Genomic DNA, 72089 nt, shown 5'->3' with positions numbered 1-72089 from the left:
TGCCGAATTTTCGATGACGACGAAAAGCAACCTTCGTATTGCAGGAGCAGGGCCTTGAGCTGTTCTTGCTTATCGTTCGGAAGTCTGGGATTGACGTCGAAAGCTATGGGAGGGGCTTGGTTCCTCTGAGCAGGTTCCGCAGAATCGGCCAGGGCGAAAGCACTGGTGGCTTCGACAATTTCTTCGATGTATGCGACCGTTGTTCCTTTGTTCACATGTTTGTACTGATTGCTGAAATTCGTGAACAAAACCGTTGCTTTGCCTCCCCGCAGCTCTGCAATTCCTCTTGCGACGCAAATATTTCGGGTGACTAACAGATGCTGACTGCCTTCAACGACGCCTTCCAAGTCAGGTGATTTAGGAGCGCCGACTGAAATAATGACGCTTGAGCGAGGCGGAATGGTGACTTGTTCTTCCAGCATATTCAAGGCATGGTGTCCTGACGGCGTGCGCGGCGGTAGTGCTTCTTCTGTGGATAACGTTATCGACTTTGTTTTTAGGTTGATGACAGCACCATGGAGGCATAAGAAGTCCATGCCAAGGATGACATCTCTCGAGCAACGCTGTAGGACTACGAAGTCTGTAGGATAAATACGGCCGTTAATGGTGACTCTCGCTGTGCAGATTCCTGCAGGCGTTACGAGATGACCTCCAGCTGTGCGGATTTCAGGGCCTTTCCAAGCTGTCCTAACTTTCTTTAACTTCGCGGCGAACGACCCACTGATGATAGAATAGTCGGCTCCAGTATCGACGAGAGCAGTCAAACTGTGGCCGTCGATAAGAACGTCGAGGTCGCTAGTTCGCCGTCTCGCCTTACAGTTAGGGCGTGGCGTCGGGTCACGGCTGCGTCGGCTTGTTCCGCTGCTTCCATGCTGCGTCGTCAGGCCACCTTCGGTAAATGAGCTTTCGCCGTCAGGGCTTTGCCTGGCTGGCGTTGTGTTCGGAAAGCTCCGTCGCGGCGTCGTCGTCGTCGGAGGATCTTCGGTAGTTCGTCGCACAGCAACCGCACCTCCACCGGTTGCTGCCCTTAGTTTCCCGGATACGGGCTAGGAGACCGGCCCCGCGTTGGGCCAGAGTACTGCCGGTGGTGCGGTGACGTGCGGCGGCTGGGCGACGGCGAACGCGAAGGGCTTCGTGGTGACCACCGAGTTCCTGTCAGGTAGTCGGCGATGTCACGTGGTCGTTCTCCTGGCTGTGGACGCGGTGCATTGACAGCGAAGCCACGCAGTCCCATCTGTCGGTACTGGCAACGGCGGTATGTGTGTCCGGCCTCGCCGCAGTGGTAGCAGAGCGGGCGATGGTCAGGGGTGCGCCAGACGTCAGTCTTCCTCGGTGCACTGCGCTGGGCCGCTGGCGAACGGTATGACGTCGGTGGGGGTGGTGGCGGCGGTGGCGTCTGTCGACGGAAGTGCGATGGGGCGGCGTTTTGGCGTGGACGGGGAGGAGCGTTGTGGCGCAGTGCAGCGGCGTAGCTCATAGCTTCCGGCTCGGGCAGCGGTGCGTGGGGAATTTGAAGCGATTGCCGAACTTCTTCTCGCACAATGTCGGCAATTGAATCCACTTGAGGCTGGGCCGAAGGCAACAGCTTGCGCAGCTCTTCCCGCACGATCGCTCGGATCGTTTCACGCAGGTCTCCGGAGTTACTGGCTTGAGCAGCAGCGCAGTCTGCAGTCAGGCGACGATTATACTGTCTGGTGCGCATGTCTAGGGTCTTTTCGATAGTGGTCGCTTCTGCTACAAATTCTTGGACGGTTATCGGTGGGTTTCTCATCAGTTCCGCAAAGAGCTCCTGTTTGACCCCTCGCATGAGGAAACGAACTTTTTTCTCCTCAGGCATGTCTGGATCAGCGTGACGGAATAGTCGGGTCATTTCTTCTGTGAAAATGGCGATATTTTCATTTGGTAGCTGAGCCCGAGTCTCTAATAAAGCAGCGGCCCTCTCTTTGCGAGCGACGCTCGCGAACGTTTGAAGGAATGCGCTGCAGAAAACATCCCACGTTCGGAGCGTGGACTCCCGATTTTCAAGCCAAGTTCTTGCGGTGTCTTCCAAATAGAAGAACACACGACGCAGCTTTTCGTCATGGTCCCAGTGGTTGAGGGCGGCCACACGGTCGTATGTCTCCAGCCAGGACTCCGCGTCTTCGAACGATGACCCATGGAAAATTGGTGGTTCCCTGGGTTGATGCATGACCATCGTGGGCTGGGACGCTGCGGTTGTCATTGTCGCTGCAGTCGCGGTCATGGCCTTCGTCTTCCGCGCCTTGTCTGGTAGAAGCCCGTACTCCGGTGGTAGCCCTTGCTGTCGGCGGCTTGTTCGCTGCTCCTGGTTGGTGTCGGTGTCTTCTCCGCGACGTGGGCTGGGTTCACGGCTTGACGGGGGCGTCCGGTACATGAACAAAGCAGCACCTCCACCAGATGTCACGGGGTCGTGACGTGGCCGAAGACAGGAGACTTCGTGTTAGGATTTAACTGTTTATTTGGGCGAACCTGTGCCCGGTAAACTGAAAGTCTAATTACAGCAGCAGTCTCGCACAGATAGCAGTCTCGGACTGATAGCGGCGAACGGAGCGTCGGCCTTCGATCAACAACTGACAAGCGGCGAAGCGCGTCGGCATTTATACTCTTGCCGTCGAATGTTCTAGCGTTATCGCTGGCGGTGGCGTAGCTTCCAGAACAATCTGTACCGTTCGCACAGTGGGCGTGATCTTATCGAAATGATCTACTACAGTCCGGAACCTTCTAGAAAACTGCAGGCGTGGTTTGCGCTGAGAATCGTGCGGTGTTTTCGGACGATAACAAAAACTTGGGAAATGGAACGTGGCAATATTGACTTACAGGCACCATCGACAAGATTGCCATTTAGGTTGCTGCAACACTTTTTCAAAAAATAAACCGGCATATTCTACATACCTTGTTAATCGACGTTATGCTAAGCATGTGTAGGGAAAGTGACCATGTCGCAATCTTTATATCGCGACAAATCATGAAATGACGCTAAATATATGTACAAATCTTGCACGCACAGAAACACGTTGCAGATGTTTGTATAATCAGTTTTTCGCACTTGCGCGATGATGTCAACGGGGAACATGAGTATTAGTAACACCAAAAGCGATAAGCTGATATGAAGCGCTGGTGCTCGCGAGGATGGTACCCCTGAACGCTCTTACATAAACTAACTTCAGTGCATGACATCTAACTGCAATTAACGTTAACCCGTCGTGGCGACTGTATCGTAGGAGCACCTATGTAATCATGATATAATTGGATAGCCAGCACGATAACCACAATTAACGTTACACGAACATTACGGTCTATATGAAAAGTAGTTCTGAAACCTGGCGTGGCTTTGTGGTAGAATGCTCGATTGCCATGTACAGTTCTTGGGTTTAATTCCTGCTGCGACATTGACATTTATTCTTTGTATTCATCGGATCAGCTTTGCCTATGTCAAGTTTTTCCTAATGCTCACGTGTTAAAACTGTTCCTATGTGTTCTCGTCGTTGCTGCATGATTCCAAGGTCGATCACCTGTGGCACATACCCGCCCGCAGGTTTGTGCCACACCGAAGTGGGAGGTGTTTGACACCATTCGAGATGGGATTATGAAAGTATTCATGTCTTGACTATCGCGTCATATTCATAAAATTTTCTTATTCTCCTACACTAACTTTGGTTCATGCGATCGCGCAAGCACCTAGACGTAAGCGGCTAGATAGATAAAGAGATAGATAGATAGATAGATATATAGATAGATACGCTGATACACGCCAAAAGTGCTTGCAGTACGCAAAGAAATGCTTCGCATCAAAAATGTCTGTTGGTGCTACAGTACATGTAACAGCACTATTTTTTTTTATGTGGCCATTGTCATGGGCGTCGAAGTCAGGTTATTCTTCGATGACCATACGTGCTTACACTGAAACTCTCGGCAGTTACAAAATTTGAGAAGGTCCACAGAAAATGCGGATGTAGAAGGGCGATCTGTGCGACAATATTACTGCGGATAAGTGCACCAGTTTCTTGAAGTGGTGAAGGTACAAGAGGATGTACCAGAGTGGACTGTGAACATCGAACCATGCATTGGTACGAATGCCAAAGTATTGACCAATAGTCTGTACAGACCGAATGGTTATTAATCGTATTTTGTGGTACTTTTGTATTTTGTCGAGTATGTGAAATATGCACAGTTTTCATATTTATTTTTTATTTACTTAAAAATACTGCCAATCCCTTGTCGGGATTTTCGCAGAAAGGACATCGGGAAAACACACAATAAAAGCACACAATAAAAACACCCGTAAGTTATACATCGTTTAGGATACACGTTACATTGATGCTACCAGTTCTCACAATTTCTAACAGTCAAATTCAAACAAATTCTAACCAAATTCTAACAACAAAGTTCTAACAGTAATTGTACTATATCCAAATGATTACAGTATATGCAAGGCAAGAATGCAAGGCAAGAAAGAAAAAGATATGCAAGGCAAGAAAGAAAAAAAAAACATCTTGTCCCATTTGAAGCGGCACTACATACATATCATTCGCACGGCATGTCATCGTCCATCTTTTCAAAAATTCGAAGCTCACACGCATGAAAAGCTCAAAAGAACGCGCGAAACACGAGCAGCTGTACCACGAAGAGACGCACATTACTAAAGATGCGGCGGGGAACGCTGGTTCTGCGAACGCGTGACCAACGCGCAATTATACGGCGTACCGAAACCATTTGCCACTTGACGACGTCGCCACCCTGCGGACGTGGTGGCACTGGAAGGGTAGAGTGTACTAGAAGCTTTTGAGTGGTGCGAGCGGCTGCCTGGGAGCGGCCGTTTCGGCGTGGAATGATGCGGTGGCGCTGGCGTCGACCAATCTACCCGGGCGGATGGCTGGCAGGCGTTCCGCGTACGTGTTGGTACCTCTCTGTCGCGCCAAGTGTGAAGATGATCTCCCTCTTTTTTTTCTTATTCACATACTTCCCCTTTTCCGCGCAAATAAACGTTATTTGTCATTATTGTTATTGAAGTTGCTGCTGACCGCACTGCAGCCCGAAGCAGCATAGTACATTGTACAATATAACGAGCGCGTTTTCTTTAATTTTTAAAGTGTACATATTTTATACGAAAAACCAGCTGGCCGGTACACACCAAAAGCGCCCCCCCCCTCCCAAAAAAAGAAAAGGAATATGCTGCACACAAAACGAAGAACTCTTGGTCGATTCCACGTAAAACACCAAAGCTGGACTCAAATAAAAGGCTCGTTGCTTGTGGCTGCGTGCACACACGACAAAAAAGTAGGCTTTATTGATATTATTTGAAGGACAGCACAGTTTTTCCAAACCTCTTTTTTGGTTTTGAAATATGGGAATAGATTCATTGTTGTAGGACCCACAGAAATGCAAATACGTAATACTGATTGATTGATATGTGGGGTTTAACGTCCCAAAACCACTATATGATTATGAGAGACGCCGTAGTGGAGGGCTCCGGAAATTTAGACCACCTGGGGTTCTTTAACGTGCACCCAAATCTGAGCACACGGGCCTACAACATTTCCGCCTCCATCGGAAATGCAGCCGCCGCAGCCGGGATTTGAACCCGCGCCCTGCGGGTCAGCAGCCGAGTACCTTAGCCACTAGACCACCGCGGCGGGGCATACGTAATACTGCAGATGAATGTCTTAGGTGAAACATAGTAGTCGAAGATTTTGAGAGTTTAAAAAACGCAACAATACTGCAAAGGAAAGTCGTAACTAATGATAATCTTAATTGATAATATAAAAATTCAAGGTTTACATATTTAAAAAACAATACATTTGGACTTAGGTAAATTGTAAAAAACGTAAAATATAGAGCCAGGATACAAAAGATAACATAAAACAAAGCCAACAAAACGACAGAGTTTAGGTTGTCTTTCCAAAATGCATTTAAATAAAAAAAAAGATGTTATGGTCGAAACATCGTTTGAAGGGACACTGAAGTGTAACAATGAATCGGCTTAGATTGATTAATTATGCACCGAGATCCCTAATGCTGCTAAATTTACCATCACAGGTTTAATACAAAAAGATTCAAGATCAAAGATTTATTTTGAGATTTCGCGTCATTATTTGCACGTTCTCTCGCTTACAAGCCTCTTCTAGGAAAAATTGTTTTTCTTCTTGGTGTACCGTCCAAAAATTAAGTGTGTAGGAAAATATGCACGAAAAATGACATCCTTTTTACGCCACTGTAGCATTTTATAGCCTACTCAATTTTAGGCGCTGCTGTGCGCTTCTTCGTTTCTCATCCCGCGACTTGTTCAAACAGGTGAAGTATACGGCTCGTTGAATGCAAAGTTCACGAGTGCTAGGATTCAGTGAGCATGCTACGTACGACACGCCGTCAAATCCAGGAAACTCGTGCAGCGCCCATGACTTTGATGGTAGGACAAGACCACGAAGGTCACCGAGAGTGACAACCGCGTCAGACGAGGGACTTGAGCTTGTCTCGTCAGCTTCGTCGCCATCTGAAGAAGTTGCACCGTTGGTATACACAAGGAGCTGTGCAGGAGTGCTAATGCGTCGCCGTTTTCTGTTGTCATTCTCAGCCGGCACACAATGATGCCGCCGCTTTGTTTGGGTCCGCGGAGCCGGAGTTTTGAGCGTCAAATATGCAGGCAGGTTGGGCAAGATCGTCGGGACTGCATCAAGGGCAAGTGTCGGCGTTCCTCTAGGAATTCGGACTTGAACATTATTGATAACATGTACGTAGTCTCTCCCAATGAAATGCGGTTCGAAATGTAACTCGCACACAGCACAATCGGCGTCAAGTGGCTTGTCAAGCCGATGGAGATTCCGCTCCTAAAGAAGTCGTCGTTCTTCGTCTTTCGGGGCCTTAAAAAGCGATAACTTCCGACTTTGTTGCACACGCGGATATCCAGTTGTGCAACCTGGCGCGTAACAATGGTTTAGACGCTGCTTCTTTGTCATTTCGCCACTAAAACCGAGATGCCGGCCATGCCGCCGAGCCAGCCGAGTAAACCAAGTGGGTAGATTGGGCGATGGCAGCGCCGCCGCTACTTTCGCCACAAGTTGGGGATGGAGAAAGCAAGGGGAAAGCGTTTCGGTCGCGCCACTCAAAAGTTCTAGTACACTCTAGGAAAGGATTCATTACTCAGCCCTCCTCCTTTTACAGTTGGTATTTCTTACGAGTATTGATTATACTCACCTTGTGAGGCAAACGATGAAGCTTGGACATATAATCTATACCTGTTTCACCTGTTTCTTTTTGTTTAATTGCGCCACCTTTGGCGAACATTTGAAGTGATCTAAAGCAACTTATTTTTTCAGTTGATAGATAGAGCTACCATCAAAAAACGCCTGTGAGATTTATGATTCATTGAAAATATATTGTTTGAAGCACTGAGTGGTCAGGTTAGTGCAAACAAATAGATACTAGACGCAACATGCATCTACGAATGTGCAATACTCGTTGATAGTTAGCGTGTAAAATGAAAAAAGCGAGTCTCTACGGAACTGGCCAGCAGAAAAATTAGCTGTAATCAATGCTGTTTCTTAGGTTCTGGCCTAAAAATAAAGAATTTTTCTCTTCATAAAATCACAGTAACGATCTTGCTGCTTCACTATATAGAATTTTAGAGGATCCGCTAGTATAGTTTTGTCGCTTAGTTGGTAATGCGTAACCAAGTACAGCCATAAACTGCCCCATTGGCACAATAATAATTAATCAAGTTGTCATCGGAACACTAAGCGATTTTACATAAAAAATAATTCTAGTGTAGTCTACATAGCCACTAAATATTATGGTTGTGCTAGGTAAAGAAAAAAAGATATTCTTACACAAACCTTCATTGTTTTGCCCATATTCATTGGAACGTAAATAAATTACTAATTACTTTACGTCCAATATCTTTTCATAGAAACCTTGAATAGCACTCAGTCTAAACGCATAGTAAATTTCGCTTTGTTAGGTTGAATAGTTTCGCCGTACTCACTACATTGGAGGCTTGTACAGCGAAAATGCTTTTGTGGCTCACACTATTTTTATTGCTACTGGGTAACGCTTCCAACCAGGCTTTAAAATCAGATGTATTTGAAAAAAGAGGATAATAGGCTTTCTGCAGAAGCCCAATTCAGTTTTCTTTGTGAAGCGCAGCACGCCCAGTGCATCCGCAAACATTGCGTAACATGTGGAGTGGTTGCGTCCGGAGTGGGATCACCAACTTAAGGCAGCAGTTATTTGTGTGGCCTGCACTGCACCGCCTATCACTTATGTGCCAAATAACATGGGTAAATCCCTTTGCAGGATAACTGCTCGTCCCGAAAAACTGAATACGCCGAAACTTAGCGCAACAAACAGGTATTTGTCATAGAAAATCTTGCGGTGTATGACAAATCTCATTCTCGTAAGCTGTCAGTATGATGTATTTGTTGCGTGAGTTTTGTTGCTTCCCACTGGTCTGTTAAAAAAAAAGAAACAGGCAAAAGCAAGAACAAAGACAGTAAACGGCATGAGACCGGTGGCTGCGAAAAGACGCCCGAAGTGACGCTAGGCCCGTAGATCCGTGAGAACTACGAACTCTTGGTTTCAGCATGAGTTCCTGTGTCTGGAGTTTGGACATCCGTGTTGTGACTGTTTGTGCTTTACCACAAAACTATTTTTTTTCAGTTACATATTCCTTCAGTTACATATTTTCCTTCAGTTACATATTTTCAGTTACATATTCCGCCATCTTTTTAACGAGCGGCCTTTTTCTTGTCTGGCAACCCATCTGCAGTATTATCGGCTGCATTTTTATCGTTTCATGCTAGTTTTTAGCAGGTGAATTTAAACTGAAGTGACGCACGTTCTGTAGAAAAAAAGTCTAAGAGACTTTCTGACAAGGTTCAAGTCGTTAAGGGCCAATTGTTTTATTATACAGTTCCGCGAACGAGTCCAGTCCACCAACTTTCTGCTCGAAGAATGCGCAGTATTTTGAGCAACAGCACTTCGCGAGCACAACGGTTATCTTTCTTGAGCTGTAGTAGTCTGCTTTTTCAACAATATTTTTTACGCCACGCCGTCGCATCGGCTACCGCTCTTGCATGAAGCCATGTGTTGAAGTGCAGTGGTTTGGCTTTATTTCGCTGCTCTGACAGTTCTTGTCAACTGCACACTAGCTGTTGTTCAGATTGTTTCCCAACTGTGGAGAAGTCAACATATCTTACTCGCTGGTTTGGTTTTGCAGGAGCCCTGCCAAGGTGGTCTAGTGGCTAAGGTACTCGGCTGCTGACCCGCAGGTCGCGATATCAAATCCCGGCGGCGGCGGCGGCTGCATTTCCGATGGAGGCGGAAATGTTGTAGGCCCGTGTGCTCAGATTTGGGTGCACGTTAAAGAATCCCAGGTGGTCGAAATTTCCGGAGCCTTCCACTACGGCGTCTCTCATAATCATATGGGGGTTTTGGGACGTTAAACCCCACAAATCAATCAATCAATTGGTATTATAGGTGTCCATTCAATGCCACTCTTACATCGAACGAAGCTGACGTAGCTGCGCGTCCCATTTTCAAATGCGAGGCATTTTTTAGCAAAATTCGGCGATTTTGAGCATATCTATCTATCTATCTATCTATCTATCTATCTATCTATCTATCTATCTATCTATCTATCTATCTATCTATCTATCTATCTATCTATCTATCTATCTATCTATCTATCTATCTATCTATCTATCTATCCGCTTACGACGTTCAGCTCTCCTGGCCGTTTCGATAATGGTATCGTTACCAAACTTATCATGACATAACAAGACTGTATGAAAATAATATTTGACTAGTCATAACATAAAAATCATGACATGAATGTCATCAATGTCATGATTTACATTTCATGATCTTGCTGTTCTTGCGTTGAGTTCATTCACTTGGCATGTCGCAAAACTGGTATGGTATGACATGATTGCATGGCGAACACAAGCGGCAAACCCTAACATGAAAATCATGACATGTGTGTCAGGTAACAACATGACTACATGCCACCCTCATGACGTGCTCGCGGCCGTTTAGCTAGCGTCACATATACCAAATTTGATATTACCTGAATGGAGGGTGAAGATATGTGACTGGTGCGAACATGATAATCATTAGATGCGTTTTTTAACAACATGACCACATGCCACGCTCATGATGTGCTGGCGGCCATTTCGCTAGCTTCATTTAAACTAAGTTTGGTATTACGGGACGTGAATAGATGACGAAGGTATGATACTGATGCAAATATGATAAACTTGAGAGGCGTGTCATGTAACAACATGACTACATGCTACGCTCATAATTGGGCTGATGGTCATTTCAGCTTCACATTTACCAAATCGGTATTATGTGACGCGTACGGACGAAATGGGTAAATGACACATCCAAACACGATAATCGCGTCATGCGTGTCGTGTAACGACATTACTACATGCCACACTTCTGACGTGGTCACGGCCGTTTCGCTAGCTTCAGATATTCCAAATTCGGTATTATGCGACGGCAATGGATGATGAATATGTGTGACAAGAGATGCATGTAATGTGAGAATATGATTACATGCCACTGTCAAGGCTCCAACAGATTTCGACGTGACGCGGTGGGCGAGGTGGCCGGCGTTCATTTCGGCTCGTCACGCCGGCGTTGCCACGCCAGGCGCCGGTCCTGCCATATACTCGCAGGCGCATGACGCGCTGCGTGGCTTTAAAGCATGCGCGTTTCATTGCGCCCGGCATCCCTTCGTCACGAAAAGAGGGAGACGCAGTGTTGTCTGGGTAACGCATCGGCGCAAAATTCAGCATATCGCGTTTCGTGCTGGCTGCCGTCGGGCCGCGCCGAGGGATGATGGTCGCGCCTGGCGTCAGACTATAGAGTACTCGTGTTTTGCCAACGTAGCGTTGCTGTGCCCAGTGTGCGCGCGCGTCTACACTATTGGAGTATATTGGGCCATTCATAATGCGCTCGCGGCCGTTTTCCAGTTTCACATACACCAAGTTTGGTTTTACGTGACATCAATGAATGGTGAAATATATGCCTGGGGCAAACATGACAATCCTGACACGCGTGTCATGTAAGAACATGACAACATACACGCTCATAGCATGCTTGCGGCCGTTTCGCTGGCTCCACATATACTAAATTAGGTATCGCGCGACGTGAATAGATGACGAAGATAAACGACACATTCAAACGTGATAATCATGACACGGAAATCTTGTATGGAAACATTCACCTCCACGTCGTAACGTTGTGCTGATTTTAAAGTGACATCAGGAAAGACGAAGAAGTGTGTTTTGAATAGGAGCTGCTTCTGCTAACTCCGGCGTATTTCAGTTGTAATTTAAGTCTGTTGATCAGTTTCCGCTGCTCCCTTGGAGGGGATGGAAGTAGACCACCCCGGGCGCCTGCCGGCACCAGCGACGTCAGCGGCGACCGCCTCCAGGAAGCGGATGGGACAAGCCAGCGACAGCGACAGTGAAGATACTCATGCTTACTATCTCAGCAGTGAGGACTTCTCAGATGACGGTTTCCAACCTGTGCTGAGCCGCAAGGCGAAGAGAAGGAACATGAGGACATCCTCATCCTCAACTATTCAAACTGTAAGTGAAGCGCCAGAATCGAACGCTTTTACCATCCTGTTTCTGCCTGCACTTCCTACCGTAAGCATGAAACGCCTTAACAGACAGTCTGTGTCGAGGTCTCTGGAAACGCTCGTGCCAAATGAGATCACGGACATAAGAGTGAACGCCAGAAAGAATATACTGGCTGTGGACGTTTTGCACGCAAGTGCGTTGGGCGTTCTGCGCAGTGTAACTGACTTGGACGGCAACCAGGTGCGCTCTCATGTTCCCTTGGGATGTGATGTAGTAACCGGCGTGATCTACGACATTGATGTCGCTATTTCCAATAAGGACTTACAGCTTCTTGTCAAGTCAACAACTGATACTCCAATTGTTGATGTCACTCGGCTAGGCAAGTCTCGCTGTGTGAAGATTGCGTTTAAGAGCACATCACTCCCCTCTCATGTGAAGGTAGGGTACTTCAGACATGCTGTGCGGCCTTTCATTCCAAAGCCTCTCCAGTGCCGTAAATGCATGAAACTTGGACATGTGAGCAGCGTCTGCGAGAATTCGGTGGTATGCCACCGCTGCGCCGAGCACCATGAAGCGGATAAGTGCGTCGCAACTGTCAAGAAATGCTCTAATTGCAATGGATCCCATGAAGCCACATCGAAGGACTGCCCGCGGATTCAGAAGGAAATTGCCATCTTGAAGGAGATGGTGCGCGATCACTCATCTCACCGAGAAGCCGCAGCTAAAGTCAGAAGGCGTCGTTCGCGTCGACGTCGGTCTTCGAGGACGCCCGCTACCTCCTCGACACGATTGCGTGATCCCTCATCAGTACCACCTCCTTTGCCTCCCAGACCACATGCCGCGGGAAAGGCTGTAAAGGACAAAGCCAGTGAGCATACCCTGACTGCGACAGAGTGGCCTGCACTTCCAAGGGAAGCAGCATCAAGCGAACCGAAGGAGCTTCATGACGGCCAGTCCACGCTCCCGGTTCGAGATCTTTCCAACCAAGACAGGCAAGTGACTGCAATCGTCCCGGTTCAAGATCTTTCCAACCAAGACAGGCAAGTGGCTGCAATCGTGCAATCATTAATTGCCACGATTCGCACGCTACTGAGCAGCATACAATCTCCGTCTGCTAAGAGTGCACTGCAAATACTGGATGCACTGAATCCAGTTCTTGCTAACTTCGTATAAGCACAATGGCTCAACAAAATCTCCACTTCCGCACTGAAGTTAAAAGTGCGTCGATTTTTCAGTGGAATGCCAGAGGCATGAAGTCTCGTATCTCGGACTTGCGCCAATTTGTTCGGGCCAATCGATTCCCTATACTTGTCATATGTGAACCAAACGTGTCAACGCCTTATAGATTGTCCGGTTATGAAGCTTTTTGTTCAGCCGCTTGCGAAGAACGTAGGAAAGTAATTGTTTACATTCGCACAGACTTGACTTATCTTTCGCACCTAATAAGTTCTGGAGAACAGTTCGTGGTATCCAGAACTTATTGGGTGCGAAATATCTGGAGAACAGTTCGTGGTCTTCGCTCCTCTCCACAACAACGGCACCCTTTTAAAGCTTTGGCACTCCATCAGGGAAAAACAGAACTCGAGGTGGCTGAAGAATTTTGCACGAGAGTTGCCGGGAATATTGTGAACGAGAGCATCGACGCCGTGATCGTTCCTGAGACGCGATTCCCAGAAATGGACATTCCGTTCACCATGGAAGAACTGGAAGTTGCGTTAGTCGCTTCTAAGCGCATGTCATCGCCAGGTCCTGATGGTATTACTTATAGTGCGTTGGGATACCTTGGACAAAAAGCTAGAAAAGAACTTTTAACATGCTTCAACAACTCCTGGCTCAGCGGCAGTGTTCCCCGAGAATGGAAAATTAGTCGATTAATACCACTTTTGAAATCGGGAAAATCACCATTGGACTTGACAGCGTATCGCCCTATTTCCCTCGCAAGCTGCCTCGGAAAAGTGATGGAAAGGATGGTTCTATTTCGTCTCGAGTGGTACTTGGAACGATACACCAAATACCCTTCTTGCATGGCAGGCTTTCGTCGGGGCCGCTCCTCCATTGACTGTGTCCTTGATTTGTCGACATTTGTTCAACAAGAAAAAAGTCGCAAGCGCATATCAGTGGCACTCTTTCTTGACGTGAAGGGTGCATATGATAATGTAGCTCACGATGCCATCCTCACTTCTCTCGCAGCGATGGGCGTTGGTGGACGAATGTTTCAATGGATAAAAGATTATATAACTGGCAGAGGTTTCTTTGTACAAACATATGAGGGTACAACTGCCCAACATTACACCTACTGCGGAGTACCTCAGGGAGGTGTTTTAAGCACCACATTGTTCAATGTGGCCCTCATTGGTCTGGTGAAGGTTCTGCCAAAGTCGGTGTGCCTATCCATATACGCCGATGATATTTGCCTCTGGAGTGCTGCAGTTACTCGCCCTCAAGTGCGTGCACGAATACAGCGGGCAGCAACACTCACAACAGCCTACCTTCGGAAACAAGGCCTAAATATATCAACTGTGAAGTGCGCGTTGATGGCGTTTACACGCAAACCAATGACGCCATACCCTGTTTACATCAATGGGCAGAGTGTCAAATATGCACGGACGCATCGTTTCCTGGGCATAATAATCGACAGAAGTCTTTCGTGGAGCCCACATTGTGCGTACTTGAAGAGGAGACTGCTATCTATTGTGCATATCATGAAATTCTTGTGCGGTAAAGCATGGGGAACTTCTGTGGCCTCCATGCTACAGCTGTACAGGGCCCTATTTCTGGGTCTATTGCGCTACAGCTTGCCGGTACTGACTAACACTTGCAAATCGAATACTCATTCATTGGAGAGTTTGCAGGGTCAGGCACTGCGTATCTGCCTAGGACTGCCCCGATGCGCTTCTACTTATGCCACAATCATGCTTGCCAAAGACCATCCGGTCAGGACATATATAGCTGTGGATTGCCTCAGAGCGCACATTCGACATGCTAGCCGTGTCCCCGACCACCACTTGGCCCTTCTACCTTCCGGAAGACCACGTGCTACGTTTTCAGACGTCATAGCCAAGCACCTAAACAGCATTCCATCAGGATATACGCCAGCTGCGAGAACGGCATGCCCTTTGTGGTGCCTCGACCAGCCGCAAATACGTCTAGAAATTCCGGGAATCAAAAAGAAAAGCAGCCACTCCAGAGTAGCATTGAAGCAAGCAACACTGCTATTATTACATGAGTTGTACTTAGACCGAACGCAGATATACACTGATGGGTCCGTCTCATCCAGCAGCTCATCAAGTGCCGCTGTAATTCCGGCTGCAGAAATGACAATCAAATTTAAGTTGTCACATATGACTACATCTACGGCATCAGAGCTTGCTGCTATAAGGGCTGCTTTACAATATCTCGTTCAAGAACGTCCAGGAAAATGGGTCATATTCTGTGATTCGAAGGCAGTGCTTCAGAGTTTGCAGTCTGCCATGCGTAGGAGGAGCCATGACCAACTGGTACAAGAAATAAGACATTGCCATCATGAAGCTCTAGCACGAGGGCATGATATTATATATCAATGGCTGCCTGGACATATCGGTATTACCGGAAATGAACTAGCCGATGATGCAGCCCGCTCAGCCCATGAAGAAACCCGTGTAGTCCCGATTCCTCTATCAAGGAATGATGCAGCAAGACAACTTCACCTGCTGGCTCGAGATCTCACACGCACGTTCTGGTCGTCTACCAGCTTCCAAAGGTGTCAATTTCATGAACTGGATCCTTCGCTAAAGCTAAAGCTACCATCACAACTTTCCCGCTCCGATGCGACACTGTTATGCCGCCTTTGGTTGGGTGTTGCATTCACAAAGGTGTACTCCTTTCGCATTGGTATGGCAGACACTCCTACATGCGACTACTGCGGAGATGAAGAAACCATCGAACACATCCTCTGCAGCTGCGCTTGCTACGACACACAGCGATGGTTTTGAATCGACTTGACCCCGGACCATTTTGTGTGCGGAAGATACTAGGACCTTGGGCATCTGCCTCAGTTGCGCAGAAAGCAACTAAAGCACTGCTTCTTTACCTTAAGTCAACAAACCTGAGCGACCGCCTGTGAACTGTGTGTGCTCACCGAGTGTGCTCGTGATTGTGTGTACCTTCTCATCTTTGTGCAACCTCTTTTCTCCCCTTTATCCCTTCCCCAGTGCAGGGTAGCACACCGGATGTGCGTCTGGTTAACCTCCCTGCCTTTCCTTGTATCTTTATCTCACTCTCTCTAAAGTGACATCAACATTTCTCATTCATTGTTCGCTTATCATCGATTCCTATTTTACGTGGGATCTGCCAATTTTTATATTCTTTTTTTTTAAATCGTGATATTTAAGACTGTCGGTGCCATGGTACTTTGACCGACGATAGAAAGAAATCCTAAATTGGGTTGTTTACCGGAGAAATATCATCATTCAAATAGCTGTATAGGCTGCGTACTTTCCGTTCATAGCGGATGTAGAGCATCGGTGTCGAAGTCGTCGTGGTTCGTTCGCCTGACAGCAAGTGCTTTGAGCATACCCGAGTACCCGCGGAACATAACAAGTTTTTCCTGTTTAAGTTTGCAAGCCATAGAACCCCCTGCTCCTCGTCAAAAAAAAAATAGCAGCATATCCACGGAGTGAATGATGGAGGGTGGTGCGAAGCATCCGTCCGCCCTTTCATTCTTGCTTCTGTTCGTCCATGCGTGTGTCTGTGTGGCCACCTATGCGTCCATCCGCCCATCCGTGCGTGCGTCTGTTCGTGCATCCGCACGTCCATCTGTACGTTCGTCCATGCGTCCATCCGTCCGTTCAGCCACCCGTGCGTCCGTCAATGCATCTGTCTGGGTGTCCGTTCGTCCATATATTCAACACTCCAAGTACCACCGTCTCGCATCTTTTCATCATATATTCCACATATAGAAGCAGCGCCATCCAGCGGACATTCCAAGGAATAAAGAAGAGGTGGCACACGCACACTTTCTTACTGTTTGCGCTCCGTGCCTACTTCCCACCTTTAACCACTTTGAGTTTATGGTATATACTTGTTCACTGGATTCATGACACTGTGGCCTAATGCCCGCTAAACCTTTCTAAAACCGAGGAGATTACGCCCAGCGAGTATAACGTAGCAGCCGTTTCTTGTCAGATAGTGCTTTATGTACACGCCAATGGCTGCTAATGGGCAACCAGAGAAAGGAGAATTCCGCTTTTAGTTAACACGCACGTTGCGTGTTTTGTATTGTTCAACAACGCACAGGAGAAATCTCCCACCGGCACCACCTTGCAGTTCAAAGTGTAAGACATGATACGTACTACGACGAGGGACGAACGGGTGCCCCTTTAAGAAGCTTCGCCCCTAAAATGTCACATGTGCTCCTTCGGTGCGCAACTGTTGCTGTCTTTGCTTTGAGCAGCAACTTAACTAAAGGGAGAAAGAGGGAGTCCGTTTTTATGGCTATCTTCACAACAGAGGGAGAGAATGGGCTTCGGCCATTCGCTTGTCTTTCATGTCACGTACGTCTATGACGCATACGGTTGCATGAACAAGCCAGTTAGCGCTGAAAGCGTGAACTGTTACTCTCAAAACTGAGGAGCAGTGCACTGCAGGTGATAATAAAGTAGTTACGTGCAGCGTGCTGGAGGCTTCGTTGCCAGTGTTTTGCATTTGAAGCTTGCTTTATTGTTCTATTTCTGGTTTATGTACACCTGCCCCATATGTCAAACAGAGCACGCAGGGCGTGGCCAAACTGGGCTAAACTCTTTCAGATGATGCGCAGCAGTACGCTATTGAAGCAGATAATGAGAGTTCATGCTTCCGCATTTCTGGCTGAGCAATTTTGATATTTGATGCTCAACCTAATTGTGGCTTGAGCGAATCCGCGCTCCTACCATCATTGGTCGTCACGGGGAACGTGATGGTATTTTTGGCGAATCAGAAAGCAGAAGCCCCCGATTATTTCTTTATTACGCGGGCATACAAACGCATAATGTATTCAGAGAGAGTGACTCGCAAGAGAATAACCGGGGTAAATTAAGGTTGCGTTGGACGTTCCGGGACGCGATCGTGCGTAGCGGCGTTCCTCAGTTCAGCGTCACCAACGCCTTTACGTATTCGGTCAAGCATGCTTTACTAGCGCAACCTAACGAGGTCAAAGAGGGAGCAGCGTCTCCGGAGATACCGTTCATTAACGTTCAGTGTTCCGATGTGCATGCCTCACATTTTTTCATCGCCGTATATATTTTTGCTGGTAACCATCACCTAGCAGTTTGCAGAACTTTTTTTTTCGTAATGTGGAATCAAGTGGTGTGTGTCTGTTTTAAAAATTTATTTGCAATGAAGTGGTGCTTATTGCCAGGCCTTTGACAGTGGACAATTGAGCTTCTTGCACTGAATTGACACGTCTGTTCCCTCGGATCGATTGAAGCAGGCACAGTGTTGGCTTAACTCGCGACGTATACTGTGTAATTAAAGAAATTAGGAAAGAACCAGGAAAATGTGATATTTGCTTTCTGTCATCACAACTCAATTTTCTTTAGCACAAGGCATATTAAGACGATTAAACGCATCGTTTTGGGCAGCCATCGAGATGTTAAATTTATTAGCTTTTCGAATATGGGAGTGGGACCTTTATTTGAAATATAGAGGTTGAAGTTTTGGTTGCGCAGAACAAATTGCAGCCTAGAGATATACACCATAACAGAACGAGTTCAGAGCGTGCTGACATGTTCAAAAGCACGTCGCGCCATCTGTTTCAAGCGTGGCGAAGCAACACCCATGCACTGCCACGCAAGCAGACACTGCGCAAAACAAACGTGAAACTGCACAACCCGAGTTCGGCTGCAAGAATGTTTCGCGCTTCGCCAGCAAGAATGTTTCGCTCTCCTGGAATTTTCTGCTGAACTTGTGTGAAACGTCGAGGAGACCTTCCTTGGCAGCCCGGAATGTCTACAGAACGTGCATGGCAGACTTCGTAAGCAAATTCATCAAGTGCTTACTATTGCGATTGAAAAAAAACACGATTAGCGGAAAGCGTTGCTTTTAACTCAGTTGCACTGCGGCGTGCCTTGACTGTGGCAAGGAAGAATTTGTGTTGTAAGTCGCGTCAACCGTTTAGCTTTTTTTGTCACGCCGCGCACGCCTTGTTGCTTGTGGTTATTTTATCGGCTGTGTGTATACTGGTTCAGCGGGTCGTCTTGGCTCATGGTCATCATTTATTCTGCGATATACAATTTCTATGCGTATTTATTTAGCGAATTAGCACGTTTTTAAGAGGAATACCTCAAGGAATAAACTTTGCAAGTGAGCGCTCGTCCTGTAGAAGTTTTTTATTTATGTGCTCGTCATTTAGGCACGGGACTTACAATTTCTGTATATATTCACTTTTTTATCACTCTGCATTTTCCTTCTTCAATTTTTGCGGCCATTTATTTCTGCATTGTCGACATTGACATCACGTACAATCGCAATGCCATTAATTTTTCTGGACGCGGTGTAGTACCACCACGGATCGAATGGTATTCGTATCTCAAACTGCAATTTGAATCTAGTGACATGAACATCTCCGTTCTTATTAGTCTGCTCGCACTCCTTATTCTTCTATATTTCCGTAAGAAAATTTCCGTATGTTCCGTAGAATTTCCTTAAGGAAGTTTCCGTATACTCCATAAAGCCTTCCGTATTTCCACATCTTTCCATATTTTCTGTAAGTAATTTTCAGTATATACCACATGCCTACTGTATCTTTCCATATCTTCCATAAGAAATTTTCCGTATGTTCCATATAATTTCCGTATCCTTCCATATTTTCCTTGAAAAGTGTTCCGTATACGCCATACAACTTCCGTACGTTTCAATAAAAATCCGTATACTTTCCGTATAGCTCATAAGGAAATCGTACAGAGCCCATCCGTAAGATTTTCCGTAAGATTTCATACGGAATTTCTTAGTAGGGTAGTGCTAGAATCTCGCTCCAACTTGCACTCATCCACTGTGTTGATCATTTGCCACTCATTCCGGGCACTCGGAACACACACGCGTTGCAAAAGTGCCAACCATAACAAGATTTTAAAATGCTACGGTGACGTCGACAGAAAGCACAGATTCGCCTACGGAGTGAAGGCATGCCGCAGCTCGACTGAGTTGAAAGCTATGCTTTTCACGATATTCACGTCGCTTTGCATTGCTATAGTACGCCGTTACAGAAGTATAACTGCGCGGTGCTTGCATCCACGCGTGAGTCGTAATATATCCAATTACTGGCATGCAGCCTGCGAAAGAGTACGATAATGATTCGGTGCCACATACTATACAGTCAAACTGCACGCAAAATGCTGTAAAACGGAACAGCTGGCGTTGCGCTTGAGTAAACGTATTATTCATATTTACTCGTACACCTTTACTGGACTCGTAGTTTTTCCTGCCGATTGACATTATATCCACCGGTGGCGGAGCTCGGCGTTTTTCGTTGCGGATGGAAGTTTGTGCAATCGCAAAACACCGCACCGGCACGATTCCCGCGATGCGCTGTGAACTTCACAGACAGTGCTTATCAATCTATTCCTTTTGCGCTGGTTGTTGTCGCATCAGATGACAGCGCAGTGGTACCAAGTTGTTATAAGCGGGCGCAGCGTGAACATGCGCTTTTTTGCATTTTAAACTACCAGGGACATTGCATTCCATGCTAGCGAGGCGCGCCTTGGCAGTTGCAAACAAATTATGGCGTCTATGGGAGCGAGGGTAGGCGCCTGGTTGCGAGATTGGCGTGCTCTCGTCTATGTCGACAAATCTTTCTCTTGTATTCATGGTGCCCATTAAAATTCAACAAAATTCAATGGCACAAACGAAATTAATATCCATGCTAATTGGCATACGCGAAAACATGGATACGACTAGAATGACTTCACTGTTGACGAAAACAATTACAAATCTGCATTTATTCCTCGTTTGTTAGCATATGTGCGTCAGGCATCCTATAATTGCTAGCGCAGTGCGCACACTCACGCAAAAAAGTCGATGGATGTTTGATATAACGAAGATAACTCTTTTTGAGCTTTTCAGTAGAATATGTCTCTTGTGTTCTAACATGTTTTGGTTAAAGTTTTGCCACTGAAGTCGGCCGAATTTAATTGCTTCGTAAATATTCCTCCAGGCAGCTTTTTTTCGAAATCTGAAAGAAGCAAAGGGTTTTTCGAGTGAAATAATTTAATTCTCCAACTTGATATATTCGCTTGACTCCACTATTTTATAAAATAACTTCACCTCGTACCTACAGTTTGAAATGATACTTTCAGCGATATCAGGATGCCTGGAGGCGCCGAAGAAGTAATTGTGTAGGAAAAGAACAAATATCGCATTTGCCTGATTATTGAGGACTGTTGTATCTCTCTTGACACATCTTATATATACCTAATATTATGAATTTTCAAGTCCTATTTTGCCGCATGTACCTTCTGAGAAAGATTTTTTTTTCATTGCAGCCATGCTCTTTATTCTTTGCACAGCAGTTATTACTGACGCTAAACAACGTCTTTAATTGGGCTCTTCGTACACCATAACTGCATTTACCGTAACAGACAAACGAGAAATCGGCTATGCAGCAAGCGCCGTGCGCTTTGTAGACTCGTCAGTAGAAAGCCATAAGCTGAATTATTATCGACCGTTTCCTCCGCCTCATACCGGCTTTTTTTGTGGGTGCCTCTGCGGTCCCCGTCTTCTACGAGAGCTTCTTTTTTTCTTCGTTTATCCATCACATAGGAAGTAATAAACAAAATCGCAGCGAACAGGTCGTTAGCGTGTCGTTATGAGATAAGGAAGAAAAAAAATGTAAACGAAGGAAGCGATGAGGGGAATCTGGTTTCGTACCGCAGCTGTAGGGGGAAGTCGACAGGGAGAAGAGAGGACACCCTAGGAAACGCTCGGAGGTTAAGCCTTCGATATGAACCCCGTCGCCTTTTATAACAAGTGCCGGGGATTAATCGATGCCCGCGGTGCTCACATCTACACCATCCCAGGAGGGTGCACTTCTCTCCCGCTGCTCGGTGAAGGGCGATATGGGCTTTTAAGCGCCAGGGGTCCTGGCTCTCACGAAAGGTTATGTATGTCAGCACGACACGAAAAGGCTGCTTCAGGTTTGATATTTCAGATAATTGCAGATGTATAAAGCAATGAGAATGATAAATTATACAGGAAGTCGAGCTAGCTGGTACTGCATTGTAAAATAGCGCGAAAAGCAAGTGGACACAGGAAGAAGACACTTGCGTTGCCTTCTTCCTGTGTGCTCGTGTTTTTTTTTTTTTGCGCTGTTTTGCTATGATGAATTGCGTTGAAGCAAAAAAAGAGCGGTATGGGAAGCATCGAACGTCATAAGCATGCCGTAGCCTTCTGACCAAGTCATGAGGTTATCAGATAGGCAGGAACTGCTCAATTTTTGCACGTAGCTTTGGTGTAAAAAACAAGGTGTCTATATTCACTGAGTGACGTTAACAATTTGCACAAGGAAGAAACGAAAGCTTACTTCAGGGTTTAAAATGAAACAGCCGTTTCATCTAACAGGTAGGAGTGTTCTTACACAGCTCTTTCTTTCTTAATATTAGACAATGTTTATTCAATAGGTTAAGAAGACATCGAGATAAACTAAAATTTGTTTGTCGTAGCCCCCCGTGATATGAATATTCCGAGATGTGTGGCGGAAAACAACTCGTGTGCGTATAACGGATAATCTTTCCGCATTGTTGTGACAGGCAGATAGGTAATGTGGCCTAAATAAAAAATGCACAAAAATTGACACACAACTGCTCATGCCGGCACACTAGCATTTGCAACCAGTTTTGTAGGGATTTGCAAAGTTCGTGTAGATGGAAAAAAAGAAGTGATTTCGTGCCGGGGAACTGTTTAGGAATAGCGAAATAATATTTATACGTGCAGCTCCGAACGATTCGCGGCTGTTTTCAGAGAGTGGAAAGCTGTGTCTGTCCACCGCCGACCGTATTGTATTCTCTGCGCTGGCAATCTAAATGTGCATGCAGGGCTTAAAACCCTGTTTAATAAGGAGAGAAGTGTGTATTTGAAACGAAGTGTGCACACCTCTTTTTCTTTTAATGCTAAGCAGCTAGAATACGCTCACTCATTCAGCATCACTGAGAAAAGTAGGTGTTACAAAACAAAATAGATCTTCCTCTTCAAAGACGTCGCGAGTGTAATTTTCAACATATCGAGTAATAAATTATGTCTCTATAAACGCATATACACATGTGTTTTTTACCGGGTCGTGCTGCTCATGTCAACACACAAGAAAAGAAAACCGAAAAAGAAAAATCAGTGAAACCGACCGACGTTATCACCAAAAACCATCTTGGTTTTTTGCTTAATGACGCTCTTGGTGAGTCACCGCTTCTACTTGCGACGTCCGTCCTTTTGAGCAGAGAAGGTTTAGCACATGCAGATTCTCTGCTGCTTCAATCTTTTCGAGGGTGTACTTGCACCCGTCAAAAAGAACAGCGAAGTGCAGCTGTAATGTGGGGAGTCTGTCCTCTGCTGATAGCGAATGAATCATGCTATTCAAAAAGAACTAGTGCGCTCAAGGAATACGACATGCATCGTCTGCAGGGATCATAATATTAAAAAAAACATAGAAGGTGCTGCTCTTGATGAAGCTTGCTCTTTAAGTACATGCGTTAGAAAACGAAAGTGTTCCTAAAGAACATATATATATATGTGACGTAAGAAGGCAGGGATGGTTAGGAGAAGTAGAGGAGGAAGAAGTGCAGAACGGAATAAATATGGCGTATGAGCCAGGCCACGTCGCCCGTTCATCGTAGCGTCACACGAGTCGACAGGATGAAGACCTCCCAGCCACTTCATCAGTGTCTCATCATCGACGCAGTTCTACACAAGACGCCCTGACCATACATCGACTACGGAATCATCTCCTAGCCGCACACAGCGACCAGCACCATGACAGAATCATCGACCGACCTTCCCATCCCCAAGTACACCGGAGCAGCGGACGATGGATCTGTACAGGACTGGTTCGACCTGTTCGAGTTCCACGCTACCGCTGCATCTTGGTCGGAACGGGAAATGGTTACGAACTTCAGCGACTACGTCACCGGTGAGGCATTTAAATTTTACCTCACCCACATATTCGACAACGATGAGTCTTGGCAAAAGATAAAACAAGAAATGATCGTTTGGTTTAAAAAGTACGATGACGACTACGACGAAGACTTGCTTGTAACCCACCATCCACAAACAACTGCACTCAGTCGTCAATTTTACAGGCAGTCTTCAACCATTCGAACGCACAACAAGATTCGACCTCTGACAAAAGACGAAGTGGCACACGAGTTCAGTGGCAGACGACAACGCGTATTTTGGGAAAAACACAGCCATCGAGCGTGCCTCCCTTCTGCACGAAAGTCGGCATTTGCGAAGTCATCGCTTCAGCATATGACCCGAGACGTTGCTCAACCACCTGATGCCGTTCACTCTTCGTCTGGCATGCGTGGTCCACCACCTGGGTTTTCATCACGCGGTTCTTCAAGCACTCCTAATACTCACCACTTGCCTTATAAGGACGCCGTATTCATGGTAGATGACCTGACGCATCGGGAAAATACCTTGTCAAGCCACTGCCGTTCCGAAAGCCACTGTACTTCAGGAACGCGTAGCTCAACTCTCCCGCAAAGAAACAAGCATACGGAATCGCAACCACGTCAAGCCATGTTTGCGGCAATGTCATCTTCGGGATCTGGACCAACCCAAACTCGAAAATGTATGGAGTCACCATTGAATGCAAGTCTCGTTAATAAAAATGAAAATGCATCTACTGCTTTCCTCGACACAAATGATGCTTGCAATGCACTCGTAAATAACGCTGGGACTACCGACAGCGTCTCCTCCTTCAACGACGATGACCGACTACAATTTTCTCAGCGCCATCACCACACCAAGAAAAAACGACGACGAACGAAAACTTCAAACCATCCACAGACCACCGCACCCAGTCGTCACAGTCAAAAGCAGCCTTCACGCATTGACCAACCTCCTGCTTTTCCTTCGCGTGGATATTGGGTCGCTCACAATGCCCACCTCGTGTCTCACGCGTTCACTATGGTCGGAATAGAGCGGAGAAGGTCTGAGCATACTCAGTCAAGCCCGTCACCTACAGTTCAGTTTCATGCGCCAGAAGAGCTCGCATCGTTCGTTCCACAGAAAGACAGTAATTCACAATTAAAATGTGACCAAACCGACCCTTCTCCAGTGTCGCCGTCGAATTCCCAGCCACCTGAGAGCCCAACCCACACAGGAGGCTCTGAAGGATCAACTCTCAAGCACTGCCCTGTGCCAGAAACATCCATCAAAAAAGGCGTTGCAAGAGCCTCAGCAGATTTTTCTGCCAATTCTGGCGCACTATCTTCATTACCCGACACAAATCGCGACACCCTAACAAGTATCAACTATTTGCTGGTCACGTCAACCTACAAAGAAAAGCGGGCTCGTGGTTCCAAAGGAAGTCCACCTCGTCAGACAGTGCAACATCAGCAATGCCAACAAAAGCAACAAGAGGAAGACCAACAGCTAAAACGCCCACACCAACATCGGCAAAGAACAACTAAAACTACATCGCAAGGATACTTGCAGCCTGAAGAGTGTCGTGATCAACATACACTAAAGAAAAGACTGCTTCCGCATCTGAGCTATCTTCGCAGAAAGAAAAGCCAAGGAACTTTTCTGCACCAGCGTACAAGATTGCGCCTTCGGCCTGAACATCTGCGTCATCACCACAGAAAACTCCCAAAAAGCCACAAAACAACCGCTTGTGCTTTGCAGGAACATAAGCAGCGCCTAATCAGCCACTATCAACAGACGCGCAAATTGCATGCACGACGTTTGTATGACCCACGACAAAAAATGCGACGCCTACGAAACATTCAATCCTGCAAAGCGTTCCAACCTCGCTCGTTCTTTGCAGGAATACCGGCTGTATTTCCATCTGTTTCCATGTCCAAAGCTTTTTTGTGTTTTCCAGTACGCAACAGTCAACCTCGTCCACCAGAATTCCAGCACTTAACCGGACTGCTGCACTCTTCTATGAAGCTAAAGTGTGTTAACGGAAACTTTCTGGGACATGGAACGATCTTCCCTTTTTTGACTGTGTTCACTTCTAAGCCATGCATGTTCAATTTTCGTTTCTGTTCGTCTGACGCGACTTCTTTCGGGGGGAGGGGGAATCCTGTGACGTAAGAAGGCAGGGATGGTTAGGAGAAGTAGAGGAGGAAGAAGTGCAGAACGGAATAAACATGGCGTATGAGCCAGGCCACGTCGCCCGTTCATCGTAGCGTCACATATATATATATATATATATATATATATATATATATATATATATATATATATATATATATATATATATATATATATATATATATATATATATGAGTATGAATGAAGAAAGGGCGACTAAACACTGATGGATTATTGGGGTGGTGTTTTTTTAGCAGCTGCCTTACTAATTGGCGGTGCACTGAACTCTCCTTTCCAGTTTTGTATTGCTGTATCTATCCAGCGCGTAAGGATACAAGACTACATGGCCTAATAATATTTAATATTTAAGGCTCCATCTGCTGAAAACATGGTGTAATCTATTAGGCAAGCGGGGTGGAAGGTTCCACAGATTTTTACAATGTGTTGATATTTAACGTGCATTCGTACCGCCGAGTAAACAGCCACCTGAGACCTAGCATCCATCCAAGAGTGACGGCAGTTTTCGGGACATGGCTCGGGACCTCGGATCGGCAGCCGAACATTGTCACCACTGTACCGCTGGAGGAGACAGGAATGACTTACAGTTAGCCTCAAAAATTACTACGTAAACTAATCAGACGACCTTTTTTACGTGACAGGCTATGAAGTGGGTATACTGCATAAAAATTCGTAGTTTTTGCTAGTGTTTAAAACGTTAGGACAGAGAAGCATCGCGGGTTCTGGCCTTACCCGCTTTCGAGACGTAGAAAGTAGACCTTGGATAAAATACCTTGTCCACCAGTTACCGCAGTGATCGCTGCTCTAAAGGAAACAGCTTGCCTTTCAAGACATTATTTGACTTAATAAGTATTATTTACCTTTAAACTCAAAGCGTTTTTAACTTAAGTATACCTATGGTATGATATTATATGTATTCGAAATAACCTTTATTATTGACCAGAACTGGTAATTCCATACTAGATATTTATAAAGGGTTGCTTTTAATATTCTGAAAACCGAAAATAAGTATTGTGACGGAAGTGCTTACGAGAGCAAAGAGAACGTCACTTTGTGCTCGTGCCGCTAATAACACTAATGAACAGCTAATGTTATTTTTCAGGGAGTAGCGTTATATTCTCTACGACATGCATTTGCATCGACGCCATACAACCACCTAAAGGATATTCACTCGTCGCTTGATTAGACTATACGCAGTAATTCCGCTTTTACAGAATAAAGAGGTTATTGCAGAGGCAGTTGCAGCATCACATTGATTTATTTGGTCTATGCCAGGCAGTTGGTCGAACACTTTCACAGTTGTGGGTTACGTTGGAAACTCTTCATGTGCACGTCTTCTTGTATTCTCTCGCAGAGCCAACTACTACGTCAATGGGCGGCAGGTGCGTAGCTACCACGTGGTCAATGTCGCCCTGCACTGCACATGCTCAGTGTTGGTGGCTGTCGTCGCACGTCATGTGATAAGAATAGCTGCGCTCCATGCGTGCCTGGCCGCTATGCTGTTCGCTGCTCATCCAGTGCACACCGAGGCCGTGAGTACTCGTTTGTTTCTCAGGACTAGAACGCCTTCTCTGATTGGTTTTATATATCCATTACTCCAACGGCCTATTTCTATACTTAAACGAATTGTGTTGTGTTCTGGACAAGTTTTTTTTTTTGCTTTGTCTCATTTTTTATGTGTCTTATCGTGGTGTGTAGCAGAAGCAAGTATGCTGTTTTGCCGGTGATCTCTCCTTAAGTTATTGTTGCAGCCCCACGGATTTTCGTTTATTTCCTTGTTTTGTTTTGCATTTCTGCAATATATAACTTCGATCTATATGCCGCACTGAGTACTTTAAGGTTATTTTGATCGTGATTGTGTGCTCTATAGAACGTGCTTGTTTATTCATATCTATCACCTTGGCGCAGGTGTCGAGTATAGTGGGCCGTGCCGAGGTGCTATGCTGCCTCTTCTTTTTGCTGTCTCTCCTCTGCTACCACCGGTAAGTATTCGTACGAGTGGTCATTGGTCGTGCACTTACACGAATAATAATAATGCGCGTGATTATTCTGCTACTCTGACATCAGACAGTGCCATGATAATATTGTGTTGCACTCAAGCACAGAGACGTCTCCAAAACCTGTCTTTTTTTCTGTTATCGAAAGTGGTATGATTTTAGAAAGTAAAAGATTCATTTATATATCGAAGATTGTGTTCAGGCACAATTTTTTTACTTAGTTACACATTAATATTTTTCGCAACGAATGCATTTCCACTGACCGCACGCTTAAGTTTCTCACGCGGTAAGTTTTTGTAAAGTCTATTCATAATCTTGTACACAGGAGCTTTAACACATCCTTGCTCATTTTGCATTGTCACATTACGTTATCTATATAAAAAATCTCCACAGTTGAACCCAGAGGTGTTTCGGAACACTTCAAAACTTCTTGTACAGCTAGCATGAGCCAAAATAAAATACATCAAAGTCGAGAAAAAATGCAGTCGATCTTGAAAGTAGGTTAGTTGATTGTGTCTTGGGGAACATCCATATTTCTCCCGAATTACACAACAGAGTAACTTGGAAAATGTTTCTTGGAATGAAATACGGTGATCAACCTAGTAATCTTTGTGAAGTTTTGTGGTCTCAGTTATCCTTCTTTATATTCTCGATTGCAGAGATATGAGACATATTTTCTAACCGTGGTCGTCACTTAAAAGACTTGCCTTGCAATGGCCATAAATAAACCGCTCTGTTGTAACTTTATCATAATTAAAACACATAGTTGAGATGAGTTTCCCCAGAGTTCTTCAAATCGTGCTTTTAAATATGAGTTTCTAGCCTTTATTCTGCTCCAGCGAAGATTCTGAACTCTTTCACTTCCAAGTTCTCGGCATAGGAATTCGAAATCACTTTCAAATCGCCTTTTTATAGCCTCATGCAAGACATGAGTTGCTCAATACCTATCGGGTGTATTGCCGCAATAAAAATGTCATTTCTATGAATGAGGCCCTTTTACTGACCGCGAAAGGTTGACTTACCTTTGGCAAACTTTGCGGGCGTCTATCTTGCAGCTGTACTAAGAAGAAAGGAGAGATGACGGATATATTTACTTACTCGGCCATGGAGAAACATCACCGCGCATTTATTTTTCGAGATATTTTGTCCGGCAAAGTGCGCGATCTTTTACTTTCCGGTCGTGCCTCAGTGACAGACTGATGTGCGGCTTTTTAGTAATAAATTGACAAAAGTAAAATTCTGTGTTGTCAATTTTACAATCGGCTTTCGTCACAAACTTCTTCATGTAGACAACCGGTTTTTCAATAAAACGTTTTTTTTCTATGCGATTGTGGGACATTTTTTGACATTAGGTATTATTCTTTAAGCCCAAAAATGAGAGACCGAGGAGTGGCATAGATTGATTAACAGCATAAATGTTTCGGCATTACGGATCCCCGCAGTTGTCGCACTGTCTGATCTTGCTACGTCATAAAATACACATATGAATCATTTTTTAGAATATACGAAGATAAGGATAAATTCGGAATAAACTATTCTCGCTTTGGAAAAAAACAATCAATTACTTCTGTAAAAGATGCGCGTATGATTCCTAAAGAATTTTTTTTCATATCCTGCCGAACAAGCTTTCATACTCATTGCTTTACATAATTTTTGGTTGATAGTCATTCCGCTTCACTTGCCCCGATGAGTTTTGTTGAAGCATAGCGTTGCGGTGCAGCAGACTTCCTTCGCAGTATAAAGAGAAAACAAAGCACGCGGTCAAGTTGTCCAACCACTAGGTTCAATTTTATGTGTGTACCCCAGACGCCTGATGAGAACGTGGCACTTTATTGCAGCCAAATGTCGTCAATTCACGTGTCATTGTGAGTAGGAAGCTTAAGTTTTCTAACTGAACCAAACTGTGTTGAAATAGACGCAATGTGGTTTATGTGAAAACTCACGTCACACACACGATTACTGTCAGCGGCGGCTTGACTATTTTAGTGTTTGGCAATAATAAAAATTATCATAGCCTAACGTTCCAGAACCACGATATAATAATGAGGGACTGATGGCCAGACTTAGCACGAGAAAATTAGGACAAAGAGTAAAACACGCGAGACAGCGCCTGTGCCGTGTGTTCTTCCCTGCGTCTTGTTTTCCTCGCGCTACGTGTCACCATGAATTTACACACTCGACCAGTACACCACGTTACTACAAAATATGAGGAAGGCCGTACAGGGCTCTAGAATTACCGAACACCTGGAGTGATCTAACATCCACCTATATCTTAGCGCAGCGCATCAAACGTTTTTCACCACCATCGAAAATGGACCGCCATGGCAGGAATTGGAAACCACTAGAGCACCGTGGTGAGATAAGATGCAGATATGCGGTTTGCCACTAATGTCCCCGTGGGACGTACATGTGCGTGTGGGAGACTTTAACTTGTTTCGTTTTTTTAATATCTTTCTATATTCTTTCTTTTTTCCACCGTCTGTTATTTGCGTACTTTATATTATTCTACTAATTCTACCATGTAGATCCTAATGCCAAAGATCCGTGCGGAAAGTTGACGACAGAGTTTCTTACCTTGCGTAATCAGATGAATAACACCTATATCTCATAAAAGAGAAGAAATATTAAGCTGTGACTTTGTATCAAAAAACAATCTCGTGATTTACCTGAAGCAATGACCATGGTTACAGGCCTTGTATTTGCGAACTAAGTAAGATTGGAGAGTAAGTATGTTTAATAGCGTTTAGTTGGAGAACTATGAACTATGAACTGCGATAATCAAATAAAGTCTCTTGGCGTTACTGCATTTATTTGTGTTTCTTTCCTGCTTTCAGTCAACAAAGAAGTACAAAAAAGAAGAATACTGATAGTGCTCCAATTAGGTCTTACGTAAAAACGCTTTGAAATGTTCACCTTCAGCTGTTGCCTGATTTATGCGTTTTCGATAGCAGTGTGCTTCTCACCAAGCATTGCATCAGATGTGCGCCGAATGTTCGGGGCACAATTGCCCTGCTGCAGTGTTGCCCATTCGCACGTAATTTTCTTCCGAAAAAGGTCACCCTCGCTCATATACAAGCTGCCTACGCATGCCTTGTCTCAGCAGTCTTGTTAGGCATACCTGACTCTAGGAACGGACGCTGCAGTTTCGCGCTTAAACACGGACCTTTAATGTCAAGTACAAATGACCAATATGAAGGTTCGGTGGGTAAAGCACGGGGATTGTTAGCAACTTTACATAGCGTAATAATTGGATCCTGATCGCCGCCTTAATTTAGGAGATGTGCTTTCAATTTTGAATGAAAAGACTGCCCAATCAGTCAATTGTGAGTTATGAGTGTTTCGAAAGAACGTTGTTAGTTGGTTATTCGCTTTTTTTTTCGTGAAGACGTAGTGATAAAGACACGGGAATGCGTAGGATAAGTATTAACGCGCTCTTCTGTGCCACTGAAGAGATTTTTGCTACATACTTCTGCACGGAAAATGTGTTAGCGCTCAGAATATCCCAAAATAGAAATAATGTGAAGGGTCTCGGGTTCTCATGAAACAAAGATGGCCATGAGCATGATCGGCACATTAGTGCAGATTTAGAGGCTGTGTGATATTAAGAGTAACTCAGTGCACTCAACATTGGCTGTCAACATATTTCAAATAAACATCTATTATTGCGTAATTTATCATTACTGAGTTTAGAGAACTTACGTCTAAATGGGCTCTAGAAGTTCAACAAAATGTTCTTCACTGGCACACTACCAGGCCACGTAAAAATTGTAAATACAGCTACCATAATTCTGCCTTACCTTACCAAGATATTTAAACAGACTACATAAACGAGTGATCTTTTACAATTATTTTTAGATATAGTGGCTCTGTTGGTTTTGCAATCTGATGTAAATATGAGAGGTTTAGTTTTCGGTTATTTTTATGAACCTTGCTATGTGACTTAAGGTTTTATATTACTGAAACCGTTTCGGTGCGGCATGTTGGGTCAGTCAAACTACAGATACTGCATCTTACCCAGCCATCCTTTCCACAAATAGTGCGCTCCTGCTTTGTCACAAATGTACGGATATGGCGAGAGAATTACAGATTGCATATCTCATAAGCGAAGTAATTTTGTTGTCGCATGAGCATCTCGTTACAATTTGCACGCAGACTGCGTACTCTAAAAAAGAACGTTCTGAAATACTCGCGTTCTTATTTTCAACAGGTACGAGAGTCCAGAGTTCAAGACAACCCTGAGATACGCGTTCTAATTCGCTTTTTTCTCGGAACAGCTGCCAACGTTCTCGAGATATACAAGGAGGTCATGAAAGGTCAAAGTGGCTCGCAGCTTGTGGCCTGCTCTCCGTGTGTGCGCTCCTCTCGAAAGAGCAAGGCATCACAGTACTGCCGCTGTGCATGGCTCTCAGAGTGTGCACATTAGTGTGTGATTCTATGCACGCGGAACAAGAGACTCGGTGCCATAAAGCTCAGTGCCGGAAGTGGTAAGCTCTATATCTTTTTACCGTCACTTGAAATAAAGGGTCCCCTAAAACAGTTTTTTAACATTCCTTTTTTTATCAGGCCACTACTGAAGCATCATTGGCACCAGAGTTCAAAAAAAAAACACTCAATATTAACGGAACTACGAGTATTGAAAAAGTACCTTCCTCCTCCGCTCCACCTTTCACTCTCAACTGCCCTCAACTCTTTCTTCGAGCGCTCGTGCCTAAGCTCCGCCTTGACGGCGCCTACGTCACGATGTGGCATGAGACCGCATACGCGCAAATTCTGCAGCCGATTGGATACCGGCAGTCTGTGCTGCACGTTCCACAGCCAATCAGACCAGCTGGAAATGATGACGTCACTGAGGCAGAGCGTGTCGCTTGGTGTATGGGTGGTTGAAAACCCGTTTGGCGGAGTCGCAGCGATCTGGAGCGATTCGCAGCCTTAAAGCGTTGTAATAAATTACACAGTTTACGCAAAGAGCTGAAATTGATCTCTAAATTAGCCTTGGAACTTGGTGTACCGGCCCATTTTGTTTGCGAAAAATTGTAAAAACTGTTTCAGGGTCCCTTTAAATATCTTTTATTGTGTCCTTTCAGCATGTGGAGATGTACCAGATGGGGATAACCTGTTTGCACATTTTGAACGCACAAACATGTGTACCTGATTATTGTTTCCAAACCTTCTCGACAATCACCACGCATGGTTCACCGCTACTTCACAAACTCGTGCATTCAATAAAGCTTTGTGAGCTCGCTTCTACATTTCGAGAAAACAAACAAACAAATGTTTAGGAATAAAAGAGTTTAGCATCAACCTTCATATAAATTCATTGGCATGCCACAGTGAACTTGCTGTTCGGCATTAAATCAAACAGTGCATCAGACAGCGTTCTGAACGTCAAAACAAGATGGAACAAGGTGAGGAGGTCGATCCCAGCTGGTCCTGACAGATGCGCCGTTTGATTCTGATTTATCAGAAAGTTTAAAAAAGGCTTTTAGCACCGCTTTCGAGCCGCGGTAGCCATATCCTCGGGCAGCAAGTGTTAACCCTTGTGTTGTTGCAGCCCTTTTACTGGGCCACAACAACATGTGGGGGTTACGTCTGGACTTCTGGTTGACAAACATTAGCCTAATGTTTCATGCTGACCGGATGGGCTTCCGTCATACCCTCGACTTCAAGGCCAGCCATGGTTCTCTCTGGAAAGTAGATCTTGCGATCTCAAACATTGTTGCTCAATTTCAATATACGAGCGTCATTGAGCATGTCTTTGAAAAAGTGCAAGAGATCTGCGCACGAAATTTTCAATGACAGCTTTAAACACATTAAAAAGTTAGCGTCTCTAACTTTCAGGCCAGTCTGCAGGTACTGTATACGAGACATTGCCCACCGATGCATCACGGATTGTGAGCTTGTGAAGCTGACGGCACTGGTAAGTGATCACTTGCTTCACACTTGCCTGCGTTAAAGGGAGCGCTGTATAAGACTTCTAAACATAGTTATCTGGACATCTGTATTCATGTAGTAATGCTCAAACTTGCTAAAAAATTGAAGTGTTTACTCAAGGCGCATTGTGCTTTCTTCTCTTACACTTGAAAACTCGAAATGTTTTATGTATATTTGCCACTGACATATCCAACGAAGTGCTGTGGTTTATATGGCAAGAGAAGCATATATACCCGTATACCTCTGCGTATGTCTAGTTCGTGCAAGGACTGGTGTGCTTGGAGCCGTAATATGGGTCATAAGCAAATGACTATCACTGTACCACGCACTCTACAATGCAGATTTGAAGAAGAGAAAAAGGATGACGACCATGAAGAGGCAATGTTGCTTTACAAGTTCATATTGCGGGCCCCGAGGTTGTAATTTATTAAAAGGCCTTGCCGAATTTTCAAGCAGGAAAGCACTTAGGTGCAGTTCAATTGCTGAATCGACAGGAAGCTCACCAAGAGGTACGTCTATTGGCGGCAACTCAGTCCTATAGAAATTTGGCCCTATCTAACTTTCATATTGTTTCGAAATGAAAAAATTTTAGCAGATCCCACGCACAGTTGCAATCGATGATATGTGAAGCACGAATGAAAAACAGTTATATGTCACTTTAAAATCAGCACAACGTTAAAAAGCGGAGGGAAATATGACGTACATGACTTCCGTGTCTTGATTATTAAGTTTCGATGTGTTGTTTACTTTCGTCATCTATTCACATCACGTGATACTAAAGTTAGTGTATGTGGAGCTAGCGAAACGGACGCGAGCACGCTATAATCGTGGTTTGTTGTCTTGTTCTTAGACTACACTCGTTTCAGGGTTATCATGCTTGCACCAGTCGTATATTTTCGTCATACGTGGACGTCACGTAAAACCAACTTTGCTACATGTGGAGCTAGCAAAATGGCCACGAACGCATCGTGAAGGGCCCAATATACTCCAATGTAGCGTTGACGCACGCGCATGCGCACGCTGGGCACAGTGACGCTTCGTTAGCAAAACGCGAGCAGTCTATAGTCTGACTCCAGGCGCGGCAGGCGTGACCAGCGTCTGTCGGCGCGGCCCAACGGCAACCAGTGCGAAATGCGACATGCTGTATTTCGCGTCAAAGCTTACCTAGACTGCACTGCGTCTACCTCTTTCTGTGACAGAGGGACGCCGGACGCACTGAAATGAGCATGCGTCAAAGCAACGCAGTGCGGCGGCGCCTGCTAGTGTATGGCAGGACCAGCGCCTGGCGTCGCAACGCTGGCGTGACGCGACGAAATGAACGCCGGCGAGCACGCGCACGGCGTCACGTCAAAATGTAGTGGCGTAGTCATGTTCTCACATGACGTGTAGTAATGTTCTCACATGACACGCATCTCAAGGTTATCATATTTGCACCAGTCACATATTTTCGTCATCGATTGGCGTCGCGTAATACCGAGTTTGGTACATGTGAAGCTAGCGAAACGGCCGCGAGTGCATCATGAGCATGCTATGTAGTCATGTTGTTACATGACACGCATCTCATGTTTATCGTGTTTGCACCAGTCACATGCATTTGTCATTTATACACATACCGTAATACAAAATTTGGTATATGTGACGCTAGCGAATTAGCCGTGAGCGCAACGTGAGCGTGGAACGTAGCCATGATGTTACATGACACACATGCCATGAGTTTCATGCTAGGGTCTGTCGCTTGTGTTTGCCATGCAAACATGTCATGCCATAACAGTTTTGCAACAAGTCATGGGAACGAAATCACTGCAAGAGTAAGGACCACGTAATGTGAGTCATGATTTTCATGACCTACATGTCATGATTTTCATGTTGTGACAAGTCAAGTATGCTCGTCATACAGCCATGTTATGCCATACCCAGTTTGGTATCGATACCATTATCAGAACAGCCAGGAGAACCAAAATTCGTGGCGGATAGTTAGTTAGTTAGTTAGATAGATAGATAGATAGATAGATAGATAGATAGATAGATACGCTGAAAGTCGCCGAAGTTCACTAAGAAATGCTTCGCATTTAAAATCACTGATAGTGTCGTGCTGTATAGGCAGGAAACTTACTACATTACACGTCTTATTCCATTGGTAATGTTGGTATTATGAAAGTAAAAAATTATTTGAAGCAACCATTGGGGCTATGGTTAGTATTTAACAGGAGATCTTTTCGGCGTGTTGAGAACTTGTAAACTCTCCCACATCCACATACATATTGACAAAACCGACAATTTATTCTAGCACATCTAGACTTCTCATTCTCACAGCTCTCTGCCCACTAAGGGTATAGTATGTGGACGTTTACGAGCTGGAACCGCGCCATGGATATGAGACACGTTGAGCTCTTAAAGTTTTGATGATGTGGTGTTCGTTTCCTTGTAACTGACATCACACAGTTACCTACACAGGCGCCTGGCATTTCACCTGCATTGAAATGTGACCACTTCGGGCGACACGGACCTTTCGTTTCAGGAGCGAAAAACTGTTGCCACTGTACTACACAGGTCGACGCTTAACTGGTCGCCTATTTTCTCAACAAATGCCACTCAGCGGTGAAGTACATAATGAATAGGGCCCGTCACAGTGTGCGTGTGGATTTTTTATCGCGTAGGCGGGCTACAGGCTTTTATAAAGGAAAGAACGGCGATTGATAAACAGCGCAGTTTGGTGCCAATAAGTCTGCCTTGGACCAGAACAATAGCGTTGCCACGCTGCGCAGGAGTGATAGAACAAACTTTAACAGTCTTTATACTGTTTTCGTCAGGCTTCTCTCAATGAGTACGCCTCCGCGCTTACTTATATCGGGTAATTCCATGCCAACTATCCCAACCGTGCCTTCACCAACAATAACTTTATGTCAAATAGTTTGAGAAAATTACACAAATATATGCATTAACCCTAAGAAATTTTTCCAAGGTATTTGCAGCGTCAAAACATTTTTGCGTCCGTGGCCGCCATTTGAAGTTCAAGAAATGGCGGAAAACTAGGAATAAAAAAAAATTCCTATAAATTCACTGTTTCGCACATTATTTCAATACTTGCTTTTGGGCGTTTTTTGAGGAACGTGCTCGTATTACATAAGACAGTTACTCATCATAGCTTCAAAATCTTCAAAGCGCACACAAAACTAAGCAAATTGTTGTGTTTTCGCAGAACTTCGCTACAATAAAAACCTTCAATAGAAAGAATAAATCATTATCATAAAACTCTGCGTAATATTTACTGTGTAGAAATATTTTTGTTTTGCCAGTGTGTGGCACATAGCACCGAAAATAAAACTTTGAACTTGGCAAAAACGCCCGTTTGGTCTAAGTTGAGACGTCTGTAGTACTCTTAAGTGCTCCACAAAAAAGTCTGGTGAAAAATGAATAAGATTGATGATCATAGCAACTTTGTTCACAAAAAGTGTATTCGAAGTCATTTTTCGTATTAGTAGAGAAATACATTTTTGAAGTTTATACGCGTTATTCCATTGTATTGTTTTGGGGGCAATACAAACCAACTGAATTCGCCGCATAATTAAGTGGTAGTGCACTTGCAAAACATGCTTTAATGTTCAGCTTATTAGTACTCTATTTTGTATACCACATATTGTGGTAAAGATATAACAATGCAAATGATTTTACGTCACTACACTCCAAATAATGAAACGCGTTGCATTTATTGCATGTGGCTATGAGACTCCATTGACGTAAAAAAAAAAAAAGATGTCGCAACGTTCATATAGATCGTGCGAAGGGGCATGATCGTAGTAAATAACCGCGCTCACGACCCCTTCGCACGATCGCACAAGCTGATCCACACAAAATTCACCTGTGTATTCCGCAAACGGCGCACGATGTGACGACGTCCTGCGCATTCGCGCCTATACCGCATGGCGTCCATATGTCGCGACAGAGTATGCTAAGCTGCTTTTTCTCAGCTTGTTTGGGTGGCTGCTGGCAACAGATATTGATTAAAGTAGGAATCGTCAGTCTGGTAACATGCACTGACTTACAGCTATCATGAGATAATATCAGATTCTTATATGGCGTAGTCGTCAGCCGCCGCCTGTGCTTTGTGCTAATGGAGTAAGTAACGCAATTCATCATTGGGAGCGTAGTGACGTGCAGTTCCTTCGCATTTTTATATCCTTACCTCTGTTTAATATAACCTCACTGGTAATGATGGTTGAATAAACTTCAAAAATGTTTCTTTCACTAAATAAAAATGGCTTAGATTATACTTTTGTGAACAAAATGGCTACGATTACCACCTTAGGGTGCTACAGACGTCACAAATTAGACTGAAGTGGCGTTTTCGCCAAGTTTAGAGATTTATTATAGAGTCTACGTGTCACAATCCGACAAAACAAACGTATATGTACATAATAAATTTTACCTGGAGCTAAAAAAAGTAATTTACGCATTCTAATAAGGGTCGTGTTTTGCAGCAAAATTCTCGAAACACTACAATTTGCTTATTTTTTGGTACACTCTGAAGAGTGCAAATTTTTAAGCAATGATAAGGAACTGTTTAATAGTACCAGCATGTTGCTGTAGAAACGTAAAAAAGCAAGTATTGAAATAATGCGCGAAACAATCAAATAACGGAAATTTCTTTCGTACCTGTTTTCCATCATTTCGTGAATTGTAAAGGGTGGTCACGGGCGGGAAAAGTTTTTGCCTCTCAAAATATCTCGAAAAATTACTTTGAAACTATTGTCCATATGTGTGTAATTTTGTCAAACTATTTCGTAGAAATAAATTTTTATCGAGTGCTCTGGTGGGGACAGTTGGCGTGGAATGACACTACTTGTTCTGTATCTTGCTTTATTTATTGTATGTCCAGTACGTGCGAGTGAGGCATAGTCACTTCCGGAAAAGTGTAAGAATTGCACGGCGATATCACAATCCTAGCATGGAGCAACGGTCTCGCCTCCGATCCTCTCTCGCCATATTTTTCTGTGCTTTCTCGCGTTCTAATAAGGCCACAGTGTGAACGAAATCGTTTCGCATTTACTCCAGTGTCGGTGTCGGTGTAATACATTGTTTCCAAAAAACAAAAATGAGAATTTGCTAATGCTGAAAAATTGACAAAGATGTAGATAAACGAAGCGACAAAAATAATGACAATAACAGTGATTGCTATACATGTGCTGCGCCGTAAAGTGCAATGCTGTCACAACAAAAATACGAGTGAAGTGCCAGCAAACAAAATAAAGGAATGTTGTTTTGTATTTCAAAAGATATCATGAAGGCTTCTCAAAATAAACGTAGCTTTAGTTTCTGCAATATAATTCAGGTTTTCAGAGCGAATAGTGTTCGACTCACCAACGTGCCGCCCCTCCAATTAATCCTTCAAATGCCACAATCTTCAACAGCCTAAGCTTTCAATGTGAGAAGCATCTATTTGTTTAATCCTTTGCTTCGTGCTACTGTTTAGTCGGTGGATGGCAATCGTTTTCTTGCATGAAACGGCAAAATTATTGAGGTCCTCGATGTAATCACTGGCAGAAACTAAAGTAAAAAAACTTTAATATAACTTATATTGGGCTAATATCTTGTGTTTTGCTTCCCTGTACAGACGATATTGCTTCTGTGCTTCAGGCTATGTATTTTGCAAGGAAGTTTACCCGAATTCTCAGAGATGGACAACCCTGCGTCCTTCTCGTCGGCGAGTGCAACCAGGTGACCATTTCTTTCAAATAGCACTAGTGGTATTTATACACTATTTTATATCATTAGGCTAATTGAAAATGCAGTAATGGCTTCTAGCTATTATACCCCCTTTATTAATCAGTAAGTGCACTTCTCCGCATTTACATTCCCTGAACTAATGGCAGCACCTGCTAAGTTTCAAGTCGAGACAAGCTCCTAGTTGCACGCACGGCGGCTTGTCTGTTATGCCTGTTTATGTCAAGGGAGGAGAGCCTACATTTTTTATGTCCTAGTGCAAATAAACTGTGCACGAACAACCTCTTTGTAGTAACTGCCTAATCAGCATTAACTGGCTACATAGCAGGAAGGCTTGCTTTACAATTATGAAAAAAAAAATGGCAGCATATCCACGGAGTGAATGATGGAGAGTGGGGCGAAGAATTCGTCCGTCCATTCGTTCTTGCTTCCGTCCGTCCATGCGTCCGTCTGTGTGACCGTCCATGCGTCCATCAGCCCGTCCGTGCGTGCGTCTGTTCATGCGTCCGTCCCTGCGTTCGTCCATGCGTCCATCCATGCATCTGTCTATGTGTCCGTTCGTCCATCTATTCAACACTCCAAGTACCACCGTCTCGCATCTTTTCATCATATATTCCCCATATAGAAGCACCGCCACCCAGCGGACATTCCAAGGACTAAACGAGAGGTGGCACACGCACATTTTCTTATGGCTTGCGCTTCGGGTCCACTTCCCACTTTTAACCACTTCGAGGTCATGGTATATACTAGTTCACTGTATTCATGGCACTGCGGCCGAACGCTCGCTAAACCTTTCGAAAACCAAGGAGGTTACGCCCAGCGAGTATGGCGTAGCAAACTTTTTCAGTCAGATATTGCTCAATGTACATGCCAATGGCTGCTAATGGGAAATGAGAGGCGGAGAATTCGGCTTTTACATTCTTACGGCTTGCGCTTCGTATCTACTTCCCATTTTAACCACATCGAGTTCATTCATGGTATACACAAGTCCATTGTATTCATGGCACTGTGGCTCAACGCTCGCTAAACCTTTCTAAAGCTAAGGAGGTCACACCCAGCGAGTATAACGTAGCAACCTTTCTTGTCAGATAGTGCTCAATGTACATGCCAATGGCTGCTAATGGGGATCGCAGCCTGCGTGTTAACTAAAAGCCGAATGCTCCTGTCTCTCATTCCCCATTAGCAGCCATTGACATGTACATTGAGCACTATTTTTCATTGTGCAACAACGCACAGAAGAAGTCTCTCACCGGCACCACCTTGGAGGTCAATATGTTATACTTGTTGTATACTACGGGGGACGAACGGTTGCCGCTATAAGGAGTTTTGCCCCTAAAAAGGTCCATTGAATCAGCTTCGCTTAGCAGAATAATTGAGATAGGTGGTCTTTATAGGGGCAAGCGGTTGCTTGTACAACCTAGAATAGAACAAGATTACATTATTGTAGATAGTTGAAAACTAAATTATTAAGATGTTTCCTTCGTATTCATTTTGAAGTCCCGTATAGTTATCTCAAACACTGAGAACACCTTGACAACTGGCGTGTCACACAGATAAAGCTGAGATCTTGAAATGCAGGTGTTGAACTACTTGGTATAAGTGGCTATTTCGAAATTACAGAGAAGAGCAACATAAGAATAAGATCAGCCTTTTAAATTACTGCACAGGTTGAATAATGTTTTGTCGGTTCATTGTTCGTTCCGCTATATCGAACATGAAGTTTCACAATAAAAAAACAGTGAGAAAAAGTTGCTCAAGAAGGGCGAACAAACGAAACCAGGCATTGAAAAACGTGAAGAAAATGCTGTACATAATATTTATGCATGTTTATGTGATAACTACACAGTTCCGAATGAATCCTAACTCCTCAGAAAACAATGTTAATTATGCTGCAGCTTTTATTATTTATCTAACGTATATGTCTGTGTATAGTGTTTTGAGTTGTAAAAATACTAGTGTTTCGTCACTACTAACTGCGGGAACCAATATTCAATCACAAATTGTTGCCCAATCATTGGCACATAAACAAAAAAAAATTGAGCACATGCTAACAACTTCTCTTCACTTCAGAACGAGGACAGAGCAGGTGTGCAGCACTGCGTAAACAATTGTGGACGACGACGTTGATTTTAAAATAAGCTTTGCAAATGCGCATTGTACGTCGCCCATTCTGATTCCTATCTTTCCTTTATGACAGGCTGCTGACTTACAGCTACCTGTGTGCCTTCAACGCCTGGCTAGTGCTGTGTCCACACACCCTGTCATACGATTGGCAGATGGGCAGTATACCTCTGGTGACGTCACCGAGTGACTGCAGGAATCTGGCTACACTGGCGTTACTCGCTTCGCTATTGACTCTCGGCTGGCGGGCTTTGACGACAATAAAAATAAAAAGCAGCGTGAGTTCACATAATGTTTCGGCATTCTCATCCTGCGCGCATTGCCTAAAACTGGGACAATGATCATTTACTTTAATTTCATTTATGCCATTTTTTTGAGGAAGGGAGATACTAAAATGCAATTGTTTGTGTTGATCATGCATGGACATAAAATGGTATATTTCCGCCACAAAAAATATTGTGTTGGTTTCGAAGACGATCAAATTTCGATTCTAGAAAGCACTATATGGCGTCAATTTCTGAGAAATTTAGAATTAATTAGCATCACGAGGTCAACTTGTGTTTGGTCTTGTAGCCAACTTGTAAGAAGTCGAGGGGACCAGTATTTTTATTCTCCTCACATCTGAGGGCGATGACGCCTAAACTTACTTGCGCAACTTTTTTCGTATGTTGCTTTCTAAGGAAGCTTGACATTGCTATATTTATTTGCAGATGGCTATACGATACTTGTCCTTTCACAAGGACGCGAGTTATATTGTCTATCAGCTGGATTATCTATCAAAACCGGAGAACGAGTTCCTCTGTGACGGGACGAGTAGTCTCAATAGCCCGTTCAGACGCGGTTCACTGTTCTGTCTTTACAGACATAAATTAATAAACATGAATGACTATAGACACGCATTTATATTGTTGCGAAATTCGTGTCCTTGTGTTCTCCACTATTTTATGCCCTCTGCCATAGACAACATTCAACTAGCCAACTTCATACGTTTGTTCAAAAAATTATATATTGGGCTTTCTTGTAGTAACAGTCCAAACTCTCGATATGACCTAATAAAGCTTCATCATTGAAGACTTATAACGTGCTTACACATCATCAAATAGACGCAAGCACCACACAATTACTACCTGAGACAGAAGGAAAGTTTAAAAGCGAAAGTAATCATGAAGGCAGGGGGTGCAAACACAAACACAAATAAAGGGATGAATACAACACAAACCCCGTCTGGGTTCCTTCTGTTGCGTTCCATTCTGCATGCGTTACCTCCTTCATTATGAGTCCTTACAAAGAAGTTCAACTTGCAGCCACTTCAAGTATTACCTTTAACATTTGTGCACATGCGCATGAGTGTATTTGTGTGCTTGCATGTGTGTCTTCGGGAGAAACGTTCTGTAATCATATGCGCTGCACGAAATTGTTATTGATAGCTGTATACTAAGATAGGTGGAGAGTTTGAAGTGATTGTTATTCCATGTGACGCATGTAGCCTGCCGGTGGATCAAGAGAACAACTGTGTTGCTACAACAATAATGAGCGGCTGCGCGGCCATTCATTAAGACTACTGGTGCCCCTGTTCCTGACAGTGCTGCCATTCCTTCCGGCATCCAACTTATTCGTGACCGTTGGCTTCGTTGTAGCTGAGAGAGTCCTCTACATTCCTAGGTAATACCATTAACAGTGCAAATTACAGTGGTTGCATGTGTACCTTTGTTAGCCGAAATCGAGTGGTGTTCCTAAGACGGAGTGATTCGATCAAATATGATATCTGAAAAGCAAGTTTTTAGTATGAATTGAACTGTGCAAATTACGCCCTTCTAAAAAAACGTTCCAACCTTGAACTAGTGGTGAAAGGCTAGAACTATCAGTGGAGCTACTTTTCGAACTAGCTAAGTTATGCTCGTAATGCCAAATTTTGCCAGAGATCCTATATTTTCACTGGTAGTACTAAGTATGCCTAAACATGCCAGACAGACATGTCACGCTACTATCGGTTACTTTATGTTCTGATTGTAGTCAGGTTTTTAAGCACCGTTACGTGAGGTCGCAGGATGTAATTCCGGATGTGGCGGCTGCATTTTTGATGGAGCCGAAAGTGCAGAGGGGCTGTGTGCGTAGATTTGGGTGGCAAACAATCTGGCAAACGAAAAGCTACACTGAGATACACCAAAACTTGTATTACGAGACGTGACGTTGAAACGAACGTAACTGACAGGTGGTCACAAGAAAATAATGATATTCATGTCTTGTACGGCATCATTAAAATGCCACGCTCAGGGTGCTCTCACGACCGGTTCACTAGGTTCATATGCACAAACATCGATAGCAATAGACGTGGCTGATGAACATAAATGACGAGGGCAAACATATATAGGTTATGAAACGCGCGTCATATATGAAATTATATACACGACTCTTTTTTGGTGAGCTTTCTACTTTTATACTTGCTGTATATATACCAATATTGGTACAGCGTGACAGGAGTGGATGATGCACGTAAATGACAGGTCATGTATTGAATATACCATGCGAGTTTCATGAGTATAGTATGTACTATATTGTACATACATCCGTGTATGTCAAGCACGCGATACATATAGCGAACTAAATGTTCAGACTTCAAAACCTTCATTTGCCTCAGATACAAACTAGGTAATGTACGCGCATCTGTACTGACTGCTTTGCATCGCAGTGATTCCTTTAGTTCGTGGCTTCAACCACACTTCTTTCTTCGCGAAAAACGCTGTGTATCCTTTAACGTTTTACGTCGCACTTGGCTCGCCAATCAATCAACAGCCTTTCAGAGACACGCGTTTCTCATCTTGTGAAATGCACATCACTGACAAAAATTTCAGCCTTTATTTCTTCACCGTAGCAAATTCAAGGTTTTTTGTTTGATCTTCCAACTAAATATAAGATGCTGCAAACCTTGCTGCAGTGGATTTCTTCCTATTGCAGCATAGGCGTCACGCTGCTGGTGGCTGAAGGGATGTCCCGCCTCCACACGTGGTGCTCTAGAGTGCTCCGGTGGTGCCCCACGAGCCTCTGCTTCATTCTAGTGGTGCTCTTCGCGGCACGCACCTGGAACCGGAACGGCGTTTGGACATCCAGGAAAGCCCTGTTTGAGTGGGTGAAATTCATACTGTTTTCGCGTGAAGTTCAAGTTACTTCTACATTCCCTGTTAGTCATATGCTGAATGTGAGTCTATTTACTGTCTTTTTTGTGTTTGTGTTCAATATGTGTAAATTATGTGAACAAGACATTTTGTTTATTCCAGATCTGGTATAAGAGACCTTCCGGGAAACGCAAAGATGCATTACAATTACGCTAATTTGCAGAAGGACACAGGAAACTCGGACTTGGCCATCAAACACTACAGGCTAGCAATCGAGTGAGTTCTTTGTTGTTGTAGTTTTAAAGACGAAAGTCTTTCTTGGGGACCTTCGATGCAAAAATTTTGGTCTGTCTATTTGTCGTTCGTCCATTCCTAACGGTACCAGACACGGCACCAGCGGATACCCTAAATGGCCGACCTCATCCGCAGCGCCCATCCATGTTGCTCAAGGCTCACCGTTCATACTTGTAGCGCTAGCGTTTATCATTCGGCGCTGACCATGCAACGCTTGCATGAAAAGGGATGTGTTTTCAACGCTTTGCTAAGACGACACGGTAGTGCCACCTATCCGTCACCTTGCGTTCTACACCTTACCACCTCTAAGACGGGCGTGCACACCCATCTAAGAGCCATGCATTTTGTTTTCCAATATAACTGCCAGATAGCGCTTATGTCTCAGGTGTGACGTGTCTTCGTGCGCTCGTTCGCCTGTGCTGCGTGCTCGAGGCACTCTAGCGCAGCGCTTCCAGAATACCATTCTCCAATTTTCTTGCGCAAAACATCAAATAAACGTTTTGTTCAATCTTTCCAGACGCAAGACTATCGTCTTTCGACAACATTTGCAGATTAACATGCAGATACGGGGCCAATATTTATTCGACGCTCCTAATTAAGGGTATTCTTGTCTTGACGCTTTGTTTATTATTTATTCGTTTTTCAACTTAGAAGTATTTTTAAGCTACGCTGGTCAGCAGAACAAAGTGACATTCAGCGAAAAGCTACCACCGTTACATGGGCACTCAAATAAGACCATTCGAGTCCTTAAACGAGGCATCGAGATTTTCAAACAGTACAGCACGGGATTTCTAAGGTGATACGCCGGCCAAACAGCCCTTAATCCTTGTCTTTTAAACTTTACTTTTAACAAAATGGTGTCTGGCCACTATTCTTTGACAGGACCGCATTACGTAAGCAGGTTGAGATGAAAAGAATTTAAGAAAAGGTTTATTCTTATAATGATTGATGAGGCCATCGCTTGCGCTGGTGATGGCGTTAAGTGTTTATTGCAGCGGAAAATTGGGCGTAGTAAAACAGGGTGATATTTGATTTATTCCTTCTGCTTTTCGCACCCCAGGTTGTGGCCAGATCATGCCAGCGCTCACAATAACTTGGGCACGGTGCTGACATCGGCGAAAGAATCTGAACATCACTTTCGATACGCCTTGCACGTCAACCCAAACCACCCAGGAGCTCATTTCAACCTGGCCAATATCTACAGGTACATAGGGTTTCCCTACTTTTGAGGCAGTTAAGCAGTACAGTTAGCACAGCCAAGCTGCAGTGAACCACAATCACGAGAAAGAAAACCGAGAAAAAACAAAACAGACTCTTTCAACGCATATTGGTAATGCATTGGTAGGGTCGTAATAAAAGCCTTACCAACCCAACTGTGCCTATCGTTTGTTATTTTGTCTGTTGTCATGACCACGCCTCGCACTTCAGCATATGCTCGACCTCTCATCTTCTGTACATGCTTCCAGGGTAATCTTTCGCTCATTGATTCCCAGAAATCAATCTATCCTGCAGTAAACAGTTTGCCCATGAATAACAAAAATAAATATCCTTTGTTTTTCCCGTACAGTAAGCAAGGCCAAAAAGATGTCGCAAGAGCCCTGCTGGAGCGTGCGGTGGAGCTTGACCCCGATTTCTGCGAGGCCTACTCGTCGCTTGCTGTCCTCGCGGCTGACAGAGGTGACCTAGCTGAAGCCGAGAGGCTGCACGAGATGGCGTTAAAGAGCGATGACAGAAATGCCGACGCCCGGAATAACTACGGCACATTCCTTCAGTCACAGGGTGAGGCCGTCTTTAGAGTAACTTCTACTCCTCTATATTAGGCTCAAGTCGTGCCACGTAGTGACAAGATATGTACTTTCCGGCAGCTAAGTAACTTGTCACCTGTTTAATAAACTATATGTTATTCAAATCAGCTATAGCCCTAAAAACCGCTACTGCAACTTATAAGTTTCCCGACCTCTGGTCTCAAAGTATAGCCATTATGTCGAGCGTAATGAAATGACTGGATATGTTTCGCTGTACAATTTTAAGAGATTACATCGTTATCTTGCATGACTTCTGAAGTTATCAACAATATAAACAAGATATGTTGCAAGGATGGGTAAATAATTAAGCGTTATGAGGTGTGGCTGCCTAGCATGATTGTCTACACAAAAAAAAAACAGGTACTTTAAAATTTGAATACTGCGAAAATTCTGCAAAAGACGAAGCGTGAAACGGTTGAACTAAGAATGTCACTAGTACGGCAACGGGTGTAGTTCAACTCCAATGACAACCCTTTTCCATCATTTTTCATCTCTAATTCAACCTAGATTACTTGTTGGCATTTTCTGCTTTTCAATGATCTTATTCAGGTAAGCATGTGCTCTTTTCTTTACAGGCCGCGCTGAAGAGGCCATGGCACAGTATCATCATGCTCTCGACATTCAAGAAAACCACACCGTGGCACTTCTGAACGCAGCTAAGAGCCTTCGGAGCATGAATCTAAACATGCAGGCCGAAAGCCTCTACAAGAGGTTAGCTACGAGGTTATACCTACAGCCGACCATCCTCCTTAGAACAAAGTTAACCAACGAACCTCCGTGGTGTTGTGACAATGCTGCGCCGCGATGACATAAGAGGCGACCTAAAGAAAGAATATGTCAATTTGATTCCATTTACCCACCCTTTCTTTTACAGCATGTCCACATTAGGTAATCCTAAATCCGCCAAGACCATGTACGATGCCACAAATAATTAGTTTCTCACCTGTTCAATCCGACAGGAGAAGTCACAATAGGGAGGACTTTAAAAGAAGTGAGCATAAACCTAAAATGCGTTTCAGCCTCCCTAATTCGTGTAAGCCTTTCAGATAGCAGTGGACGCATTAGTGAGGCAGAGCTGTGGCGCTATCGTTCGAAAGATCGCCTCAGTTGTACTTAGTGGAGTAACACCGTTGTGTGTTCAAGGTGTGCATTTGAATGTAAGATCTTGCGGAGAGACATCCTACATCATATGACGTCTCAGATATCAGAAAGTGAATTTTCCAACCTTTTTAACACACTTTTCTTGTTAGCCTAGACTTCCTACAAAATCATTTTGTGGCACACCTTCTTAGCGTTGTTTGTAATCTGTGTAATGAATGACTATGCATGACAATTTTGCGACTGATGCTCTTAAAACAAACAACAAGCAGCTGAATCCATCAGAAGCAGCCTGAAGAAACACACGTTGCTGTTAAACTAACACCGTTTATGCAACACGTGAATTAGAAATACTAGTTGATTTCTCTCAAATTCACTGTCCATGATGAAGTTTGGTTTATGACGGACAGAGCCCTTGCTGCTGAGCCAGATCCACTGGTGATGGACAACCTCGCTGTCTTCTACGTCAGCGCTGGGCGACTGGATGAAGCAAGAGAGCTGTTCAAGGATATAAATAAGCGTTTCCCGGACCACCGCGACAGCAAGGTTCACTATGTGAGTAGGAAATGACGAACAGAAATGTTCGTTAGGGAGTAATAATTTGTAATAGCTGGTCTGTTGGCACTCTTGGACAGTGCGGACTGCTTCTTTTCACGTGAGAGAAAGTTCGAACAAATCACGAGAGACAATTCGCGCTATATTTTTTATTACTTCTTGGCTTCGATAAAATTGTTTGTCCATATTTTATGCTATTTACCATTACGCAGAATGCACGGTATAAAAAAATTTGGCAGCGGTTTTTATATGCACTGTAGTTTGGTTGTCCCTCATTAAAAAGAAGCTATGAAGCACTTGCTGAAAACAGGCACGTAGGCAGAAATTTTTTTTTCGGAGGGGGGGTGGGGCACTTCTTCGATTTTGGGGTGGGCGCATCCTTGAAATGGTCATTTTTGCTCTCTGTGCCATGGCGAAAAACAATTCTGGTAGGAGACGGGGCACGGGCCTGCTGTGCCACCGCGTGAGTACGCCCCTCATTGACAAACTAAACACAAATAGTATAATAAAGCCTAATATAACCAGACAAGGACAGTATTTTACAATAATAAATGTCTTTTGTGTGAAGTGGTTTAACGTTCAATTTTTATGACTCCAGCATTATACATACAAATAAAATTATTAGGTTATTACCGCAAAATTTATGCAAAAGTACGTCTCGGAAAGCTGCTTACGTATTACCAGCTAAGTAGTTATAAGAGTACAAGACTCGTATGCGTGCTTTTCAATCAGCTGACATACTCGCAAGAATAATGTTACGAGAAAATAATCGCACATTCATTCTAATATAGAAGAAAAGTCAAGAGAGTGTCAAAGAAGAGGCATAATTTTCAGAGTGTTGGGGTTGACGCTAACGTATTTTTAAAGATATATTGAGAGACGTCAAATGGGAGCAGAAGTTGCGTGACTGTATATTGTGTAGGCACTGCTGAATCTATAGAGCCAAATTTCTTTTTTTCTCTAAGTAAACGGGGTTGTATTCCTGCTTTGTTAGGTGAAAGCATTCAATCAATACTGTTCTGGATTTAAGGTATTGTAGAAAGCAGCATACAGTGTTTCGTTTCAACTCCATTTTCAGGCTCAGCTCCTAATTGAACTTCGAAGTTTTCGAGCTGCTGAGGACCTTCTGCTCGACGTGATCGACCACAACAGCACTGACAGAGGTGCCTTGCACACGGCTGCCCTGTTATACCACCACATCAACCAAACAGTCGAGGTACTTGTTGCATTTCGTCAAGTCGATCAATCACTTATTCTGTGTGCAAACGATGTATTTGACTCTGCATAGAAAATGAGTCGCTGGTTGCTCTATTTGCTGCCTGCGTCAACTTAAAATTGCTGTTATTTATTTCTCCTTTAGCTTGCCTGATTGATTACTGCCCCTTAGCTGTTTAACGAATTGCATAACATAATAGTGTGGGCAATCTTGCGGTCCTTGTGTAAATCGTACCTTTACTGCTTATGACTCAAGTAACTTAATTTCTCGCAAGAGTTTAACAGTTCCCAAATGTACTTTAGACGTCTGAAAAGAGTATTTTGCGCACACATAGAACAATTTGTTTTTAATTTCACATCTGCTTCAGAAAGCAAGGAGTATAAGGGCTTATAAATCGTAGCCTTTAGTATGGAGCAGCCATGTTTCAACGAGATAAAAGAGCTGATTTCGTGGAAATTGTGGCGTCCGCATTGGTGTCAGTGTCGTTGGTTGTGAGTGAAAAATCGTGATCTTTATGTGACCGAAGAATCGAGAAAGACGCAAAAGAAATGATTAACTAAAAATTCTCGGTCTGAGTGGGGATCGAACCCGGGTTGTTTACGTGGCAAGCGGGTGTTCTACCACACAGCCACGCTTCTTCTTAAAAAAAAAAAAAAAAACACAGCCACGCTTCTGCTTGCGAATACAGTGGAAATAACTTCCTCCTCTTGGAAATACAGTTAGAGTAACTTTCACGCTTCACCAAACACACATACATGCTTCATAATAGAGCATGAATTATTGCAAGAATATTGCGTGGTACAAGCACCACTGGCCGTCAGGACATGATATTATCGTAATGACTTCATAGCTTGAAGTCAGTCACCCACTGCAAAAAGCACTCATGTTACTGCTTTCTGAAGGCCATGTTGTGGGTTCATAGCAACTGTGGAGATAGGTTTGCACAAGGCTTACCTACTATGCGCAACCGTGTAGGGATGCGACGTCCTCCACTGCCGCTGCGTGCGAAGATGTTCGTCGTTTTCTCCGGCACGGCGCAGAAACCACGTACGAGGCAGGATAACAACAACAACGGGTTTATTAACCCAAGATGCAGCACAGTGCAACACTCACTGGCTTGCAGGCCGTATAGCAAACTCCGCAAGTCCGAGCAAGTGCGTTTGCCTAGGGCGCTACGACTCCCGCACAAGGACCTAAGTCGAACGCTCGAACGAGAAGCCGCCTGCTAAGCAGCGCGTAAACCTCTCGTGGAGGCCTGAGAGCATCTGCCGCGACGAGCGAATCGTTGGGCGCAACACAGCTCGCAGGAGAGGAGGATGTCGCGCGCGCCCAATGGGAAATGGCACTGCGTTGTGACGTAGGCCCGCGTAGCGTGCCCGGACATGCCAGCGCGGGAAGAAGCCGACGGTTGACTGGCTCAGACCAAGAGGCGCCCTGGCAGCCATCTTAGTGGATGCCGGTGCTTATGCGCGCCCGGGCTACGCTGGTGGCGCGCGTGCGGCAGCTGGGGAATGAGGCGCCAGGTAGGAGGGCGGTCTCGATTCCTACACAACTTATAAAGATTTCCAAAACTAAAGGTTTGAATTGCGCACTAATAAAAAATTATCGCTATTGCGTTCAACTGTTAAAAGTGAAGCTGAATGGTTCCCAATTTTTGTTTTTTCCAGCTTTATAATCAAGATATAATTGTTTATCAGATCCGCCTAATACACAAGGGTGGATGGCTACTGGGTACATTGAATGACATCATATAATCAGTAGGGATGCTCTACCGCTACCGTACTGTTGAACAGACCGTATAAAGGGCCTGAACTACAAATTACTTTAACTTGTGAATATTACTGTATTAACCGCGTTTCACTACAAGAACTGGGTTCATATTTTAAATGCATACAAAATAGGCTAACTGTGAATGGTGCTGAAATTCATTTCTATAATTAGCGAACATGCTGCGCATTTTCTTCGTCTGGTAATTATTACTGCTACTTGTTCACAGCACGCTTGCAGAACTTTGCTTTGAATCAATGTGATTCATTTTTTAATATTCCTGACTACAAGGTTTATATGCCATTATACTACCTCAGCTCTCAAGGGGATGTTACGAATTTGCATAATTATGGGGCACTTGCTGCGTCCCCACTGAGAGTTCCCTCAGTAGCCCTGAATACAATTGAAGATTGTATGAACCGCTGTGCGTTCTTGTACTATAAATATGATCAATAGATTAGTGAGTCTTTCTTAATCTTTCAGGCACTGGAATACGTATTAAAGGCTCTAAAGTTGTGCGCTGTTGACGACCACCTATGTGCAAAAATACACAGCGACCACGGTGACATACTGAAGGACCTAAATGACTTCAGCTCATCGGCACAGGTTCGTACAAGGCACGCGCTTTTATCAGAGTAATGAACCATTTTTTAAAACTCGATGACATAGCTTGGGCAGAATAATGATGTTCTGAAAGCCTAAATAAACACCCTCTTTTGTTTTAGTTCTTCACTTCGTGTCTGTACATTATGCCAACACGCATAATATTGCAATTGTTTGGACATAATTTCCCGTAGATTAGGTGTGCCTAGATAGTAGCATTTTGAGTTGAAGTAATATAAAAGCACGTTATAGTACCAGGAGCACGTATTACAATAATTTGATATTTTACACTTTACCTTAATTTTACATGGAGCTAATCAATTTTCTGGCATGATGATGCGGAATAAGTTAATGTAAAAAACAAAAATAGCTGTTCTATACAGCACGCGATTTGAGAGTAAATATATATATATATATATATATATATATATATATATATATATATATATATATATATATATATATATATATATATATATATATATATATATATATATCACTATTTATGTACTTATTTTTTGTAAATATAAATTTCTTACCTAATTGGAGACATTTATTGGTATCGCACCTTAACAGCAGAATCAATATCCCTCCCCGTTTATTATACGCACTTATGTTGTGTGGTTAAGCATGTAAATGCTATTATAAAGTTTTCTCAGGATATTTTTCAAAGAAATTTAGAAATATTTGTCAAACGATTGTAAATTGCTTATAAAGTCTTTCCCGTGGCTGAGTCACTACTTATAAGGCATGCTTATAGAAACCCCTGCTTGAAATGCCTACTCTACTACACCAAATATCTGCTGTTTCTTGTGTCAATAACATGCATAAAATACATAAAATATTTAATGTGCCATTTCGTTTTCTGTTTCAGAGCTATGAAGTTGCCATTCGTCTGGATCCTGATCTTGCTCACGCTCATCTGAACCTTGCGGTGATCAGGCACTTGGAGGTTAGCTTTGTTGTTGCGAGATATAGCAACGCATTGCAATAACTGGTTTCATCATGCGTTAATATTTATTGCCTTCACCGAAACACGTAATACTTAGTTGCCACACTTGGGCTTAAGTGACTGCTTATAAATGCAGAGCTCATTGTGCAGGTTATTCTATCAGAAATTTTATGCTACATGTTATTTTCCAGAGAGACTACCCAGCTGCATTTCGACACTACCAAGTGGCCCTCTCTCTGGATCCAAAGAACAAGCTCATCGTAGACAACATGGCCAAGTTGAGGCGACGAATCACTAGGCCACTGCCCTTCTACGACTGCGTTTAGTGCTGGAGCTTCGTCGGAGTGCAATTACCGCGCCACCTATCGGCATATATACATTCACGCTATGCGTTTTCAAGTGGCTTCACGTGTTCCCTAAACTTTACCAGTGAGCAGGCAGACATTCCGTTTAATTAGCTCGAAGTGCAGAATGATCGTATCTTGACTCCTAAGTAGCAGTTTGTGTTATAGGTGTATGTACTGCGTCATTTATGCTTCAAACACCCCGTCCTATTCCACAGTGCTGATAACGAAAAGAAATTGTGAAACTTTTAGTTTTTTATTAGTAAGGTTGATATCTTGTGAATAGGTATTTTTCAGACACCGGGGCACTCTGTTTTTCCAATTGGCGAAAACCTGTGCCTTATATATGCCTGTTGAAAGTACGTGATGTCGCACAGTAGTTTTTATGGAATAATTGTGATACTACACTATGAACTCGTCTCACAATGTTAATGTTCAATGTTCGCACGTTAACTATTTGCCCCTGTTAACATATATGACTTCAAAAATACTTCCAGAGAATTTCGTTTTTAGGTTCAAGAAAAAAAATAATAATGCACTGGATTTTTCGCCCAGATTTCTGATGCACGAAAACGTTTAGATTGTTCACGTGGAGTTTTAATATCAACACAAAAAGTAAATGTCTACTACGATCCTCTTTTTATGTAGTTTTCTTTCTACGCCATTAAGAAGAAATGAAAAAAAAATAGACGACAACACTGAATGAATGTATTACTGAATGTAGCATGTGTGTCAACCTACTTGTCTTCACCCTCTTTGTCAGTATCTATGCGGTTTGCTGTAGTGAAAAGTACCACTTCTTCGAGTAGTGGCATAAGTCTATGCAACAACGTGCCTAGATTTCTGATTGTCAGAGTTTTTTTGCGGGTTATCTATCACAATGTAACTCTCTCAAAGTGTGACAGATTTGCTCAGATGTGGTTCCTGTTACTGTGTCGTTGTGTGCGTCGTGTTATAAATGTTTACGAATCAAGTAAAGTCGGAATGCAGCACCGGAACAATACAAGGAGATCTCGCGAAAAATGTCTGACGTAATCATCGCATCGCAGTGCGCGTAACGTTGAGCGTGTTTCCGTGACCTACAACGTTTCTGGAAAACCTGTGTATGTTCGGATTTACAGGACGTAATGAAGTCAGTTGTCTCGAGCTGCTCAATGTCTGCGAATGTAAAGTAGAATATTTGTTTCTTGGGGGAGAACGAGAGGAGTGGCAGCATCGTGCTTAGAACGGCAGGAAGTTCAACTAGTTAATACAGATTTGTCATAAATAATGTACGCACGTAGACACACAAAAGAAGAGTCAAGACAGCACAAACGCCGTGTTCTTGCTGTCTTCTTCTATTTGTGTGTGTCTGTTTGTGTCTGCGTTCTTTCTTTTACCCTTGTACTATTGCCCTGTGACGGGTTTTCCTGGCATTATTTTTCTTATCATTTTTGATGTTTTTACGAATTAGCAGTTGACTCTTTTTCGTTGTTTTTAACATCTCCAGGTCCATGAAAATTGGATGGCACAGGAGCAGCATAGCACACCAAGAAGTTGCTAGACCTAATCTTACCAAGTTTCTTAGGTTTTTTCCGTAGGACTGCGGTGCCACAAACGCTAAAAACTGTTCGTAATACTCCACGGTGTCTAGCCGCTATCAGAAGCACTGACAGTAGCACATAATAGTTCAGAAGTGTGCTTGTAAACAGCAGCATGTGGTGGCAGAGTGCGACAATAGCTGTTGGATGCGATGCCACTCCTTGACTAGCCTGCGTAACGCTCACGGTGTTTCTGCACAACCCCCTCACCAGAGGTGTTGGAGCGGTGCCAACTCGGTCAAGTTGCAGCTGCATGTTGACATTACTCTCTTCCTCACCTGCAGTAGCTTCCAGCGCCTCCACCGGCTTGCAACAAACTTCTCCTCACTTCACCCTTTCCACCACACGCAATGCTCGAGCGCACGTCGAGTTGAAACTTTAGGCCTATTTAGTTTCGGGTCTGCGGCTACCGTACGGGCGTGGCCGGCCATTGTAAATGGCCAGCAGGCTGTGCCCGTATGGGCGCTGTGGGCACGTGACTAACCCCCGCAATCAGAAAAGGTCCTCGACTTGAAGTTGACTTCAAACCGCCTAATGTAGCGCGTTTGTGTTGCCTTGGCACCGCCTAAGGACAGCACGTTCGCAACGTGCTCGTGCTGCATTGAAGTCTGTGGCAAGTGAAGTTGAAGTCAAGCAGCGTTTCTGAACGCGGGGGTTAGTCTGTCTAATCTCTCGGCTCGTTTATCTGCAATGAAACTTGCACAATACCAAACCCATCTACCGTGTCTTTGCGTTTCAAAAGAGCGTTTACTCGAGTAAACGCTACACCGAGTTTCGCTTCAAACCGTTCTTTCAGAGCCCGCGTCAACGCCCGTTTCAACCTGGTCAGCGCCGTGCGCACCGCTGCTGCTTCGCATCCCATCAGGTTTCAGTCTGCAGATATGGTCCAGAATTTCTTTTACCGTCGTGGCGCTCAAAGCATCGCAAAAAGATATGTGTGTTTGGCCACAAGGCGTATACCATTAGCTTCGCCACATTAAAAAATAAACCATTACTCAAGTTTATACTTGTGATACGTTGGAGTGAAAAGCCCCCCAGAGGTCGATCTACCAAATATTGGTCAGTCGGTGCTCAGGTTTATAATAAAGTTCATGATGTCTGTATGTCGTCACCGGAGGCAGTGTCATCACATTCCTTGTACGATTGCGTGCTAGTTGTTGCCCATGGCATTTTATTGGCTCAAGAGTTTGCGTATGTGCCCTTTGTAGGAAGTACACAGACTGCCCGAGAATATAGAACTTTAAGAGGCTTTCGAGCACCTTACGTAGCCGTAACAAAAACGTGGTGTTAATGGCGCATGGTAGGTGTTTATCGTGTCAACAATGTTTATGTTGCCTTCCTTCCACTTAGCTGCATAGTGGAGTCCTGACTGCTGGATGAGCTTGCAGGAGTCGGTATTTGCATCGCCTTACTTCACCAGAGCCTAGCAAGGGTAGTATTTTTTTGTAGGAAGTTGTCTCACTGTGTAATCGTCTCGTTATTTGTGTGTGTTCACGGCTTTCATGGATACTAATGCTTGCCGACGCGCAATCATCCCAACTGATGTGTTTATAACGTCGATTAGAAGTGATGTAACCGTGCTGTGCGTGGTTTTCGTGTATCGGTTGAGACTACCCGGAAAAATCATAATTTTTGCTAATGTTGAATGACTGAATCTGTTTCGTACACCTATTTTTATATCCTATTGGGATAAAACTTTCGCGTGTCTTTGTCCCGTATGTGTGCTTGTTCATCACCCCATCTATTAGTGCGCAATTTTTGGAGCTGTCACATCACGCATTTGCGCTTGAGTGTTATTCGTGGATGTACAATTTCGTAAAATACTTCATGCTGTCATGTCCCACATTAAAAAAAGCGATGCTTTCATGCAATTTTGTCTCGTTTTGAATGAGTTTTCTACAATACCATTTTTTTGTATAATGCGCGTATTATTACTTTTTACTGACATGATATACAAGTAGATATCGGTGCACAAGTAAGGTGCCGGCTACGCCTTAGCCCTTGAGCAAATGTTGAGTATCCTTCACCTCTAGACCGGTCCTCAGTCTGTAGGGCGCGCTTCGAAAGTTACCTCTCTGGGAAGCCCTTAACGTTAAGAATAACACTCACGCCATGGTTAGGAACTGCGGTTTCTTTAGCATGGTGCTGCAAAACGGACGTACAACAATGCGGACTTATACATAAAAATGACGAAGTCTTGAAAAAAAAACTACCGGCCATTCAATTATAGAGGAAGGTAAGTGGCCATTTTGCCACGCACGTCCACTTCTACGTTATCCGCAAATTCCATACCTTTAGTGAAATTCCTACTTAGTATCTTTCGAAACGAACGTGTCCATAGTGTCCGAACCATGTCGAAACCGTTGGTGCAGTTACTGCCTCTTCACCAGTGAGAAATGCACACAGAAGAGAGGGACCTCCTGCGCAGGATAAAGCGAAAAAAAACTGCAGGTGCTGAGAGATTCAGTGGTTCAATGACAAACTAATTTGCTACCAAAATAAATGCTGTACTGTTCCTCTATCTTTGACATCTCGCTGTTGCACATTTTAGAAAGCAGAATCCCGGCATCAGCGCATCACATCACCTCAATTGAATGCTCGGCAATAGACGAACGTGCGGGCGCTGCTCAAAGTAATTAATGCACCCGCAGCATATCCCGGATAATGTGTCTACTAGATCTCTAGGCAACAATGGACGCCGTGACTCGCCCAACGCTTCCTCATCGACCGTTGCCGCTGCTTCGAACGAATAGTCGTCCGGGTATTCTGATTCCATGCTCCACTCACTTTATTCCATTTTTTTGTTTTAATATCAAGAACTATCTCAGGGCATTTCTACGTACGAGCTACAACTATCTCTGGAGGTTGCGTATGTGCGTGTTAAAAAGAAAGAAGAACGGAATTGTCACTCGACAAAGCAGCCAAGCAAGCAGAAACGAAATTACCGCATTCTTTGGGCCCCACGTCGGCCTACCAAAGGAGTGCACGCAGTAAACTTGTGCATTCTTTTCCCAGAAACCACTTTTGCTGCGCCATTTTTTTTGCCGCGTTCTCTAACACTAGCGTTTTGTAGAGTTGCCCAAAGGTGTATATAAAAGAGGTGACTGCCAGCCATGCTTCCTGTACCAATTTTTGGCCACCGCAATCATTTCACCATTCGTGAAGTTTGCATGTGGCTGCGGCGAACTTCAAAGCATTCTCTTTTATCTCGTCCGTCTAGAGGTCGTAGTTTTGACATTGTGTGTGTACTGTGCTTGAAATCTAAGACTGAGCCGCATGTTGCGAATGGTGCATGTGTGTAGGTATACGCGCTTATAAGGATTCTACTATAAGATTTATTTTGGAAATGCACGAAGAACGTGAAAAAAAAAGCGCAACCTTGCCCAAATGTTGCAGCGGAAGGTTGTTGCGGCGATTCCTTGGAAAGATTTTGCGGAGTTACAGGCGGGCACAACAAAAACCGTTCAAGATCGATTTCATTGCTTGTCCATCGTAATGATTCAGTGATTATGGTAATCGGCTGCTGGCCCGTCGGTCGCGTTTTCGATCCCAGTCACGGCAGTCGCATCTTGATGGAGACGAAATGGCAGAGGCCTGTGTACTGCGCGGTGTCAGTGCAGGATAAAGAACACCAGATGGTCAAACTTTATGTAGCCCTCCACTACGGTGCCTCCGATAATCTTATCGTGGTTTTAGGACGTGAAACCTCAGATGTTGTAATATTTATTAAGCTTCTTTTACTTGGCCCGGTAGGTAAGATTATTGAAGCTCATTATGAACTTGATGCCGCTTATTGTGCATTCTGTGCGCAATCATACGACACAAACTATTAACGCACACTTTGATAGGCATTGGGAGGCTCTCAGAATGTCAATATCTGCTGAAAGTAGTAGACAGCGACGTACAGCTAATTTCTGCCTCTACGACTTCCATCATTACAAGCATTTGCAATACGCAACAATACATTGAGAATGGCTTAGTTTTAAGGCGAATGCGCGGTTACAAAAGCCATCAAGACAGCACTCTGAAATATCACTGAAGAACCCTTCCAGTATCACATATAACAAATGCGTAAGCTCACACAACTTTCTCGCCAAAAAAACTTCAAAGACTCTTGAAATTCGCGATCAAGAGTTGAACAGGATACTCTAAGCGGGTCCCTTGCACCGTCTTTACAATCACTAGCCAAGCTTAGGAATTTATCCCGATGCACGCCAAAAATGAACCGAAAATTCACAGCATACACATGGAGCTTCGGAGGGTTTCATCGGCAAACCATAAGTCCTCCTCTGGCCGCGTCCATCCATCATCTGTCTGTCTGTCTTACTGTCTGTCTGTCTGTATGCCCGCCCGCCCGCCCGCTTGTTTGTCCGTCCGTCCGTCCGTCCGTTCATTCGACACACGAACGGATGGAAGCACGAACAGACGCATGGTTGTACGCATGGATAGACTTACAGATGGACGCGCAGACGAATGAACAGACGGAAGCATGAATGGAGGCATGAGTGGACAGACAGGTGGACGCATGAACAGACGGACAGACGGGCGCGCGAACGAACGAACGCATGGACGGACGAAAGCAACTGATGGACTGACTGACGCTTCACCCCACTCATCAACATTTACTCCGTGGATATGCTGTGAGGTGGTTTCTACATACAGGCATGCATATAGGTGACGACAGACCCACGCTATAAGGAGCTTCGCCCCTAATATCTTCAAATGAGGATTCCAGTTAAAAAAGTGTAAGGTTTACACACTAAAGGAAAGTGCGGAAAAGAATAAACATAGTTCTTTACTGATAGAGTCCATCGATACAGTTTGAGTTTACACTAATAACCTCGCAATGTCTGCGAGGTGACTATACAAACCAGTATTGCGTACACTCATAGCTGTGCATTCGCTTAGAAGTTGAAATAAAAGTGAGAGGTTTTACATTTTGCAGAGAAGTCAGTATTTAGATAAAAAAAGGAAAGGAAATAGTGAAAATGCAATAAAAACACTAAATACTAACTCGTTATACATATATTTATCGCATACAATTTAAGAATTAAACCTCAAAGCATTGGTAACATACCATTTTTTAGAATTCTATATCTTTTATTAGGTAGTTATCTGTTTTATCAAGATTCGGAACACCCTGATCACTCCGAAGTGCAGAAAGCTCAATATTTTCTAAATTGTAAATGCAGGTAATATTCGAATAGTTAGTGTGAACCAATGCTGAGGTATAATTTCAATGATTAGGCCACATAGTAGTATTAGTATGTGCAAGTGAGCCAATCTGTATGAGCCTCCTATAGGAATAATCTAGTGCTCATGAGCGCAGCTCCAGACCTTAAAATATTGCTCTGTTGCAACATCAGACAGATTCAGCAAGGTTGAGACACGATTCAGCAAGGTTGATTTACACATTGAAATCAGCACAACGTTACAAGGTGGAAGTGAATCGTGCCATACATGCCTTCCACTCCATGGTTATCACGCTTGAACGTGTCGTTTACCTTCCCCATCTATTCACGTCACGTGATGTCAAATTTAGTGTATGTCGAGCTAGCAAAGCCACAGTGAGCACGCTATCAGCGTAGCATGTAGTCATGCTTTCCATGAGAAGGAAATTATGATTATCATGTTTCGACATTCATCGTCTTCGTTTTTTCAGTCCCGTGATACCAAATTTAGTATATGTGTAGTTGGCGAGATGGCCGTGAGCACATCACGTGCATGGTATGTTGTCGTGTTCTTACATGACACGCATGTCAGGACTATCATGTTTGCACCAATCATATACTGTCGTAACTCATTGACGTCACGTAACACCGAATTTGGTTTATGTGGAACTAGCGAAACGGCCACGAGGGCCTCGTGAAGGGCCCAATATACTCTGACGTAACGTTGACGTGCGCACACGCTGGGCGCAGCGACGCTACCCTAGCAAAACGCGAGCACTCTATAGTCTGACGCCAGGCGTGACCGGCGCGGCCATCGTTCGTCGGCGCTGCCCAGCGGCAACCGGTGGGACATAACGTTACCCAAACAACATTGCGTCTGCATCTTTTCGTGACGGAGGGACGCCGAGTGCACTCGAACTTGCATGCATGAACGCGACCCAGCACCAAATCGGCGCCTGGCATAGAGGCGCCGGTGTGACGCGACAAAACAAACGCTGGCGCACACATGCACCGGTTCACGTCGAAGCGTATTGTGCCTTGAGTGTGGCATGTAGTCATGTTTTCATATGACACACACCTTATGATTGTTATGTGTGCACCAGTCACATTCCTTCGTCATCTATTCACGTCCCTTAATACCAAATTTCGCATATATGAAGTTTGCGAAATTGCCACGAGCGCATCATGAGCGTAGCATATAGTCAGGTTGTTACATGACCCGTATGTCATGATTTCCATGTTTGAGTTTGTTCTTTGTGTTCGCCATTTGGTCATGTCAACCATACCAGTTTTGCAACATGTCACGTGAACGAAATCACCACAAGAGCAGCAAGACCATGAAATGTAAATTATGAAAATAATGGCATACACAGCACGATTTTCATGTTATGACTAGTCATTTATGCAAGTCTTGCAGTCATGTTATGCCATACCAAGTTTGGTGTCGATACCATTATCGAAACGGCCAGGAGAGCTAAATGTCGTCGGCGGCTAGATAGATAGATAGATAGATAGATAGATAGATAGATAGATAGATAGATAGATAGATAGATAGACAGATAGATAGATAGATATATAGATAGATAGATAGATAGATACGCTCAATCTCCACGAAGTTTGCTAAGAAATGCTTCGGATTTAAAAGTTGCTCCGAGAAGTGACCGTGGTGAGGGAGCTCGTCCGGGTCTGCCAATTGAACATACAGGGAGCACTGTCAATCTGCAAATGGAATAGACTTGCTCTGCATAGAGCAGAATAAACTATTACCAGAAGTGCTCCGAATCTGCCAATGGATGACACCATTAGCCACGTGAACGCAGCAGCCGTACGGATGCAGCCTGCTAGCCATTTCCATTGGCAGGTTGCGTCCGCACGGCTGCTGCAGATGCACTGCTGAATCTGTCTGTTGACCACGGAGACGCATTCTGACGGGGCTTGTACGTATTGTTCGTTTCGTGCACGCTATGTATATACCGAGCCTCAGTTTACGTGGTCTTCCAGAAATACTTCCCGAATTTGCTATGTCAAGTAGCAACGAAGCTGATTAGGTCAGAAAGCTGAAAAAAATGAACTTTGCATCCGGCGTTCCGAAGTTTGTTGCATGTGTAGGAAGAAAGATGGGGACACTAAGTATGATGGTTCTGGTAACTGCTTTTAGGGTGAGACATACTACTCCACGCCTCTCAAAGTAACCAATTCCGTCTCAATTACCTTGAGCCGCCGGAGTGTGACGTGCCGCCACGCAAGTGTGGCAGGCAAAACTTAACCGCACGTGATCCGCCGCGGAGATGTCTAACCTCGCCTATGCGGTGACATTGAACCAAACGTAGGATGAAATGGCCCTTGAAGCACCCAGATGTCAGTATTAAGTTGTGGCATTGCAGTTGTAGGCGAGTTTAGAGCGAACGTTATTGATGTTACACGCATCCGATACACGAATCACGAACCTCGTTAGTTTGGCTCTTCTTTTCGCTGAGCTACGCTCGTCGGCTTGTCGGTCTACTACTTCGAGTGACAACTACAGTACTGTCCACTACTCCGAGTGACAACCGAAACGTACGCGTGACAGCGCGCCTGCTTTCGTTCGCGATAACTAGGTTTGCAACTTTACTGTATTTCTTCACAGTGGTTCTTCATTACACTAGAATACACATGGGGGACATTTCAACTATCAATACTAGCAGCCGTAAAACTAGCAGCCGCAAAGACAACAGCCTAAGCCTTCCCGGCATCATGCCCAACCATAAAATGAGCGCGCCCACCTCGGCCGGAGACAACTTACCGGCCGCGACGCAGCCACAAAGGCACAGCCGCCACCATGATTGGGAGGAGCATCGACCGAGGCACGGTGATGGCCACAGGCACCGGCACTGCCGCAATTGCCACCCCCACTACCTCCATTGTTGCGGCAACTGAAGTTAGTGCAGAAGAGGCAAGGCAGCAGAGGTGCACGGACTGCTATGCAGAAGAATTTCCTGCTGCGTACCACGACGTGCTTGAGCATTATAGGAAAGACCGGGCGAAATTTCCGCAATGCCACGCGCACCTGCACAGGTCGCAGGCTGCAGGCGGGCACGTTCACCAACCCCTACCATCTGCACTGCCTATGGTCCACACTGCAACCGTCGCCTGGCTGCCCGTGGTGCACGCACGAACGGGCCAATATTGCACATATACTTTGGCAATGCGCAAGAGATGAAGATGGGTCACGAGAAAGGATGACGTCAACTGAGGGACCCTCCGAAATGAGGCACCTTGCTGAGCGATGACAAGCCGCCCTTCTCAGCGAGGCGCTCGAAGACCAGGTGTGGGCCATCCAGCGGGCCAGAGCCGTCGCCGAGGACCTCGCAAGATGTTCGTCGAACGATGTGTCCCTGGCAGCCTAGCCCCGGGCACAGGAACAACCGTTGGACAAATAGTGTTTATCCAACTCAACTCAACTCTGAAACAGTGAGCCCGAAAATTTTTGACTGACTATCTTAGGAATGGCTTGGTAGAATAAATCGCTAATAATCATGATAGGTATAAACCGTGTTCATCGTTTGCACAAACCTTCATTTGTACAGCTGTATATGCAAGGCGAAGAAATGCACGGAACTTCGCTCACACCATTACAAGGTGGTGGCATTCTAGATATAGGCTCTGCCAGCATATACAATTTAGGGCAACCATTCTTGTGCTCGACTGAGCAAAAATAAAATTTATGGCACGGTTATCAGCAACATTCGTTCTCTGGCAAGTAACAAAGCCCAGTGCGAGGACAAGGCTCCAAAACTGTCTTCGTATATGGCTGCCTTTAATAGGAGTGTCCTGACAGATGGCCTCATCAAATTTGGTATGACGTCTGCAAGAGTGGAAACAACGGCAGCAACAACAAATCTCCCACAACAATGTTCGCAGCTTTATTGAGATTAATTATCACTTGCTCCAAGATGACCGGTTACGAATTTCACGTAGGAATGAGTCTTTACCGAAGCAGGCAAAGTCTTGAACCGCACAGTAGAGAACTTTCGAAACGGCAAAATCATACTGAAATACCTGTTGAAGATGGCGCATATAAAGGAACTCAACATACGCGACACGAGCGTACCTTCCACTTCAGCGAAAAGGGCCACTGAAAGGCACAGTAATTAACCCAGTACCGCTCAGACAGCGACGGCCCGACACCTCGCACCCACCATGGACGGGAGCACAACTCCGGCAGAGGCGATGGAGATGGTGGAGGCGGCGACTTTGACGAATATATGATACCAGGTGACATAAATTGACTGGTCATGTTCCACGAAAATCTAGGCACATCATAAGCAACAACGAGAACAATATAAGCCACCACACAAACAGCTAGACAGATCTCAAGAAACAGACTGGTGAAGATTGCAAACGAGAACATTTAGAAAATCAGTACACCTGAATCGCGGTATAGTATGGTATTAAAAAAATCAAAGCATATCCACGGCATATCATCCGCTCGCTGCGTCTGTCAGTCCGTTTGTCTATCTGTCTGTCTGTATGTATGTATGTATGTCTGTTTATCTGTCTGCTCATTCGTCCGTCCAATCATCTGTCCGCCTGCCTGCCCGTCTGTCGGCCTGCCGGCCTGCCCATCTGTTTGTCTGTCTGTCTGTCTGTCTGTCTGTCTGTCTGTCTGTATGCCCGCCCACCCGCCCGTTTATTCGTCCGTCCATCCGTCTACACGCATGTCCGTATGTCTTTCCACCCGTGCGTCCATGCATTCAGTGCACACTTCAGGTTCTCGTCATCTGGCATATTTTCATCATATATTCATCATTACAAATACCGCCATCCAGCGGACATTCCAAGGACTTAAACTAGAGATGACTACTACAAACAGGTGATGCAAGACCCACGCCTCAAGAAAGCTTCGTCCCTAAAACACAATAAAGTGCATGTTACAAGTACTGCGTCTCTTGTGTCTCTTTTTTCTTGTGTTTTTGTCATTTTTGTGCACTGACCACGATTAAAATGTCCCAGTTACCCTAATTTTCTACTGTAGCTTAAGTATTTTAGTAAGCTACTGCAGGCGTTGTTAGTTTGAAGAATTGTTTTCTTGATGTAACCCACATGGTTATGTGCTGAAAGTTAACCATGAAACCAAAACTACAATTCAGAAGGGGCATCGAGAAAGTCGTTTTGGAGATAGAAATCGACATGCTGTTAGAATCGTGGCACAAATCTTTTTTCAGCAGATATGATCTGTATATGAGCTACGGAAAAGATGTTTACACAAAATTTGTACATACCCCCCTCCCCTTAAACACCATTTTTACGCTCTACATTAAAACACCCCGTGCGGCAGACAGACTGAGTGAGTGTGGCCCTCTGGCTGAAGTGAATTGAAATCCGTGCCCCAAACGAAGTGGTTGCTGGCTGCGACGCATAAATCTTTTAACAAAATGCTTGCGTTGAAACTATTGACCAGAGGAAGTTCACGTTCTACGCTGCAGCACACGTGTTTCACGTATTTGCTAAAAAAATGACCCGCTAGTCTCTCATCGTATTACAATCCAGTGTGCCCCGCCACGGTGGTCTAGCGATTACGGCGCTCGACTGCTAACCCGAAGGTTACGAGTTCGAATCCCAGCTTTGCCGCCGGCATTTTCGATTGAGGCGAAAAGGTTCGACGCTTTGAGAATTAGATCCAGGTGGACGTTGAAGAACCCCAAGTGGTCACAATTTCCGGAGACCTTCACTATGGCATTTCTCATAATGATATAGTAGTGTCGGGACGTTGAATCACAGATCATATTAATATTACATTCCAGTGTCTTGCTACCACATTAGTTATTTCGTGTTTGTTACAAAACTGTGGATGTTTATGTATTATTGCACGACTTTATCGTCTTGATGATTACAATACTTTGTTTCTCGTAGGAAATATTTTCATTTTTACTTTTTTCAGGAATATAAGCGATGGTATCTTTCTATGCTTAGCTTACTGCAGTTATGCGTAATTACTGCAAACAATACAGCCATATTTTTTTACGGTGACTTAGGTTCTGAAATGCCATACCGAGCCAATAAGGCGCTTGCAAACATACACATGTGGGCGACTACTAATAATCTTAGGATTAATGTAAGCGAAACAAAGGCAGTAATGTTTCGTTCGCGCAATAAACAATTTCAGCTAAACCCAAATAAATTGAACAATAATTAAATACAAATACTGTCGCTTTTCAAATAACGTGGCGCGTATTCTGAAACTATGTCATGAATTTACTAAGTGAATCACTTTTAAAATTTTCAGAGCTACGGGTAATCTGTGCCGCCATTGCACTGATCTTCCTACATCAATTAGGAATATGTTACGTATCTTTATCTTTTTTCTGGTTCGATGGTAAATTCTTAAGTGAGGGACCACTACACCGGGAAATATTCGCTGACTCGTGGTACTACAAAAAAAAAAGAGCCATACGCCTTATTTCCAGGGTGCCATATCTTTGGCATACTGCTGCTTTGTTCACATAGCTTAGTACCATACAAATTAAATTTTTGTACACATATAATTTGTTGCATCTATTGACTCGGAAAAGTTAAGAATGATGAATATTTATTACCAATGGCATCCTCACTGCAAGATAAGTATTTTTTAAATTACGTATTTAGAATTCGATTGTCCTTGGATTGTCAACAAAACCAGAACTGTATACGATAATAAAATGCAACAGTTTTGTTTACCGACTATTTTGAATCGGTTACATAAAGAAAATGATCTCGATGATCCACTCCGTCGCTGAAAAGCCTACCTAACATATTCGTGTGATGAATTGCGCCAACAGGTTCATTTGTTGTTTTTTGTTTGTGCTTTTTTCATCACTACGGGCATTTTTTTCTCTTCGTTTTTTTAAATGTTCACACCATACCCTTGCTCATTACTTTTTACCATGTTTGTTTACACTTTTTGCTGTTTTGTTCATGCATTATGTATATGACATGCTTTCAATTAATGTAAGAAGTCAGTGTGTGAGGTGGCTAGGTAAGCTGCACAATCAAGCTTTTCCGCCTAGTCTTCTCGCAACGTTGTCGTGCAATAAACCCAATTGATGATATGTGGGGTTTAACGTTCCAAAACCACCATATGATAATTAGAGACGCCGTAGTGAAGGGCTCCGGGAACTTCGACCACCTGGGTTTCTTAAAATGCCCCCAAATCTGAGCATAGGGGCCTACAACATTTTCGCCTCCATCGAAAATGCAGCCGCCGAAGCCGGGATTTGATCCCGCTACCTGCGGGTCAGCAGCCGAGTACCTTAGCCACTGGACAACCGCGGCGGGGCCAATAAACCCAATTCAATTCAATTCAATTCAATATGCATGCTACTCATATTTACATCCCAGATATGAGGTTAAGGAAGCCAATAACCTAATATCTGGTGTTTTACGTCCACAGACCACAAGATCAGTGTTTGAGACGCAGCCAGTAACTTACATGCAGGTTAGGTTACACTGTTTTGATCCAGATTTTTTCTATTTATAGTAAGCCAAAATCTTCACCACGCTGGACAAACCAACAGAAGAAGAAAAGAAACTCTCTGACGACTCGGAGAGTAGTTGGGAACCAGTCATATGCATATGGATATTGTCGTCTCGCGGATGCTGTCCACGGCTGAATGCACCCCGCCGTAATGGCTTTCTGTTTCGTCCGTGTGATAAAGCGAGACTTCGCGTGACTGTCGCGATGGGTCCGAGGCTCGCTATGAATGAAGACCAAAAATAGTGTCGCTAAACAATACCCAGTGGCGTGGGACTCGGGTCATTGTTATTCATACTAAGAATCCTCTAAGCAGGGCGTACACATTGCTCATAATCGATTTTCGGCGGCTTATGCTTACTATGAATACTTGTTTTCTTGCAATTGAAATACAGAGAAAAGTACCTGTTCATAAAATGTCTAGGTACATGGATTGAAGCTTCAGTTCATCCCTGCAACGTTCTTTGGAGTTGTGATAAGTCATGATTTGTCATGATCGCTATGTGAAAGTTGGTATTCGGAGCAGCCTGCGAAGTAACTTCCTCCTACCTAGGGTGGGCCGTTCGCGAAGACTAGCTGAAGACACTTGCTGAAAAACAATAGAATGTGTTGTAACAAAGCAGTGAAATAAAAGAGAAGGGCACATAAAAATTATAGAAAATTGAACATTTCAGCCTGGGATGAAATTGGCGCAGCGCTTCATGAATAAAGCGACAGTTTAATAATTGAGATCTGCTACTATATACCAAATAAACTATTCGTATTTATTAAAATACGTTTTTCGTGAGTAATGAAAAAAAATTAAACACTTTTTAGAAAAATCATCACGCTTTTCATTCGACCATCGAAGAAAATACTCTTGTGAGCAGTGTGCTGTGAAAAATTATAAAAGTGTGACCGGATTGCGCTCGAAAGCTTCATCACTTAGCACCATCAGGTATATCAGTATTGGATGCGAGATCAGATATCTTCCGAAAGCTATAGTTTCAAAGTGAACAATGGCAACACAATCAGGTTATGCCATCTACAGAAAAATATATACTGCATCATCGTCTTGCTTCTTTCCCCGGTAATTTTCCTCTTATCAGTCTTGTGCTTCAGTCATAAGCAAGACAGCAAGCACATCTGCTTGATTCTTTGGCCTATTTCTCAGTGAAGCTGTAGTTTATTTTCTCTTCGAAGCCACAATGACCATTCGTACCTATCACGCTAATTATTCCGCAAATCGCTCTTTTTTATTTAGAAACAATTTCTTCACCGTCATGCCACCGTAAATATTTTCTTTAGCTTTCTTGGGCCACTTTTTATCACTACATTCTTTTTGCCTGTATAGGACATGTGAAAGGGAACAAAAATATCACAAAACTTTGTCTACAAGACCTCTTTAAAGCCTTTTCTGGCCACTTGTTTTGCATGTCCCTTCATCGACGAAGAATGCAATGACTCTGTAGCCTTCTAATTTTACGTTTATTTATACTTCTCTTTACTTTTTCTTGTTTTTTTCCTTCATGAAGAAGTACCAGAGAGAGTTTCTGGCTGCATTCCGATGATTTCTGCTAAGAGGATCTTTTGTTATCTTCACTCCGCAGTGATTTTGCACGTAGAGCCATTCGTTATTCCTCTGGGCTCAATAAATTTTCTTCTTCTTTTGTTTACTGTCATGACTCAGCAGTTTTAGCAGGACTTGGTAATCAAGCCAGCCTTCACCTTTAGGCATTCAGTGTGTCGTTTTTCTCTTCGTTCTCATGGGAACGTTTCCAATGGGTCAATTGCCGGTGAGTGCGCAACTGGGTGTGCTTGCTCGTGGACTTGCTCGACAAGACAGTGTTCCGTACATGAACGCCAACCTACAGTTGGCTATCCAGAGCGTCATGCCTGGAACTGTGTGGGAGCATCTCCACGCAGTGCCAAAGTGGCACCTAGAAATTGCCATCATGCGCGAGGTGTTTTGATAACTAGAAGCTGAACACTGCAGGTTTCAAAGATGAGCTCATTCAGTGACTACAAGCTGACATTCAGCAGCATGGTAAAGCAACCCCGCTCTCCTTCTGTAGGAACGAATGCATGCGCCGTGACCACTGGTATGCCTTTGACAGTAGACCCAGTCACACTACAGAGTGTTGCCCTGCTGTTTCAGCAGCACGCTCACCCTGCAGCCACACTGCCCAATCCGCAATTGCCGGGATGCAACTTTACTGCGCCACCTGCCGTTAGAAGTAGCTTTCACGAAGGCGTTTTCTTTTCCCATAGAAACGGTGGATAACTCCAGATGCGAGTCGTGCGATAGTGACGAGAAAATAGAACATCTACTGTCTTCATGGGATTGTTCTGTGAACGAAAGCAACTTGCCACGCATAACTTTACAGAAACTCTATATTGCACTTTTTTTCCGAAGATTCTCGGTTCATGGCTCTACGCGTCGCAGGCCAGCAAAGTGACGCGGGTATCGCCAGGTTTTTTAGAAAACGATTGACGAAGAATACAACGAGGAAAGCTTGCCTTGGGATCATGCGCTACAGCGGCAACCCACAGAGTTGGGCAGCGGTTTATTGTAAATAAACCCCTTCTTTCTTCTCAAAGGGGGCCTAGATTTTCTACAAGTGGGGCTGAAACCTGTGACTAAGCCAAGAGACATACGACTCAAAGCCACTTGATTTCCCCACTCGAGCAGGTCTCACGTTTTGTGCTCACGTGCGTTTCGACAAGTTTTCAAGGCGCAGGCTCCTTTCCCAAGCGACGTAACCACTGAATAGCGAAGTTCCAGGCCGGGAAGTGCTTGCGCCCATTTTGCAGAAACCTGTGGGTATCCGTAGGCCACGGGAATCAAGCCCACGACCTCCCGCAGCCGAAGCGAACACTTTGCCACGAGGCCACGGCTGCACTAAGTCAGCTAAGCTGAAGTGTGGGCTACGCCAACTTCAAGATTTCCGGAACCGTGCACTACCACCGGCAGCACCTACTTAACCCGTGTCACGCACGCCCCAGCCCGCCATCCAACTTCCGAAAATCTACCTTAAGAAGTTCGATGGCCAACCACCATCGTGGACGCCTTTTTGGGAATAGTTCAGTCAACAGATCCACAACAATGGTGCGCTCACCGACGTAGACCACCTCATCTATCTACCTTCCGTTTTGACCGGTGACGCAGAATCGCCGGACTTCCAGCAACGGCAAGGTGCTATTCAGAAGCCCTGGACATTTTAAACCAACGCTTCGCTAAGACCAACTTCATAATTCAGGCTCACATGCAGCAACTCATCGACATGCAACCCATGCAGTCCTCCACCGATGTTTGAGCACTTCTATGCCTTTAAGACGCGGTCCGAACCCAGATGCGTGTCCTCAAGACTCTCGGGGTATCAGAGGACCGTTACTCTGCAATGTTATACTCCATCCTGCTCAAGTCACTTCCTCACGACATCGTTCTGAACTTCAACAAGACCATCACGCGTTAGCGTACAGAGCCCACAGACCTGCAATGCCAACCACGGGCGAGTATCAAGTCTTTACTGATTTTTGTTCAAACAGAAACCGAAGCTCGAGGGCTAACAGCCCTGCGCCTTTCTGTGAGAGAGGACACTTCGAAAAACCTAGCTAAAGATTTTCACACTAGCACGACGTCATCGTCACGACATCGATCCAGCACGGAGTGTTTGACCTCATCCGTAAAACCAGCTACTCAAAAGAACCCCGGCTTTTTCTATGATTCAGCTACGCAGTATACTGAGCAGCAGAAGAAAAAAAAAGGCGTCTAATAGCTGCCGACGACGGCTTCCGCTGCACCTTGAAAAACCATATGATAAAATATTGTAGGCGAAAGGTCAAATGTGCAAAGTGCTATCGATGCCATGTGGATACAGCGCCATGCGGATACGGATGATGAAATCGTCTACCGATACCCAGAAGTTATCAAAATCAGCCCAATGCAAAATATTTAAAACAAAAAACTCAAAACCGAGCGTGTACCTCCAAACTGCTGTAGTTTGGGCAGCACACGAAGAAAGCAAAGTGATCATTCAAGTTTTATTCGGCGCAGGCAGTCAGCGCAGTTTTTGGATGAAGCTACTGGCTGAAAAATTGCTTGTTGATTACTCGGTTATGAAAATCTTTGAGTGGGCTATTTAGGAGAACTACATGAAGAGAAGCTCTCTTCACACGTGTTACTCACCTTGAGTTCAGTGCGTGGTTGCAAGTCACAGCAGGTAGAAGCTCCCGTCACGGTGAATATCAGCCAGCAATCAATTCCACACCAACAAGAGATTTCGTCGAAAAGCTCGCACACCAAGGACTTTACTACCCCGACATAGACTAAGCTGAGAGCCTAAACGCTGTTGACGTTTGAATCCGCAGTGACTATTACTGGTCTTCTGTCACTAACGTCATTGACGATTTAGAAAATGGACTAAAAGCAGAGAAGACTTTCTTAGGCTTGACGCTACATGAACT

At 44.3% G+C, this 72089-nt stretch overlaps 1 protein-coding gene across 2 annotated transcripts; it reads left to right on the top strand.

The window, feature by feature from the left end:
- Window positions 1–31725: 31725 nt before the first annotated feature.
- Window positions 31726–56854, top strand: LOC142786311 (protein O-mannosyl-transferase TMTC1-like). 2 transcript variants are annotated; one of them, XM_075883932.1, is made up of 15 exons: window positions 31726–32367; window positions 33722–33800; window positions 39426–39529; window positions 41733–41934; window positions 43143–43318; window positions 44612–44779; window positions 44932–45045; window positions 46124–46267; window positions 46631–46842; window positions 47444–47579; window positions 48377–48521; window positions 49600–49737; window positions 51988–52110; window positions 52982–53059; window positions 53251–56854. In XM_075883932.1, exons 1-15 carry the CDS (start codon window positions 32282–32284, stop codon window positions 53383–53385), a joined length of 2040 nt encoding a protein of 679 aa, XP_075740047.1. In that variant the 5' UTR covers window positions 31726–32281; the 3' UTR covers window positions 53386–56854. The 2 variants fall into 2 exon arrangements, with proteins under 2 accessions (XP_075740047.1, XP_075740046.1); XM_075883931.1 differs by lacking the exon at window positions 31726–32367 and having other exon boundaries at window positions 33019–33800.
- Window positions 56855–72089: the final 15235 nt, after the last annotated feature.

This window comes from Rhipicephalus microplus, unplaced genomic scaffold (assembly GCF_043290135.1).
Source record: "Rhipicephalus microplus isolate Deutch F79 unplaced genomic scaffold, USDA_Rmic scaffold_22, whole genome shotgun sequence".
NCBI classification, from domain to species: Eukaryota; Metazoa; Arthropoda; class Arachnida; order Ixodida; family Ixodidae; genus Rhipicephalus; species Rhipicephalus microplus.
This window is presented reverse-complemented; position numbering and strand designations above follow the sequence as displayed.

Excerpts from the sequence above, each read along its gene's own strand:
- LOC142786311 (XM_075883931.1), top strand. The coding sequence starts at position 33,633 with ATGTCTTTGAAAAAGTGCAAGAGATCTGCGCACGAAATTTTCAATGAC. Across the intron at positions 39,530-41,732 it reads TCGTCGGCGAGTGCAACCAG|GCTGCTGACTTACAGCTACC; the intron begins GTGACCATTTCT and ends CCTTTATGACAG. Across the intron at positions 45,046-46,123 it reads CACTACAGGCTAGCAATCGA|GTTGTGGCCAGATCATGCCA; the intron begins GTGAGTTCTTTG and ends TTCGCACCCCAG.